General features: G+C 51.1%; 4 protein-coding genes across 4 annotated transcripts in view; 1 reads left to right on the top strand and 3 right to left on the bottom strand.

Annotated features, from left to right (window-relative positions):
* Window positions 1-16099, bottom strand: part of ZNF185 (zinc finger protein 185 with LIM domain) — a 28430-nt gene extending 12331 nt beyond the window's left edge. The window contains exons 1-15 of the mRNA XM_054388872.1: window positions 16075-16099; window positions 15245-15383; window positions 14830-14889; window positions 14090-14128; window positions 13194-13268; window positions 12540-12611; window positions 11399-11479; window positions 10581-10664; window positions 8727-8765; window positions 8361-8444; window positions 6896-6970; window positions 5704-5775; window positions 5112-5180; window positions 1197-1280; window positions 603-701 (exon numbers count right to left, since the gene is read on the bottom strand). Of these exons, the coding sequence (XP_054244847.1) occupies window positions 603-701; window positions 1197-1280; window positions 5112-5180; window positions 5704-5775; window positions 6896-6970; window positions 8361-8444; window positions 8727-8765; window positions 10581-10664; window positions 11399-11479; window positions 12540-12611; window positions 13194-13268; window positions 14090-14128; window positions 14830-14889; window positions 15245-15383; window positions 16075-16099 (1097 nt within the window). The remainder of the gene's footprint in view (window positions 1-602; window positions 702-1196; window positions 1281-5111; window positions 5181-5703; window positions 5776-6895; window positions 6971-8360; window positions 8445-8726; window positions 8766-10580; window positions 10665-11398; window positions 11480-12539; window positions 12612-13193; window positions 13269-14089; window positions 14129-14829; window positions 14890-15244; window positions 15384-16074) is intronic.
* Window positions 16100-36124: 20025 nt separating this feature from the next.
* NSDHL (NAD(P) dependent steroid dehydrogenase-like) lies at window positions 36125-47664 on the bottom strand. The gene is made up of 7 exons (XM_054388706.1): window positions 47644-47664; window positions 45558-45719; window positions 43144-43290; window positions 40881-41009; window positions 39937-40079; window positions 37630-37732; window positions 36125-36460 (listed from the first exon to the last, which is right to left on the bottom strand). The coding sequence occupies exons 1-7, from the start codon at window positions 47662-47664 to the stop codon at window positions 36125-36127; spliced, it is 1041 nt and encodes a 346-aa protein (XP_054244681.1).
* Window positions 47665-50583: 2919 nt separating this feature from the next.
* On the bottom strand, window positions 50584-55503 carry LOC128972574 (glutamine amidotransferase-like class 1 domain-containing protein 3, mitochondrial). The gene is made up of 4 exons (XM_054388626.1): window positions 55396-55503; window positions 52697-52868; window positions 52139-52340; window positions 50584-50776 (listed from the first exon to the last, which is right to left on the bottom strand). The coding sequence occupies exons 1-4, from the start codon at window positions 55501-55503 to the stop codon at window positions 50584-50586; spliced, it is 675 nt and encodes a 224-aa protein (XP_054244601.1).
* Window positions 55504-57749: 2246 nt separating this feature from the next.
* On the top strand, window positions 57750-68139 carry LOC128972764 (uncharacterized). Its single transcript, XM_054388871.1, has 9 exons — window positions 57750-57810; window positions 59022-59135; window positions 60852-62477; window positions 63439-63538; window positions 64442-64590; window positions 65015-65127; window positions 65862-65951; window positions 67159-67281; window positions 67943-68139. The coding sequence occupies exons 1-9, from the start codon at window positions 57750-57752 to the stop codon at window positions 68135-68137; spliced, it is 2571 nt and encodes an 856-aa protein (XP_054244846.1). The 3' UTR covers window positions 68138-68139.
* Window positions 68140-68531: the final 392 nt, after the last annotated feature.

Raw genomic sequence — 68531 nt, 5'->3', positions numbered from 1 at the left:
GTCCCTAGTTACTTGGGAGAAGAGACCAACTCCCAGCTGGCTCCAGTCTCCTTTCAGGGGGTTGTAGAGTGCCAGAAGGTCTCCCCACAGCTTCCTCTTCTCTGGACTGAACATCCCCAGTTCCCTCAGCTGCCCCTCACCAGTCCTGTTCTCCAGACCCTTCACCAGCCATGCTGCCCTTCTCTGGACCTGCCCCAGCCCCTCAACGTCTCTCTTACACTCCTGAAGGTTTTTTGTGGCCAGACTCACTCCTTCAGTGCACCCAATGATGCCAGTCATCCCACAGAGTCACAGAATGGTTTAGGCTGAGTAAGACCTTTAAGGTCAAGTCCAACCCTTAACCCAGCACTGCCAGGTCACCACTAAACCATGTCCTTTACCACCACATCTTCACAGCTCTGAAAGCCCTCCAGGGATGGGAACTCCACCACTGCCATGAGCAACAAACACCTCTGTCTAGGCTCATCAGGAGAGTTTAGAGCTGCTCAGGCAAATGCTGCTGTTCTTGGGCGTGATGTTTCCTGACCCATCAGAACCTCCAAGGCTTTCAGCAATGAGAAGGAGGTGTCAGCAAACAAGGGATCATTAGCCCAGGTCCTCACCTTGCTTCATTCCAGTAGGGCTTGCTGTATGGTGGGACCTCAGCACTCGTGTGTCTGCTCTCCTGGCTGCTGCTTCTCTCCTCATAGCCCAGGACAGACCTGAACATCAAAGACAGACCTGTTACACCTTCAACAACCAGCACAGGAACCAGTGCTCTAGTGACTGCTGCCTGCTCACCAGGCCAGGCTTGTGTCAACCACTGCCCCTCACTGTCCCACTCCAGAATTCCTCTCTAGGGACCATCTTTAGCCCTCAGATGCATTTTGAGGCATCTCAGACACCCCTCTGCTCCCTTTCTGCCACCTCTCTCCAGCATTTCATTGTCAGTGAAGGAGAAGGTTGTGATTGAACCCCACCAAGCACAAGAGCACCAAGAAGAGAATAAAAGCTGGAGTGTTTGGTTCATATCGAAGGTGGAGGAGACAACCAAACCTCTTGGTTTATTTCACAAGTTGTGCTTTAACCCACAGCAGAGCTGCCTTCATCCTTGGGACAACAGCTGTCAACAGCAGCCCTTTTCCATGCCTGCCCAACCAGGCCTCCCCTCATGCTCAGTTTCACTCGTCCACCCTCTAAATTCACACCATTTCTACCTTCTAAAGGAGTAGTCTGTGTTCTCTAGGTGCAGAGGGGCTCTCTCAGTAGGGGGAGAAGGAGCATCAGGCTGCAAGTTTGACCTGTCAAAGAGAGGAAGGAATCTGCATCTCAGCATCTTGCCAAAGGCTTCAAAGGGAGCTTCAATGAAATGACAACACTGGGCCTCAGCTGAGGCCAGGAAACACAAAGTGGTTTCCTCAGGGAGCTGATTTTCCTCCAGAAAAACACATTTTTACTCTGTCTAGTCAAGAAGAAAAGGGGCTGCTAGTGGAACTAATGTGGTTCCTTGGCCTCAGTTCCCACATCTTGGCTGGATCCACAACTCCTCTGACCTAGCAGAGGATCAGGCACCTGGGACAAAGCACAGCATGAAGAACTTTGAGGAAGATGTTCCACAGCTGCAGCAGCAGGCCTTTGGTTTTGCACTATCCTCCTGGGAGCCTTGTGATCCTCCTCACCTCAGCAGGAAGGGTTGAAGACAATTTTCTCACCTTGAGGTCTTTGGTTGACAAAGACATGGAGTCAAGTCCCAAAATAATGGACTAAAGCAGATGAAGAAATCAGCTCCAGGGACATTTGTGTGTTTGCTGTCAGCAGCAGCAACTCTTCCCTGACTCCACACAGACTTGTTTCAGGTCATCCAGTCCAACCCTTCTCTAACTCTACCAATGCTGGTGCTAAACCATGCCACTCAGCACCACATCTCTGCCTCTCTGAAACACCTCCAGGGTGGGGATGCAATCACTGCCCTGGGGAGCCGTCTCTTCTCTCAAGTACCTAGGGATAGGACAAGAGGAAATGGCCTCAAGTTGCCCCAGGGGAGATTCACTTTGGGCATTAGAAGAAACTTCTTCACTGAAAGGGTTCTCAAAGCCTGGAACAGGCTGCCCATGGAGGTGGTTGAATCCCCAGGCCTGGAGGTGTTTCAGAGATGCAGAGATGTGGTGCCAAGGGACATGGTTTATCCCCAGCCTTGGCAGAGTTAGAGAATGGTTGGACTTGATGATCTTAAAGGTCTTTTCCCTCCAAAACCATCCTCTGATTCTAATCCAACCAATTCCCATTAGTTCAAGAAGAGAAGCTGAAAGATCTTGGTCCATTCTGAGCTGGTGGAGCAGGTTCACACCACCTTTGCAAGTACTGCTTCCAGAGCAGAGCTGTTCAGGCCCTGCTAGCTCAGGGCAAGGCCCCTTCATGCTAAAATTGAGGAGAAAAGATGAATTTTACACTTACTTTGGTGGGTGAAATCCATTGCTGGCTGCTGTGTGCTCAGGATAACTGCAAAGGAGAGACACCAGCTTTGGTTTGGGTCATGCTCTACAACTACCTTCTTATCTATATAGAGAGAGGAGGAACCCCTAAAACACCCCAGAGATATTCCTCAGTCCATTCCTGCAGGTGAAAAGGCAGGACACTTTGGGGAACCTCAGAGGAGATGAAGTTCAGTGGAGCATTTGGTAACTCTGAACATCATCAACACATGACAGATGCCAGCAGCATGAAGCCATCTGGAAATTGAAGCCAGTTCTCTTCCCAGAGCACTGGGGTGTTCTTCAGCAGCACAGGCACCTCCACCTGTGTGCACAGAGGGGAAGGGACAGCCCTGACTCCTCTGGCTTGTCTTGGGGGAGCCTCAGAAATGGGCAACTTCAGGGTTTGGATCCAAAAAACATATTTCTGCTTTCTTGTTTCCAGGCTGTGTGCAAGTTCCCCATGAGCCAGCAATGTGCCCTCTTGGCCAAGAAAGCAAATGGTCTCCTGGGGTGCATGAAGAAGAGTGTGGAAGCAGGTTGAGGTAGGTTCTTCTCCCCCTCTGCTCTGCCCTAGGGAGGCCACATCTGGAGTATTGTGTCCAGTTCTGGGCTCCCCAGTTCAAGGCAGACAGGGAACTACTGGAGAGAGTCCAGTGGAGGCTATAAGGATGCTGAGGGGCCTGGAGCATCTCTGTGAGAAGCAAAGGCTGAGAGCCCTGGGGCTGTTGAGCCTGGAGAAGAGCAGCCCCAGAGGGGATCTGAGCAATGCTCAGCAAGAGCTAAAGGGTAGGAGGCAAGAGGCTGGGGCCAGACTCTTCTCAGTGGTGCCCAGGGACAGGACAAGGGGCAATGGGCACAAAATGGAACATAGGAGGTTCCATCTGAAGATGAAGAGAAACTTCTTTGTTGTGAGGGTGCTGGAGCCCTGGAGCAGGTTGCCAGAGAAGTTGTGGAGTCTCCTTGTCTGGAGAACGTCCAAACCCAGCTGGGCATTGTGATCCTGGGCAAGCTGCTGTGGGTGCCCCTTGCTTGAGCAGGGGGTTGGAATGGATGATCTCCAGAGGTCCCTTCCAACCCCCACCATGCTGGGACTCTGTGAAGGTCCAGCCTTCTGAGCTCAGGGGTTACTTAGAGAGCTGTGCTGCTCCCTGCAGCCAGGCACTGCCAACCTCTTTGCCTGGCTGGGTGTTAAGAACCCAACAACAGTTGTCTCTCTGTTCATGGGCCAGAAACACCTTTCTACAGGTCCCCAGGCTGGACCCTACACCCATTGTCACTCATCTAGACCTGTCAGGCTGAGCAGGTCTCCTTCCTTCCCCTGCCAATTCCTCTCTCCAGTTTGAGGGGGGTTAAGTAATGAGGCATCCTCCAATTTCCCTGGGACACTGCCTCACAATGAGGAGCAGCTACATGACCCAAGTGACCCTGAGGACAATGAGCCTGTTGTGACCAAGCTGTCTCTGCACTGACACACAGGAATGTATTTATGGGCCTCAGTGGAACCACCACAACACAAACCCAGCCTCTACCTTTTCGCAAGCCCTCTGGACTTTGCTTCAGGTCCAGAAATCAGCTGGAGAATGCTTCTGGCTTTATCATCACTGATGGAGGTGGAAAGTGAGCTACAATTAACTGTAGATGCTACAGAAGCTCAATCCAAGTCTTCTAGATCTGCTTCAGCATCACAGAGCAAAAGGTGAGGCCACATGTCCAGGTCTGCCTCCTTCAGCCTTGACACAGCCCAAAATTCACAGTGATAACACTGAGATAAGGAGTGATGGTTGGAACTCAAAGAGGGAGATTCAGACTGGAGAGAAGGGAGAAATGTTTGACACTGAGGGTGGGGAGAGCCTGGCCCAGGTTGCCCAGAGAGGTGGGAGATGTCCCATCCCTGGAACCATTGCAGGTCAGGTTGTTGGGGACTGAGCAACCTGCTCTAATTGCAGATGTCCCTGCTGACTGTGGGGTGCTAGACTAGATGCAACCTTTAAAGGTTCCTTCCCACCATTCCATGATTCTAAGATAATCTTAAAAATCTGACCTGCCTATGTGTGTGGTCCGAGGACAAAGACTTCTGCTCAGAAGCCTACAAGGAGGGACTGATCTCTGCCCCTCAGCTTCAAGTTTCCTGTCTTCTGGACAGCTACAGTGTTAGAGCTCTGCCCCTTCCTGTGCCCAGCACCTCTACCCCAGCTTTTAGGTTCCCAGCCAGCTCCTTCCCTCATGTTCTCCTCCATCCAACAAAGCTTTTTACACTTCTTCACCATTCAGCCACCCCTTCAGATCTCCTGCAGGGTGCACAGGACCAGAATCAGCATTAACAGAAGCCATCAGCAACCAAGCTTCAACACATCCTTTGTAGGTGGAAGCAGCTTCCCAGGGAATGGTGGTGGGAAGGCAACTGGAGTGGTAAAAAGCCCTACAGAGTCGGCTCTTTAACGACTGAGCCAGGGAGGAGTATCCCTGAGGGAGGTGAAGGAAGAGCTGAGCAAACTGACACATTGCAGCTTAGCCAGCAGATGAGGCTCTTGGAGTGCAGCCCAGGAGCAGAGAGATCCCATCTGTTGGAGACCACCAGCAGCTACAGACAATTCCTGAGCAAGCCCAACCCTACACCTTCTGTTCAGCAGCACAGACCAGACGTTCTCAGCTCCTTACCCGTCCCCATGCTGTGACACCACTTCAGGGGAGGGTTTCCCATCAGGGGCCTGCCTGTTCTCACCATTTCTGCAAAGGGAACAGCAGGAGAGATGAGGTCAGGAGATGAGGGAACACAATGTGAGGTGTAGGAGCTCTAAAGCCAGGTGCTTGTTGGGAGCATGGCCCAGCCAGTGTGGGGGCTGGACTGGAGGGACAGCCTGAGCAGGTCAGCAGATGGAAATGTCTGCAATGCTGGGGCTCATAATAAAGAGCTGGGTAATGACCAAGCTGTGGCAAGCCCACAGCTCCCATCTGGGTGCATCTCCTCTCAGTTTGTTCCTGCTTTGTGAAGTTCTGCTTGCTCAGATTCCTTCTTCTGTAGGAACTATTGTTCCATGCCAGCATTGTGTCCAGAACCATCCTGTGTATTTGGGAGGACACCACCAAGCAGAGCCAAACTCATGCAGCAAAGAATCATGGAATAGTTTGGGTTGGAAGGGACCCTCAAGATCATCTAGTTCCAACCCCCCTGCCATGGGCAGGGACCACTCCCACTAGAGTAGGTTGCCCTTTGCTGTCCCTTAGAATGATGCAGGAGTAAGAGACCTACCTGATTTCAGTAGAAATGGAGATTCTCTCTGTAGTTTCAGTGATGGTTTGACTCTTACTGCCTGTGTCAGGGCTGCAAAAGAAGAGAGAGAAAACAAATGACACTCATTGTTGAAGAAACCACCTCCTCACTGCAGCTGGCCAAAACCTTCCTGCATTGAGCTGGCCTGTGGGTGAAAAATGGACTGGGCACCAAACATCAATGTTTTCATTTACAAAGGTGTCTTATCAGAAGCATTTTTAAAAACACTGAGCCTGCCCAGGAGATCTGCCAACAACAGACAAAGACTGAAAACAGCAGCACAAGGTCAGCTAGCCAAGGACTGTGGAAAAAACCTTGCAGCCTTTTTTATCCCAGACTCAAGAATTCAGAGACAAAGCTGAGAGCAACTGAGAATGATTCCACTGCACTTCTCTGCTGAGGAGGAGTTCAGTCTGTTTGGGTTTTTCCCTTTTGAGGTTTGAGCACGTCTAGCAGGATGTTGTCCCAGCATGGTGGGGGTTGGAAGGAACCTCTGGAGATCATCCAGTCCAACTGCCCTGCTCAGGCAAGGGCACCTACACCACCTTGCCCAGGATCACAATGGCCAACTGGTTTTGGAAGCTCTCTGGAGAAGGAGACTCCACAACCTCTCTGGGCAGCTTGCTTCAGGGCTTCAAGCACCCTCACACCAAAGAATTTTCTCCTCCTGCTCAGATGAAACCTCCTGGGTTCCAGTTTGTGCCCATTGCCCCTTGTCCTGTCCCTGGGCACCACTGAGAAGGGTCTGGCCCCATCCTCTTGCTCCCTACCCTTTAGCTCTTGCTGAGCATTGATCAGATCCCCTCTGGGGCTGCTCTTCTCCAGGCTGAACAGCCCCAGGGCTCTCAGCCTTTGCTCCTCACAGAGATGCTCCAGGCTCCTCAGCATCATTATAGCCTCCACTGGACTCTCTCCTGCAGTTCCTTGTCTGCCTTGAACTGGGGAGCCCAGAGCAGGACACAATACTCCAGATGTGGCCTCACTAGGGCAGAGCAGAAGGGAAGGAGAACCTCCCTTAACCTGACAGCAGTTGCCTGCTTCCAAGAGAAGTCTCCCATGCACAAAGGTGACAAATCTGCTTCATTTCACCTCTAAAGAGGTGCCCACAGCAGTCTCTGACCTACAGCTGCCAAAGATCTCCAGGACATCCTGGCTGTGCTACACCACGTACCTGGAAGGAGACTCTGCTTTTGGCTTTGGCTCATTCCAGGAAGACCCAGAGGAGGCTTTTCTCAGCCCATTAGTACTGGGAAAAATAATAATAATAATTAAAAAAATAATTAAAAACCCCACAACCAACCAAACAATAACATAACAAAGCATGAAGGACAGAAGACTTTTTAGGTGCCTTCTCCTCAGGAGGGGACACATCCTGCTTTTTGGCCACACCTTTTGGATCAGTGAAGCCAAACTCTCTTTGTCACTGAAGTGACCAATTTCTGCCAAAACAGTGCCTTTAGAAACTGGTTTGTCCTATTTCCCACAACTGGAGGTGTTTCTACTCCCAGTGTCTTGAGTTTGCACTAAACCCCAGTTCCTCAAATGTGTGTGTTGAAGCTCAGTGTGGTGACAAATCTGATGTCACCACATACATGTGTGTAGTATGTGAGCAAAGGAGGGAAACTGCTCCTCAGTCCTGCCTCAAAGCAGCACTACAGAATTGTCATCAAAATTCCTGAGGCAGCTCCTTCAACCTGAAAATGAAGTACTTTGGGCTGGGAGGCCCCCATGATTGGCCTCCCTGCTGGCTCTGCTAAGGAGCAGAGTGGCAGAGAAGCTAATAAATGGTGCTGCCTGGCACCATGCCCCCCCAGAGCAGGAACAGGAGCTGAATCCCAAATGAACCTGCTTGAAAAGAGAGAAGGATTCTCCTTCTTAGGGGAAATATTTGCATTTCACAGGATTCCAGCATGGTGGGGGTTGGAAGGGACCTCTGGAGATCATCCAGTCTGACCCTGCTGCTCAAGCAGGGCACCCACAGCAGCTCACCAGGATCATAATGGCCAGCTGGCTTTGGAAGCTCTCCAGAGGAGACTGCACAACCTCTCTGGGCAGCCTGCTCCAGGGGCTCTTCCCTGGGGCATGTGAGCTCCTTGGGAAGCCAGGAGCGACTGGGGTATGAAGTGTGATCAGGAGAGGAGCTCAGTGGCCCCTTCATGCAACTCATGTTGGAGTTGGACTGCAGCTAAACACAGTTTGTCACCCCCCAAGGCTGTCCTTCAAGTTCTTTCTGACCCCCTGGCCCTGTCCCCACCCCTGCCCATGTCACTTTGCATTCTGGATCTTTCCCTTTTAGCAAGAAAGGGGTGATCAGGATTCCCTGAGAAGCCTCCCTGCAGAAGTTCAAGGCCAGGCTGGACAGGGTCTTAAGCAACCTGGTGTAGAAGGTGTCCCTGCCTGTGGGAGGAGTATTGGAACTGGGTGATCTTCAAGGTCCCTTCCAACCCAAACCATTCTGTGACTCTCTGTTGAGGAACCTCTATCTCCAGTTATGTTCAGAGAGCTGCTCCCCTGCAGGTAAATACAACTATCTGCAGAGAGGACAGGTGAGTGTGCCCTGAACCCACAAAGAGGACAAATGAGTGTGTCCTGAGCCCAAGGACAGCCACCACACTGCTCCAGGATGAAGGAAATACCTGCTGTCATCTGATGGCAACCTGCATGACCCAGACACAGGTGAACTTCTCCGCTGCTGGCTTTCCTCTTCTTCTATCTCAATTCTTTCAAAAGACAAAAAAAGAGACAAAGTCACAATCCAGGAGCTCTGGCAGGGTTTGGCCTCAGGCTCCCACTTTGGGACCATCATCAAACAGGTTTCCAACACTGTGGGGCACTCAGGAGTGATGAAACCCAGAACATCCTTCCTAAGGGAAACGTCCCTTAAAGTGTCCCTCCCCTGCTTGAAACATCTAGAGATCTCCTGCCCCAGCTTTTAACAGCCACCCTGCTAGAGAACCCAGACACACAACCCCAGCAGCACCTCCTGAGGGGCAGTGACCTACCTCTTGGCAAATAAGGGTGGAATTTCTTGTGTTGGGCTGCTGTGAAAGAAACATAAATGCAATGGTGAGAAGTTTGAAGGGACAGGCACACCTTGGGCAGGGGCAGCTCCCAGGGAGGCTCTGACCCATCATTGACCCACATGGTGCAAGGCTGTAAGGGTTACACCACTTGGGCAGAGCTGGCAGTGACCACACTCTGGTGTGGTGAAACCTGAGCAGATGACAGAGCAGGGGAGATGAAAATAGGAAGAGCAGCTCATTAGGACATGTTGACCTGAAGAAGCTTCCCCAAAGGGCCTTTTTAATTGGCCCTTCCTGAGGGCTGGTTTGCTTCCTGGACATAAGCCTGATTCAATTCCATAGATGCTCAGAGGAACTCACAGCTGGAACAAACCACAATGTCCCTGCATGTCCCATCCAAGCCCTTCTCATGCTCTGGGCACAGTGAAGTGCTCCTGGAGCATCCCCTCCCTGCTTCCTCCTGCACCAGCAACCTCCTGGTGCCTCGCTGTGCCACCCTGAGTGATGTCAGGAGAAGGATGGACAGTGGCCTGCAGAAAAGTCCTTATCATAGCTCCTGAGAGACTGGAGACCTTGGGAATTGGCTTTGTTTTCCCTCTCATGAAAGATGGACAACAAAGCCTTGAACACCAGGAGCTCACACACATCCCTCACACTCCTGTTGCACATTCACATGTGACTGTTGGGTTCTCTTTGCCCACAGAGCTGTTTTGAAACTGCATGATCAGGATCTGAAGATGAGCCAATGTGTGCCCAGCTGGCCAAGAAGGCCACCAGCATCCTGGCCTGGATCAGCAACAGTGTGACCAGCAGGACCAGGGCAGGGATTGTCCCCCTGGACTGGGCGCTGGTGAAGCCACACTTTGAGGATTGGGTTCAGTTTTGGGCCCCTCACTCCAAGAAGGACATTGAGGGGCTGGGGCAGGTACAGAGAAGAGCAAAAATATTGGTGAAGGGTCTGGAGAACAGGGCTGGTGAGGAACAGCTGAGGGACCTGGGGTTGCTTAGCCTAGAGAAAAAGGAGGCTGAGGGCAGACATTCTGGCTCTTTACAACTCCCTGCAAGGAGGTTGGAGCCAGGTGGGGGTTGGTCTCTTCTCCAAAGAAACAAGTGACAAAGGAACAAGAGGACAAGAGGAAACAGCCTCAAGTTGCCCCAGGGTGGGTTTAGGTTGCACATGAGGAATGATTTCTTCCCCTTGAAGGGTTGTCAAGGTCTGTCCCAGGCTGCCCAGGGCAGTGGTGGAGTCCCCATCCCTGGGGGGGGATTGTTCAGAGTCACGGAGATGTTGTGCTGAGGGATTTGGTTTGGTGGTGACCTGGCAGTGCTGGGTTAAGGGTTGGACTCCATGATCTGAAAAGTCTATTCCAACCAAAATGACTCTGATTCCATGATTCCTATCAATCCAGCTGCTGTTCAAGCACAATGCCCATGCAACCTGTCCCAAAAAGCTGGTCCATGTTGGGTGCAGTTCAGATGTGCTCTGGTTTCTCCTTGAAGGAAACAAAACTGGAGAACGGAGACCTGAGTCTGAAAACTGAATTTTGATTGCAGGACTCAAGGAATTTGGTACTATCACAGCTTTTCTCCTTCTGAAATGCCATCCCACTCAGTTAAGAAGACTTCCCAAGTCCCATGGAGAACCTTCCCAGAACCTAATGCAAAACCTGTAGATACTTTCAGTGTGCCTAGAGAGCTGACAACTGCATCTTCTCCACCCATTGCTAAGGTACCCAGGACCTTCAAAGAGTCTTGGGTGCACCGCCCCTATAAGGCCACTTTCAGGAGCCTCTTCCCTGTCTTCTGCCCCCCTCTTGCAGGCTGAAGACTCACCCATTGCTCTTCTTGGCTGCTGAGAGGACATAGGCACGTTCCCTGCTGGCAGTGCTCCTCAGGACACTGTTGGCTGCTTCTGTCCTGGAAAGGAGGGAGGGAAGAGGTCACATTCTGCTCATGTTCTTAAAGGTAAAAGAGGAAGAACCAAGCAGAGGTTTCTCCTCACCTTGACAGAGCTCCTGTGCTCTGGGGAGCAGAATCACAGAATGGGTTGGGTTGGAAGAGACCTCAAACACCATCTAGCTCCAACCCCCCTGCCATGGGGGGGTTCCACTAGCACAGGTTGCACAAGGCCCCATCCAGCCTGGCCTTGTCTCCAGGGAGGGGGCATCCATGACCTCCCTGGGCAGCCTGTTCCCCAGTCTCACCAGAAGCAGCTCTGTCTCACAGACAAAACACATTCTACTGCTGGTAGAATGAGAGATCCATTTGGATCTGGACTCACATGGTGAGGTGCTCCAGGCTCGGAGTTGGGCATACAGGCTGTGGGAGGGGGCTCCTCCTTTCACTGCCAGGCTATTTGTATGTCTCCCTGTGCCTCCTGACACAGCTGATGGACTCCACAACCCATCTCCAGCTGCCAGATTAATTGGGGGATGCTGTCAGGCTGAATCACATCAGGCTGCTAATTATATTGTGCTGGGAACGTGGTGGCCTGTGGGCATGGAGGTGCTCTGGGGAGAAAGACCTTGCTTCTTAGGGTTCTCCTGCCCTAATGACCCATCAGCAAACTGACCCCTAATGACCAGGTACACCGAGGTGAGTCCACTTTTCACTGCCCCTGCAAGCAGGAGGTGGTTCCCTGGAGGCCATACCTCTTTTTGTGTTCATCTGGAGTGAAGGGCACTTCCTCCTCATCCAAGTCCACTGATTTTTGCTTGACATTATATGGAGCTCTGGAAGAGAAAGGGAAGGGACAGCTGGGGTAAGGAGATGGCCTCTGTAGCCTGTGGGAGAAGCAGCATGAGCAAAACCCAAAACAGAATCATAGAATCACTAAGGTTGGAAAAGACCTCTAAGATCATCAAGTCCAACCACTGACCCAACACCACCATGGCCATTAAACCATGCCCCAAAGAGCCATGCCCACACATTTCTTGAACACCTCCAGGGATGGGGACTCCACCACCTCCCTGGGCAGCCTGTTCCAGTGCCTGACCACTCTTGCAGGAAAGAAATTGTTCCTAACATCCAATCCAAACCTCCTCTGGTGTAACATTTCCTCTTGTTCTATCACTAGATGACTCCAGCATGCCTGGAAATGAATGGATTCCCCTTGCCTAGTGGGTGGCTGGGGGTAGATGAGGTTGTAGAAGATGAAAATCCACGGCTGGTAGAAATCAGCCTATACATCTCCACTTAATTTATTTCAGGGCTGGAGTCAGTCTGTGGAAATGGGTTCAGCCCTTCCAACTGTTGCACACCAGTGTGGAAGACACTTCTCTTCTGTATGTCCATGTCCTTAGAGAGCTTTGTTTTCTTAGCACCTGGGTTAAACCCAGAGGCTGCTTCATCAAAACTGCTCAGATCCACTTCAGAAAATCACAGAATGGTTTGGGTTGGAAGGGACCTTGAAGATCATCCAGTTCCAACCCCCCTGCCATGGACAGGGACACCTCCCACAAGACCAGGTTGCCAGGAGGGTTTGGAAGCTCTCCAGAGAAGGAGACTCCACAACCTCTCTGGGCAGCCTGCTCCAGGGCTCCAGCACCCTCACATCAAAGAATTTTCTGCTCCTGTTCAGATGGAACCTCCTGGATTCCAGTTTGTGCCTACTGCCCCTTGCCTGTCACTGGGCACCACTGAGAAGAGTCTGGCCCCATCCTCTTGCCCTCCACCGGCCCTTTAGCTCTTGCTGAGCATTGATCACATCCCCTCTCAGGCTGCTTTTTCTCCATGCTGACCATGTCCTGCTGAGCCCATGCCCACCCAGTGCTGCTCCTTTGGCACACTCACAGTTTCTTGTAGTCCTCAGTGGTCATCCTGTAGCCAGAAGAACGTCCCACGCTGGGTCCCTTTGTGGCAGTGCTGCTGACCACACAAATCACAGCTGTTAGGTGACCCTGCTGACCTCTCCTCACCCTTCACCACCCTCTCCCCTAGGTGACCTCAGGATGGGGGAACAGAGCCTGACCCCAAAGGCTGCCCAGGCCAGTGGTGAAGTCCCCATCCCTGGAGAGGTTTCAAAGCCATGGAGACGTGGTGCTGAGGGCCATGGTTTAGTGGTGCCCTGGCAGTGTTGGGTTAAGGGTTGGACTCCACAAGCAGGGGCTCTCTTTTCCAACCCAAATGATTCCATGATTCTACAGGTTACAGCTTTGCAAGGATTCCTGGTGACCTGTCCTCCACTCAAAACTCTTTGCCCAACTAAACCCAAACCCAGGAGCATTTTCTCAGCCCACCATCATCTCATGCTCTGAGGAGGAAGACAGGGAGTCGATGATGCTTTGTCTTTTTCCTGTCTGCTGAGCGGAGCAACCACACTTTCCAAGCATCTAGTAAGGCTTTAGTGGAGCTTGGTGGAAAGCCACTAGTGTTGGCTAAAGATGAGTAGAAGCACAACCAGTGTTTAAAAGCTTTTTCATGAGGAAGAGGAAGACACACAAGTACCTTTTCTTTGCTCCATTTGAAGATGAAGAATCTGGCCCAGAAGAAGTCTTATCGATGGTTTTTGTGAACACCCCTCTGGGGAGAAGAGGAACATGTGAAATGTTTTGGGGTTTTTTTGCAGGACAGAGTTGGGAATTAAAATTAAGAGACTTGCAGCCACTCTTTGGCCAAGCAGTGTCTGTGTGTCCTGTCAGGAGGAAGATGCTGGCTCAGGACACTGAGAATCAGATGATCCTTCCTTGGATGAGTCATCCTGAGGAAAGTCCCAGCTTTCTGGGCAACCTCTTGACACTGGAACAGGTTGCTCAGGGAGGCTGTGGATGCTCCTTCCTTGGAAGTATCCAAGGCCAGGTTGGATAGGTCCTTGTGCAACCTGGTCTAGTAAGAGGTGTCCCTGCCCACGGCAGGGGATTGAAACCAGATGATCTTGAAGATCCCTTCCAACCCAAACCATTCTCTGATTCCTTCTCCCTGGCCTTAGACAAGAGGTAAAATCAGGTCCCACACAAGCTTGGGTGTGGTGTGGCAGGGCTTGCTGAGCTGTTGGGATTGTGGTGGCATCAGAGTCTCCCTGGGCTGTAGCCCATGTGTCAGAGGAAGCTGAAGCACACAAATCCCATCACTGCTGCTGTGCTGATCACAGGGATGGTGGAACATTCTCACAGCTTGTGTGTGATCATCATCTCATGCAGAGGAGATCCAATTTCCTGTTGTCACCACCAGCCCTCCTGTGACACAGAACACTCAGGACTGTCTCCTCACCAGGGTACTCCCTGAGCACCTCAATGTTCCTAACCAACAGGAGAACCCCATAAAGAGCAACATTTTCCATGCTTGTTGCTCCTGACCCACTTCTCCTTCCCCCACAGCCCAAGAATGTGCCACTCTACACCTACCTGATGAGGTAACCAGATTGAGGCTTGGAGGCAGGAGACCTGTACAAAGGACAGACATGAGTCAACAAAAAGCAGGAAGAAATGCTTCAGATGCCACATTCTCAATGTCACAAATGTCCTCTATTTTTCCTGTGCTGCAAAGGGAGGCAGAAAGAGGCAGGAAACCATCCCAGCTGCAGCAAGAAGTGAGCCAAGCTGGCACAATGGTGGAAAAGAATCGAGAAACTGGTCATGGAAGAGGGCAAAGCTCTCCCAGCAGTGGTTCTGCAGCCAGCCAAGAGCACTCACACAGGACCAAACCCTTCCCAAGAGTTTTGGATTTTAGGACACTGGTCCAACAAGCTCCTGGCTTCCTGAGGAGGCCTCATGCTCTGGCCCTGAAGCAAATCCCGTTCCCACAACGGGCTTTGCTTGCTCTGACCAGCACAGGAGCTGATGTGCAGCAGTAATCTGGTGGGATCAATGGACATGAAGGCAGCTAATCACCTGTATTGAAGACACCAACCCATCCATTCACCCAGCTGGGCTTTGCAGGAGCTAAGCCACACTCTTTATGAGGTGACAGCTCATAAGAAGACATCCAACTGAACACTCCAGGCTCTCCTCAAGGACATGGTGCCAGCAGGGAATGGGCATGGGAAGGTGAAGGAGGAGCAGATGTTAGTGAAAGACCAGTGAAAGTATGCATTGACCCCACTAGATAACAGGAGGGAAGCAACAGAGTGTGTCCCCAGAATTACCTGGTGCTCTGGGGAGCAGTGGCTTTGGAGGCTGGGGATCCTCCACCAGCCCGTCCAGGCCTGGGCAGAGAGAAAACACAATGGCATCATCAACTTCTGACCTGCTGAGCATGGCAGGGATGCTTTCAGAGTGGTGCTAACAGAAGACCCAACTTGGGCTTGGTTTGGCTTCTAATTAAAGAGAGGCTTGTGCAGATTGTGGTGTTCCCTGCTAGAGGGGTGGTTGTTCTGTCACTTCAAGGAGGAGGGGAGGGGGAGAGGGAGGAGGGGAGGGGGAGAGGGAGGAGGGGAGGGGGAGAGGGAGGAGGGGAGGGGGAGAGGGAGGAGGGGAGGGGGAGAGGGAGGAGGGGAGGGGGAGAGGGAGGAGGGGAGGGGGAGAGGGAGGAGTAAAGAATTCACTGGTGGCCACACTTACAGTGGGCTGCTGCTCTTCTCATCCTCAGAGTCAGAGTTATGGTGGTGGATCCAGCTCTTATCTCCTTTCAGGGTGGTGCGAACCTTCATCTGCTTGATGATCCTCCTGCGGTCTTCATCTGTGGGTGGAATGACACCTCCTAGGAGAGGAAGAGGGGAAGGAAGGAGAGAGGAGAAAGGTTACTGAGAAACGGCAAGAATTCAGTGTCAGGGCCAGCTGGGTTTGGAAGCTCTCCAGAGAAGGGAACTCCACAACCTCTCTGGGCAGCCTCCTCCAGGGCTCCAGCACCATCACACCAAAGAAGTTTCCTCTCCTGTTCAGATGGATCCTCCTGGGTTCCAGTTTGTGCCCATTGCCCCCTGTCTTGTCCCTGGGCACCACTGAGAAGAGTCTGGCCCCATCCTCTTGTCCCCCACAGGCTCTTTAGCTCCTGGTGAGCATTGATCAGATCTCTTCTCAGGCTGCTCTTCCCCAGGCTAAAGAGCAGAGATCCAGAAGCCATCCTGGTCAGCTGCTCTATTTTCAGAAGATACTTCAAAGGCAGAGAACTTTAAGGAAGATCTTGAAAAGAGTTTGGAAGTTTGGGGATATTAATCTGCTGACCTCAGAACCTCAGCTCAGCATTCTCTACCTTTATGGACACTGAAATTAGAGCCAAACACAGCATTTTGGAGCTGTAGATTGCAGCAGGTCCCAGACAAGGAAGAGGTTTTCTTTACCCACGGACACACTGCACTGGGTGAGCTGAGTAGAGATGTACCAGCAGATACAACTGAGCAGGGAAGGCAGAGGAAAGCCATGACAGTGGAGAGATCCCCAAGTGGAGTTACCTTTACTGACACCCAGGGACATCATGGTTCTCAGAAGCTCCTTCTTCCTCAGTTAGTGCTTGAAGACAACAAAGCCCTGGAAGAAATGAGCAAAGCAGGTGAGTAGTTGGGATATAAAGAACTTTGAAGTTCTGTGGGAGGAAGAACATCACAACAGCATCACAGCCACAGAGCCTGGAGGATGGGGAGACTGTGGCATCTGCACCAGGGTTGGGATTCCTCCCAATGCCAAGGACTTTCGACATCAAGGACAGGAAAACTCAAATCATGCAATCATGGTTTGGGGTGGAAGGGACCTTAAAGGTCATCTAATCATATCCCCCTGCAGCAGGCAGGGATGTCTTCCATCCTCCACTTTGAGGTTGCTCAAAACCCCATCCAAGTTGGTCTTCCACACTTCTAGGGAAGGGACACCCAAGACCTTTCCAGACAAGTTGTTCCAGTGTCTCACCACCCTCAAACTGAAGAATTTCTACCTTACATCTAATCTCTTTCAGCTGAAAACCATTTCCCCTTGCCCCATCATGACATGGGTGTGTTCTCCACACCAGTAAGTATTCAGACTGGCCACAGAAGATGTGTCCTTCTAGATCTGGGAGGGAAGTGGTGGGGGAGACCTTAGCCAAGGTGCCCAGATCCACTGAGTGAGGTGGACCTTCTGGAGTCTCTAGGACTCAGAGAATCCCAGCATGGTGGGGGTTGGAAGGGACATCTGGAGATCATCCAGTCCAACTTCCCTGCTAAAGCAGGGGCACCCACAGCAGCTTGCCCAGCATCACAATGTCCAGGGCAGTATGGATTCTCTCCAGACAAGGAGACTCCACAACCTCTCCAGCATCTTCAAGCTCCAGCATCTTCAAGCAGGTGAGGCTGCTTAGCTGAACCTTAGGATTTTGGTCCAGTGGGAGCAGAAGAGAAGGGCTGTTGACACAGTCCAGTTGGCAGAGGTGCCTGTCACAACCTCAAGATACAGCAAGAGAGAACATCTCACTGCCTGGCTCAGAGGCAAGACTTTGTTCTTTCTTCTGATGGTAGCTGGGTCCCTCCTTTGAATGACCACAGCAGAGCAGCAGGGAGAAACTCCTGGAAGAAACTCTAAGGCAGTAACCTCAGAGATGTTCTGAGATGAGGACAAGCCCTTGCTTCAGAGCAGATCAAGAGCAGATCAAGACCAGCTCTTCCCACCCTCCATGCTTCCCTCACCAAAACTATCTGCTGAACCTGGATTCTTCAGTGACTATGATGTTCTTGAATAAACCACCTGAGGTTCTTTGGGAGGCTGTGAGTCTAAACTTAGCTTGCTGTTACCTGCTGGTGGGCTCGTCCCTGCAGTGCAGCTGTGAAGCCACAGGCCCAGGAGGAGCACCAAGCTCTTGATCTCATCGCCTCACTTCTTGGCACACCTGCTCCTTTGAGCCTGTCTCAGCCCAAGATCTACCTCATCCAGTTTGCACTGGGATGGGGAACAAGCTCTCTGCTCTTACCCCAAGGCTCCCTCTCACCAACATGCCAAACAGTAACTGCAACATGAGCAGATAGCCCACCTCTGCTCTGACCCTTCCCACACCTCCTTCCCACCCACACTCAGTAGGCCCTACTCTGCAAGGAGGAATGGAAACAGCAAAGTTCTCCTCCATAGCCATGGAAAGCCTCCAAAGGATTGGGCAAAAGTGTGGCCAGCAGGTTAAAGTCTCCTCCCCCTCTATTCTGCCATAGTGAGGCCACACCTGGAGTCCTGTGTCCTGCTCTGGGCTCCCCAGTTCCAGAGAGACAGGGAACTACCGGAGAGAGTCCAGGGGAGGCTCCAAAGATGCTGAGGGGCCTGGAGCATCTCTGTGAGGAGCAAAGGCTGAGGGACCTGGAGCTGATGAGGCTGGAGAAGAGCAGCCCCAGAGGGGATCTGATCAATGCTCAGCAAGAGCTAAAGGGTGGGGGGCAAGAGGATGGGGCCAGACTCCTCTCAGTGGTGCCCAGGGACAGGACAAGGGGCAATGGGCACAAACTGGAACCCAGGAGGTTTCATCTGAACAGGAGGAGAAACTTCTTTGTTGTGAGGGTGCTGGAGTGCTGGAGCAGGCTGCCCAGAGAGGTTGTGGAGTCTCCTTGTCTGGAGAGCTTCCAACCCCAGCTGGCCATTGTGATCCTGGGCAAGCTGCTGTGGGTGGCTCTGCTTTAGCAGGGGGGTTGGACTGGATGACCTGCAGAAGGTCTTTTCCAATCCTCACCATGCTGGGATTCTGTGAAACTGGAAGATACAGCCCTGATCTAGTGCAAATCAGGGGAAAAATGAGGTGTAGGTTCCATATTGTCACATCATGGAGAGGTTTGGGAGCCAGAGAGCTGTCACCTGCCTCGCAGTGACTGAGAGCTGGTTAGCCTCCCAGCAGAGATCTTCTGGAGGAAGAAGCAGAGGTTTAGGAGCATGTAAGAAAGATCACAGAATCACAGAATTGTTTTGGTTGGAAGAGATCTCCAAGATCATCGAGTCCAACCTGCAACCCAACACCACCATGGCCATTAAACCATGTCCCCAGGTGCCATGTCCACAGGTTTCTTGAACACCTCCAGGGATGATGACTCCACTACCTCCCTGTGCAGCCTGTTCCAATGCCTGACCACTCTTGCAGGAAAGAAATTTTTCCAAATCTCCAACCTAACCCTCCCCTGGTACAATTTCAGGCCATTTCCTCTCCTCCTGTCATCTGATACTCAAGAGAAGAGACCAACCCCCACCTCAGTCCAACCTCCCTTCAGGGAGTTGTAGAGAGCAATGAAGTCTCCACTCAGCCTGCTCTTGCCCATCCCTGGGCAGTTCCTGATAGTTGGGTACTCTTTGGGGTATTTTAAAACATTTATGACTCCCAGTCCAGCTCAGACTCATCTCTCTAGCACAACGTGGCCAGAATACTCAACCTACACACTGGATGGTGGCTACCAGAGCTTGGCTTTCCCACCCAGCCCCTGAGATACAACACTGGGATGTCCCAGACCATCCATAAAAATGGGTTTTAGGGTAGCTATGTTCCCCAAATTCCTGCTAAGCATCCAGCCTGAGCACCCCAGCATGACTACGATGCTGTTAGACCATGTCCTGAGGATCCATGCTCATGGCAGAGCTCCCAGGTAGGTATGGAGAACCACCAGCACCTTTGACATCACACATAGGTTATGTCCACCTTTGGGCTGCACAAGGAGCTTTGCTACAGAGCTGGACAGACACAGAACCTCTGCTTGGGAGTCACCCTGCTGCCTGCAGGCAGGAAGGGCACAGAGCTTGCCCATAGGCTGGCACCCACTGAAGGCACTACCTCTGAAGAGCCTCATCACGTGAATGAACGCAATTAGAGGCTGCTGGGGAAGAAGAGGGGAGCTGAAACCTTGGTTAGATTTTAATCTTCAGGGTGTGCCTGTCTGCGGGCACCAAGCCAGCTCAGCTCTCCCTCTGCACGCTCCTGGCTGCTGCAGTGGTCCCTGCCTTGCTCCAGGACCTTCAAGGTGCTTTGAAATAAAGGTATGAAGATACTGCTGCTCATGGGGTAGTCTCTGCTTCAGCAGCACTTCAGAGCAGCTGACCAGGATGGCTTCTGGATCTCTGCTCTTTAGCCTGGGGAAGAGCAGCCCCAGAGGGGATCTGATCAATGCTCACCAGGAGCTAAAGGGGCTGTGGGAGGCAAGAGGATGGGGCCAGACTCTTCTCAGTGGTGCCCAGAGACAAGACAAGGGGCAATGGGCACAAATTGGAACTCCTGAACGGGAGCAGAAAATTCTTTGGTGTGAGGGTGCTGGAGGCCTGGAGCAGGCTGCCCAGAGAGTTTGTGGAGTCTCCTTCTCTGGAGAGCTTCCAAACTCGCCTGGATATTGTGATCCTGGGCAAGCTGCTGTAGGTGCCCCTGTTTGAGTAGGGGCTTGAACTGGATGATCTCCAGAGGCTCCTTTCAACCCCCACCATGCTGGGATTCTATGATCTTATAGGTCCTCTCCACTCTAAACAAGTCTGATTCTATGACCCATCCTTGCCCACTCCCCCAGCCCTCCATCCTGGAGCTGCTGTCCAGAGCAGCACTCCTCACCAATAACTCCTTTGAGTGCCTGCAATCAGCAGCCCATCGCTTCCCTGGGAAGGATCCTGCTTTCTGTCTAAGCCACTTAAAAAGACCTAATTACACCCCAGCAGACAAAACACTTCATGTTCTTCACAAGCCAACCCCAGCTCCCATTACCTGCAAAAACCCAGAAGAAAAACCTGCCAGCCACGCTCCTCCTTTGTCATGCCTGCACTGCAACTTTCAAGTGTTAATCCCAAATTTTGGGGCCTGCTATTGCCAGGAGTTTGTAGGGCACTTGGGGTAATCTCCTCTTTGTGCCTAAGAGTCACCTTGCTTCTCCATTCCACTTGGTGATGAGCTGGATCCGACGTTGGACCTACTTCTGAGGACTAAATGAGTGCCCTGGGAGAGGAAGCTGAGATGAAAGCCTCCTGGAAATGAAGCTCTTCTGGAGGACCCACAGGCTGCCTTTAGAATCCTGAACTGTCCCCACAGCCACCAGTTCATGTGACATTACTTCTGTTCCCAGTGCCTCGCTTCTTGGTCAAAGGCCTTTGATGTCCAAGGCCACCAGGCTCACCTTACTGTGCTGGTGGCTGTGAGGGCTGCAAGGGGAGATGCTGAGCCAGGAGGCTGCTGTGAGGGTGGTTGGAAAGCTAGGAAAGGACAGGAGAAGACAGGAAAAGATGGAAAGCCAGGAAAGAGCTGGGTAAGCTGGAAGAGGGGAGATTTAGCCTGGATGTTAGGAAGAAACTCTTTACAGGGAGGGTGGGGAGGCACTGGAACAGTTTGCCCAGGGAGGCCGTGCATGCCCCCTCCCTGGGGGTGTTCAAGGCCAGGTTGGATGAGGTCTTGAGCAGCCTGGTCTAGTGAAAGGTGTCCCTGCCCATGGCAGCAGGGTTGGAACTAGGTGATCTTTAAGGTTCCTTCCAACACAAACCATTCAGTAATTCTACAGAATGGGGATAGAAAGAGAGGAAGTGGCCTGAAGCTGAACCAGGGGAAGTTTAGGTTAGAGACTGGAAACAATTTCTTTGCTGCAAGAGTGGTCAGGCACTGGAACAGGCTGCCCAGGGAGGTAGGTGGTGGAGTCACCATCCCTGGAGGTGTTCAAGAAACCTGTGGCCGTGGCACTTGGGGACATGGTTTAATGGCCATGGTGGTGCTGGGTTGAAGATCGGACTCAATGATCGTAAGAGGTCTTATCCAACCCAAACCATTCTATGACTTCATGCAGCGTCAGACCTTTTCTGCACAGGCAACCCAGAGCTGACTTTCCCCAGGCCACACAACATGCAGTTAAACTCCTGCTGCCTCAGGAGGGTCATTAAACAACAAGCTGTGTCCTACCCCAGTGCTACTTCCCCGCAGCCCAAAGCCCACGTGGCAGCACTCGTGCAACCAACCTCAAAGCCATCCAGTCCCGCCTAGAGCGATCCAGGACCTGCAACCAGCCTGCTAGCAGAGACCACCCATGCTGTCACACTGCTGTTCCAAGGAGCTGTCCCATGCTCCTGGGGAGAAGCACAAACCTCCTTTGACCGGCTAGGAACTCGTGCACTAATGGAGGACTTGGCCAGTGACCTGAATGCTGGCCCTTGGCTGCAAGCAGGACTGAGGGCAGTCATGCGGAAGAGTCTGCTGGTTTAATGATCACTGATGTCTGCTGTGACCTTCACAGCCCTCAAATTAGAGTGCATGTAAAAAATTAGAGTGCATAAAAAAAATTAGAGTGCCAAAGGTTTGAAACTTCTTCTTTTGAGCTTCCTAAACACTGCTGGGAGTTTTGTCATCCACAGGCTAGGAAGGTGCTGAGGGGCCTGGAGCATCTCTGTGAGGAGCAAAGGCTGAGAGCTCTGGGGCTGTTGTGCCTGGAGAAGAGCAGCCCCAGAGGGGACCTGACCAATGCTCAGCAAGAGATAAAGGGTGGGGGGCAAGAGGATGGAGCCAGGCTCTTGTCACTTGTGCCCAGTGACAGGACAAGGGGCAATGGGCACAAAGTGGAACCCAGGAGGTTCCACCTGAACAGGAAGCAAAAATTCTTTGGTTTGAGGATGCTGGAGGCCTGGAGCAGGCTGCCCAGAGAGGTTATGGAATCTCCTTCTCTGGAGAGTTTCCAAACCCAGCTGGACACTGTGATCCTGGGCAAGCTTGGGTGGGGTGGCTTTGCTTGAGCAGAGGGTGAATTGGACTGGATGATCTCCAGAGGTCCCTTCCAACCCCACCATGCTGGGATTCTGGGATCTAGACTTAAACCAGTATCCATGTCCCTGCTCCCCAGCCCCTACAGCAAAGGTGGTTTCACACCACCTTGGTTTAACTCAGCAGATCAACCTAAACTTTTACATCCCCACAGGAATGAAGGTCAAGCAGAAGAAGCTTCTCCAGGTAGATTAGGTGGAGCCACAGACACCCTGCCCCATCCAGGCTGGATTCAGGTGTGGGATTGCCAATCTCAGGCTGCCCAGCAGTGATCTGGAGGAGGCTGGGCACAGAGCTTTGTTTCTCCTGCCTTAGCCAGAGCACACAAAGCAGACTTTGTGCAGGGCAATGCTTTTGTGTCAGCTGTTACCTGATCTGCTGTGAAGCCAGAGCAGTCTGGAGAAGCTCTAACCTGATCCTGCAGAAACCCTGCCAGACCTAAATTAACCCTTTGCATCCATTTCACCAGGTTGCCACCTGTAGAGGGATGGTTTTTCTAACTGGGTTAGCACTTTGTGACATCTTCAAGCTAGATTCATCTCACCTTTGAGCTCTGCCTTGAAGAACATGTTCAAGGCCAGCTTGGATGAGGCCTTGAGCAATCTGCTCTAGTGGAAGGTGCCCCTGCCCATGGAGGGTTCAAGAGAATCTTGAAGGTCTGGGTGGCTGTGGGCTTCCATATGAAGCCAGACTGATGTCTAACTGTCTCTGAACACCAGAAGGGATCACCATGCTCAACCCCAGCTGCACGATTGACCATTTTGGTCTAGTGGTCATGGAAATGTTGGGTAGAAGGTTGGACTTGATGATCTTAGTGGTCTTTTCCAACCTTAAGGAATCCCTGATTCTATACAGGCAGGGTGAGGAGCCCTTGCGTCTTAGACCACCTTTAGCTTCTCTGAAGGACCAGTTTTTGACTCTTGCCTTCCCCCTTTTCCATGCAGCAACTATTCAACACTGACACAGTCAGATATGAGCTTGATGATATCAAGAAGCAGCAGGAGATTTCTAGAGCCAAGCCTGTGAATAATCAGGAATGCCTGACATCAACATTCTGGGCTATCAATCATGGCTACCTTGTTCAGCACATGCAGACAGGAGAAGGAGAAGCTTTAAGGAGCTCTAAGGAGAAGCCAAGCTCTAAGAGGAAGCTCTTTTCCTCAAGAACCTCTGCTAGAGGTGTCTGAAGAGTCAGCTGTCAGCTGGAGAGGATGGATGGTTGCCCTGCTGTGGTGACATCTTACGCCTCTGCCACAGTTCTTCCATGATGCTGGTCAAATAAACTGCACCAGAGAATGAATCATAGAATGGTTTGGGGTGGAAGCAACTTTTAAAGGCCATCAAATTGCACACACATCTTTATCAAGGTGTCTAACGTGACCCTAAATATGAATCACAGAAGCACCAAGCACTTGGAGCTACAGCTGAGCCTGGCTGGTTGTGTAGGATCTCTTTGGTCACTGCTACCTGGGGACAGTGAATGTCTCCTCTTCCCTGAGCATGGGGAAAAGAGAGAGATGAAACCCTGCAATTTGCTGCCCAGAACATGACCAACCCAGACACGTTTCAGCCAGGTCCAAGACAAGAGCTGCAGAGCTACCGAGGCACCATGACAACTTCTAATTCACGTGCAACCACCCACAAACCCCTCCAAACAACAATTTAATCCAACCACAGGCTGGCAAAGCCATGAGCTCCTCAAGCTAGCAAAGTGGGGCATCAGCTTAATCAGAAGCACCACACAAACCTGTCTGTCCCAGGAGATCATCTGGGGGTCCTGTTGTGCTGGGAGCTGTGCTGAAACTCCACAGCACGACCACCACCTTCCCCCCAAAACACCAACACTTGCTGCTGTTAGTGCCTGAAACTAAACCCACTAGAGTGAAAAATGCTCTAGCACAGCTTCATTAGTCTAATTACAAGGCAATAATTCTTAATTGCTCCACTAATTTCTGCATTTGAAAAGGAAGGAGGATGTGAAAACCCTTTTACCGCACCCACATGCCATTGACCTTAAGCATTGATGTCTAGAGATGAAAGCAAGAAGGAAGGAGATGTTTGTTTTGCTTTCAGGGGCAGAGCTTTGTCTTTGCATCACAGATCCACAAATAGAGCAGGATGGAAAACCTCCTTGAGTCATAGAATCATTCAGGTTGGAAAAGACCTCCAAGATCACCCAGTCCAAGCCCCCTGCTCAAGCAGGGGCACCCACAGCAGCTTGCCCAGGATCACAATGGCCAGCTGGGGTTGGAAGTTCTCCACAGAAGGAGACTCCACAACCTCTCTGGGCAGCACCCTCACAAGAAATTTCTCCTCCTATTCAGGCAGAACCTCCTGGGTTCCATTTTGTGCCCACTGCCCCTTGTCCTGTCCCTGGGCATCACTGAGAAGAGTCTGGCCCCATCCTCTTGCCTCTGATCCTTTAGCTCATGTGGTGAGCTGGTCTCCTTGTACCCCACAAGAATGGCATGGACTTCACCACAGAATCACAGAATCATTAAGGCTGCAAAAGGTCTCTGAGATCATCAAGTCTAACCTCCTACCCACCACCTTCATGACCACTAAACCATGTCCCCTAAGTGCCATGTCCACATGTTTCTTGAACACCTCCAAGGATGGTGACTTCACCACCTCCCTGGGCAGCCTGTTCCAGTGCCTGAGCACTCTTGCAGGAAAGAAATGCTCCATGACATCACAGAGAAGGAACAAAATTCTGCCAAAAAAAACCCTTTGGCATTTTTGTAAAAGAAACCCAAACCTTGCCAGTTGTGGAAACCAGGAGCTCCAGCAGGAGAAGTTCTTGGGAACAGGTTTAATGTTTTTTTCTTTGGCAGGTTGACTAAAATAAACCAGGCTAAGTACAAGGTCTTGTCCAATCTGAGCAAGATCATCTCTGCTCCCCAGCTTGCTGTGGAGCAATCTCTCCAGATGAACCCAGCTCAGGGTTTGTCCTGTCCATCAGAGGGGTGGGGATGGGATGCTAGAGACAACATTTACCAAGCCCAAAAGTAGGATGAAGCAAGGACAGAGGGAGGTGCTCATCTCTGCCCCAGCTCTACCACTCCCAGCCCTTTCTTTCCTGGGAGCTGATTTCATACCAGCTCTGAGAGATACAAAACAAGGAGGAGCAGGAGAGACCAAACTCTTTAGCTGCAGCCCTCTGCCCCACACAGGTCCTCATGGCAGCAGGGACTGTGGTTGGAGATGGGATGCAGAAGGGATGCAGCTCAGCCCAAGCCTCCTGAGAGGTTGCCATGGGTCATAGGCTGGGATTTGAACAGTGTTGTCCTGACTCACCCTGCCCACACACAGACCCCTCCCAGTTAGCCCACTGCTATGCCCCCTCCTCCAACTCGTAAATTAAGGGGTGGGGAACAGATTGTAGACAGACATGGGGTGAGAGGCAGTGACCTGACAGGGACAAGGAACAAAGACTCAGACCCAAACCTTCCCCCTCTGCCCCACTTGGGTCCTCAGACCAGCCCTGTAGCATTCAGCTACCATTGTGGATCCACACTTCAGACCCACAGCCCACAGGTGAGAACGTCATACAGTCACAGAGTGGTTTGGGTTGAAGGGACCTTCAAAGGTCATCCAGTCCAACCCCCCAGCCTGCAGTCAGCAGGGACTTCTGCAACTGGAGCAGGCTGCTCAGAGCCACAAACAGCCTGACTTGCAATGGTGCCAGGGATGGGGCATAGCCCACCTCTCTGGGTGGCCATCTCCTCATGCTTTAAGGATTTAAGGAATCGATTCCTGTCTCTCCCATCCCCACTAGAGGGTTAGGAAAGGAGAACCCTCCTCTCCCTCCCTGCCCAGGCAGAGGGAGCAGGTGAAGCAGGGAGAAGCAGCAACACCCCAGCTGCCCTCTACAAAGCTCAGAGGACCAAGCTCCCTGCCCAGCCCTACCTGCGGAGGCTCCTCAGCTGTGGCTCCCTCCCCAACCAAGAGCGATGTGGAGCAGTCCCCAAGCAACGTCCCGGCACTTTGAGGCTCCCCGGGGGCTGGCAGCAGGTATCTCCAAGCCTCCCTGGCAGCGAGGGCGGCTGTGGGCGAAGCTGAGCAGCCTTTACCTGCCGGGAGAGGGCTGGCTCCTGGAAGCCAAGCCTTGTTTTGAGGAGGAGACTTGGGTGTGTTTTGCCCTTGAGGGGAATCAAACAGGTTTCTCCATTCAGAGGACAAGGTCTCCCCTCCCTGTAAGCTCTCCTCTTGCATTCCTCACATTCTCCAGCCAATGCCACCTTCCCCAGCCCAGTGCTGCTGTGGGACAACAGAGGGCAGTCCCCCTCCCTGCTCTCCCCATGCTTAATTCCTTCTGCAGGTTTGTCCTGCAGGAAGGGGCAGCAGCACCCCAAGGCCACACAGGTGCACTCCCCCCCACCCCCAGATCCTGAGGGAGCTGCTAACAGCAGTTGGACTCCAGCAGCAGCAGGAACTGGGGCTGTAATTAGCACTCAGCACTGATTGTCTCCTTCTAATTAAGTCAGGTGCAGGGCTGTGATTATTGCTGCTCACTGCAGAGGAAATTGCCACGTGTTCCGTTCTTCCTCACTTGAGTTCCTCCTCTAACTGCTGTGGTCACCACAAAATCCCTGAGATCCAGCTGTGGTGAGGCTCCAAATGGACATAAAACCTTTGGTTACCTCAAGATCCCTGAGATCCAGCTGTGGTGAGGCTCCAAAGGGACACAAAACCTTTGGTTACCTCAAGATCCCTGAGATCCAGCTGTGGTGAGGCTCCAAAGGGACACAAAACCTTTGGTTACCTCAAGATCCTTGAGAGCCAGCTGTGGTGAGGCTCCAAAGGGACACAAAACCTTTGGTTACCTCAAGATCCCTGAGAGCCAGCTGTGGTGAGGCTCCAAAGGGACACAAAACCTTTGGTTACCTCAAGATCCCTGAGAGCCAGCTGTGGTGAGGCTCCAAAGGGACACAAAACCTTTGGTTACCTCAAGATCCTTGAGAGCCAGCTGTGGTGAGGCTCCAAAGGGACACAAAACCTTTGGTTACCTCAAGATCCTTGAGAGCCAGCTGTGGTGAGGCTCCAAAGGGACACAAAACCTTTGGTTACCTCAAGATCCTTGAGAGCCAGCTGTGGTGAGGCTCCGAAGGGACATAGCAAGAATTTAGGTTGGAAGAAACTTCTTCATTGAAAGGGTTCTCAAAGGCTGGAACAGGCTTCCCAGGGAGATGGTTGAATCTCCATCCCTGGAGGGGTTTCAAAGAGGCAAACATGTGGTACTGAGGGACATGGTTTAGCACGAGCCTTGGTAGAGAGAGAGAATGCTTGGACTCAGTGATCTTAGAATCATTTCAGCTGGCAAAGTCCTTTATGCTTCTATGACACTGGGATGCCATAAGACAGCTGTAGTGAGGCTGAGTGGATGCAGCAAGACCCTTGGATCCCCCTTTTTGCCAATTCCTAAAGACCAGATGCTGGGGATGTGAATTTAGAGCCCTTCTGAGTCAGTCCAAGACTGCCACAGGTTGGTAAGAAGGTGATGGAGACCCAGCCAAGCATCTCTCAGGACCTCCCCACCACTGCAACTACCAGCACACATTTCCCCTGTTCCTATGAACCCATCAGAAGGAACTCCAGGTCTGTAGAAACATAAAATGGAATCACAGAATTGTTTTGGTTGGAAATGACTTCTAAGATCGAGTCCAACCATAACCTTATACCACCATGGCCACTAAACCATGTCCCAAGTGCCATGGCCACGCTTTTCTTGAACACCTCCAGGGATGATGACTCTACCACCTCCCTGGGCAGCCTGTTCCAATGCCTGACCACTCTTGCAGGAAAGAAATTGTCCCTAACATCCAAACTAAACCTCCCCGGCACAATTTCAGGCCACACAGGAGATGAGCTGATGGAGAAACATGCCCCTGTGCTCTGCTCAAACCTTGGTGAGGGATCTGCTGCAGGATGGTGGGCAAACAACCAGCTGGGATGTGCTATAACAGAGCTGATAACCCAGCCCTGGCTGGCAGCAGCACAGTGAAGATAACATCTCAGAAGCCCTGATGTCAACCTTGTTGTTCCAACCCCAGCTCTTCCCTCTGATCCAGCCAGCAGCAGCCCAGGCTCAGCTGAGCTTTCTTCCCCAGAGGCTGTTGGTGATGCCAGCTGAGATAAGCTGAGGAGATGTCATAGTCACAGAGGCACACCCTGAGCTGGGAGTGGGCATGGAGGGGTGTCCAGCTCAGGGATGGTTTGAAGTGAGCTGTTGCAAATGCAGCCCAGACCCTACCTCTGAAGCATCCTCTGCTTGAGGGCTCCAGCTGACACTGCAGCTTTATTTTCAGCAAGCCCTGAGTCATCCCTGAGTTTGCTGAAGGTCCCTTCAGGTTCCTTCCTGGAATAATAATGACTAAGAACCTGGGTAGCCTTTTGGGTACAGCAGGTTCTCTGCCAAGCAAGCAGAAAGGACACTACAGGGTCAAAGGACCAGGACATTTTGTCCCCAGTGTGAAGACACCGTTCCACAATCAGCATTCAAACAAGCCCCATAGGATGGTTTGGGTTGGAAGGGACCTTCAAGATCTTCTAGTTCCAAACCCCTGTCATGGACAGGGACACCTTCCACCAGACCAGGTTGCTCAAGACCTCATTCAACCTGGATGAACACCTCTAAGGAGGGAGCATCCATGACCTCATGCTCAGGATAGGTGATTTTTTTACCACTAAACACCAAAGAATTGGTTAAAAAGGTCCTAAACCAACACACCCAGAGGCTGACTGCTGGGTTTGGGCTTTTCTTCAACTATTTTGTTGAGTTGGCAACATCTGAAGCTAAACCATCAGTGTTGTACTCCTCCTCAGAAGAGAAGAACACAGCCAAGAATTGCTTTTCTAATTAACTCACAGGAGATAGGTGCAGCATGAAGTCATATTTTGTTATTAGCTTGAAAATGCAGGTCCAAGCAGATGTAGAAACCATCCAAAGCCAGGTCTCAAAGCCAGGGGTGTGGCAGCAAGGTAAGAACAGCAGGGAAGGTGTTTCCAAGCTGGCAGCTCCATCACAAGAACTGGGACATGTGAGGTGTTGGAGAAAGACACGCTGTGGGGCACGTAGCTTTGTCACATACAGCGAGGCCAAGCAGGAGGAGAACCTCAACATGAACAGCTGCTCAAGCTGGCCTGAGCTAGACCAGAACTGGTTCTGTTCAGGCTGGGACTTCTCAGCTCAGACTCTGCTCAGTGAGGCACTGAGACACTAATGATACCATGGCAGATGGAGAATCACAGCATCACAGAATCATTTGGGCTGGAAAAGACCTTTAAGACCATCAGTCCACCCCTTAACCCAGCATGGTTTGGTCACCACCAAACCATGTTCCTCAGCACCACACCTCCATGGCTTTGAAACTCCTCCAGGGATGGGGACTCCACCACTGCCCTGGGCAGCCTGGGCCAGACCTTGACAGCCCTTTTGGGGAAGAAATTGTTCTTCATGTCCAACTTAAACCTCACCTGGAGCAACTGGAGGCTGTTTCCTCTTGTCCATGTCCCATACATACCTTAGCCTACAAGTACACCAATGTAAACCACAGCTTGGTGTAAAGCCCAGCTTTGTCTTCTATTTCCCAGTAAGGAGAGCAGGACAGGGACACCTTTCCCCTCCTTTTTCTTTCTTTCCCCTGTAGAAAAGACTTTTCCCACTTTGTTCAGCTGAAAATAACCCTGGCCAACCACACAGACATCTCACCTTGACCTGGAGACCTCCAGAGCTGTGGAGTCAGCCCAGTTTGTGAACACTGCAAACAAAGCCCAGTAAGCACCTCTGTGGCGCTCAGCAGCTCAAACAATCAAGGACAACCAGTCCCAAACAAGCCTTTGTGGGTTTATCCCAATTAAGCTCTTAGATAAACCTCTCTTTCCAAAGTCTAGCTGGACATCATTCCCACCAGCAGGCACAGAAACTCTGAGGAGTAGTTTTCTTTCTCATAATTAGAGCAGCATTTTTAGTTATTTAATGAGGTGACATTTCCAAAATCACAGCAGTGGCCAGAAGCTGAAGAAGCTTTTTTGATAGTAAGATGGTCTGTGTGCCATCTGGAAGAGCCACAGGGCCACCAGGTCACTCCAGATCAGAGGCTAGGAGCCCCTCAAGGCTGGAGGCGGAAGAAGAGACCCTCAGGGCGGAAGAAGAGACCCTCAGGGCGGAAGAAGAGACCCTCAGGGCAGTCTGAAGGGGAAGAAGAAGCCCTCAAGGCAGTCTGAAGCAGAAGGAGAGATGCTCAAGCACTGAAGTCCATTGGGAGATCTCCTGGTTTCTCAATACCACTTTCTCCTCTTACCTCTGCCCCTCACCCTTGCATTGAAGGTGGAAGGAAGCTGACTAAGCCATCAATCCTTTGGGCCTCTGCCAAGGGGACAGAAAACCAAAGCCTCAGTAGAGAAGGAGCAGGGCTGCGATGAGTAGCAGGGTGTAAAACCACTACACCCATTGGTTACGAGGGAATCAAACTGGTTTTTCATGAGGTGTCATGACAAAGGGCTGCCAACCTGCCTGGCCTCACCTTCCTCACAGCAGGCAGGACACAACCATGTACCCTTGGCTATTTGGTGAGAGGTGGGGAGACACTGAAACAGGCTGCCCACAGAGCTTGTGGATGTCCCCTCCCTGCTGGTGGTCAAGGCCAGGCTGGACGAGGGCTTGAGCAACCTGGGCTGGTGGGAGGTGTCCCTGTCCACAGCAGGGTATTTGGAACTAGATGGTCTTTAGGGTCCCTTCCAAACCATTCTTTGAATGAATCTCAGCCATAGTCATGAAGACAAATCTGCAGAGGTCAGGAGCTCTCAGCACTGGGACAAAATGAGAGGCTGTGGCCAAGCCTGATAGCTTTGCTGTGACAGCAAACCACATGCAGTCACCAGGAACAGCCCAGCCAGGCTCTGTTGCAAGCAGGGGAGGAGGGGAGACCTCACTGCAGTTACCAGTTTTAGAGGCAGTGAAGCTGGTGAAGGGTCTGGAGAACAGGTCTGGTGTGGAGCAGCTGAGGGACCTGGGGTTTTTAAGTCTGGAGAGGAGAAGGCCAAGGGGGGACCTCACTGCTCTTTACAACTCCCTGAAAGAAGGCTGTAGTGAGGTGGGGATCAGTCTCTTCTCCCTAGTAGCAGGTTACAGAAGCAGAAGTGGCCTGAAATTGTGCCAGGGGAGGTTTAGGTCAGACATGGGGAACAATTTCTTTCCTGCAAAAGTGGTCAGGCACAGGAACAGGCTGCCCAGGGAGGTGCTGGAGTCACCATCCCTGGACACGGCCCTTGGGGACATGTTTTAATGGCCACAGTGGTGTTGGGTTGAAGGTTGGACTGGATGGTTTTAGAAGGCTTTCCCAAGCCAAACAATTCTGTGATTAGGGAGCTGCTTATTTCTTTCTCAGCACCAGCTCAGCAGGCTTCCTCCAGGCTTGGAGGCAAACGAGCTGCTTTCCTCTGCCAGAACAAAGAGCAGTTGCACCATCGCTCCCATCTGTGGAGCTGGCACTTGGCAGAGGCTTGCACAAGCCCCAGCGAAACTCGGTAAACACTTCTCTCCATCCAGGAGCAGAAGAAGACAGCCCACTCCTGGCAGCCTTGGCTCTGTAGGGCTAACAGGTGTGGAACTCCTGCTGCTGCCTGGTGATCACCAGCGTCAGCACTGAATAGCACACACAAGGATCTGCTGGATCAAGAGGTGAACCTCTCACAGAAGGCTGCCTGTGATGTCCCTGTGTTCATGTCCCAGAAGGCACTGAGCTTCCACGGTGATCACCATGTGTGGTGCAAACACTCTCCTCCACCTGAAACTTCCTACACACCCAGCTTGGGCTTGGCTGAAGTTTGCCTCCATGCCTTCTTGCCCACTGGATGTGCAAGATCCTTCCTGACCTGCTTTGACATCAGTTGCTCCTCTTATCTGTTTGAAGGAATCGAGACAACAGTTTTCCCTCTTTAGCACTGAGGTGTGTCTGGAGAGGAGCTTCCCTTGGTATTTCTCTCAGACCATAAAGCTCCTCCTCTGCATGTCCCCTCTGCAGTTTCTCTGTAAGAGGACAAATGGGTTCTTGGTTACCTTAGCTCCACCTAGAAACCCACAGACTGGTTTGGCATGGAAGGGACCTCAAAGATCACAGAATGGTTTGGGTGGGAAGGGACCTCCAGGACTCATCTAGTCCAACCCTCCTCCAGTAAACAGGGACACCTTCAACTCATTAAGGTTGCTCAGAGTCCTACCAAGCCTGACCTTGAATATCTCCAGGCATGGGGCCTCCACCACTTTCCTGGACAAACTGTTCCACCACCCTCATAATAAAGAGCTTCTTCCTAATGTCCACCACCCACTGCCATGGGCATCTTCAACTAGACCAGGTTGCTCAAAGCCCCATTAAAGCCTCTAGGGGGCCCATAAAAGCACTTTTATTCCTCTCCCTTTCCTTCCCTCTCCTTTCTCTAGGGTAAGCAACAGAAGCTATCTCCATTATCTCTGCTACTGCTTATCAAGCCAAAACCACTCTCAGGTCAGCAAAATTAGGAGCAGTGGCAGGAAAAAGCTAGGAGGGCAAAATGAGAGAGATAAGAACACTGACAAGAGCCTTTGAAGTCTTTAGCAGCTCCTGGAAAGCATTACTAGGAACAAGAGATGGCAACTGCATTTGACCCTGGACATTTGGAAGGAGCTAGTGATCATGGCAGTTTGGCTTTGCAGCCTGCTGCTAGCTTGCTGACACACACAGAAGATGAAGGTTGGGAAGAGGTGGCAGGAAAGTAGAATCATGGAGTTGTTTTGGTTGGGAGAGACCTCCAAGATCATCATCTTCAATCTAACACCACCACAGCCATTAAGCCCTGTCCCAAAGTGCCATGTCCACACATTTCTTGAACACCTCCAAGGGTGGTGACTTCACCACCTCCCTGGGCAGCCTGTTCCAATGCCTGAAAAGTACAGATGGATCTCTTTAGGCTTGCCCAGAAAACACCAGATGGGGCTTATGAAGGTCCTCATTAAGATGAGAGAAGGAGTCAAGGAAAGGTTTGATCAGGGATGGAAGAAGTTCTGGATAAAGTGTGGCGAGGCACAGCAAGTTGGTCTCCACCACAGCAACAAAGTCTGTTTACTTCTGGGTTGGAAAACAGAAGCCTCTCAGGCTGCCAGGAAGAAGGCTGGGAACTGACCTAATTATAGAGGGAGCACCAGGAGAAGCCAGCCTTAGTGTGACATGAAGCTTCTCTCCCAGCTCTGCTCACCCCCACACAGCCCAACCTCTGCCTTGCCCTTCCTGGGCTGAACAGACAAGTGAGGGAAACCAAGCTGCCTGCTGCTTGGCATCCAGCAGGCTTGAACTTCCACTGCCTCTTCTTTCTGTGGCACCCACAGGTTGTCACCTTCACCTCTTACCTGGGCAATCCTCTAAAGACACAGTGAGATGAGTAACCCTCCATGGGCACTGTGTCCAAGGACTAGGAGACAGCAGTTCTGGGCACTGATGGAAGCTGCAGGGCAGATCTAGCTGGGAAATGCCATCTAGAGGCCACAACCTGTCCTCTTATCCAGAGGAGGAGACCACAACCTTTCTGGGCAGCCTGCTCCAGGGCTCAAGCACCCTCACACCAAACCTCCTGGGTTCCAGTTTGTGCCCACTGCCCCTTGTCCTGTCACTGGTCCCCACTGAGAAGAGTCTGGCCCCATCCTCTTGCCCCCTACCCTTCAGCTCTTGATGAATACTGAGATCCCTTCTCAGGCTGCTCTTCTCAACCTTTCCTCCTCACAGAGATGTTCCAGTATTTCCACAGCCTCTCCCAGACTCTCAGCAGTAGCTCCCAGTCTCCTTGAACTGAGGAAACCAGAGCTTGGACCCAGCACTCCAGACGTGGCCTCATTTTTCACCAGAAGGGTTCTTTTCATGTCATGATTCATTGATTTTGCTCTCAGGGGGGGCACTGGCACCCCTTTACAGACACAGGGAGCCAAGAAAAGGTCTCTCCATGAACACCAAGTTTGTGCCAGTCTCAGGTACCAGGGTGGTGAGAGACTGGAACAGGTTGCCTCAGAAGGTCGTGGATGGCCCCACCCTGGAGGTGTTCAAGGCCAGGCTGGATGAGGCCTTGAGCAACCTGGGCTAGTGGAAACTGTCCCTGCCCATGGCAGGGGGGTTGGAACTGGATGATGTTCAAGGTCCCTTCCAAGCCAAACCATTCTATGAATCGATGATGCAGCTCCCAGAGGCCAAGACAGCTCAGATCTTTGAAAGCAGTCTCTACCTCCCACCAAGATGGACTGGGGGCTGACAGAAGAAAATCTAGGAACCACAGGGCTTGTTTTGAACAAGCATCTGAAGAACTGAACTCTGGAATTCAAACTTTAAATGCTTAACCCTACAGACTGGAGGGGAAACAGAAGGTCAAGGTGACTGAGCAGTGCAAACCAGAGCTGTCCAAGCAACTGGCCAGTAGTTACTTCAAGATTAGGTAAGGCAAAGGTTGGTAAACCCAGCCAGCTGTTGAAGCAGCAAACAACAACTGCCAGAAAAAAAAGCAATTGTCAGGGGTTGAGGCTGAGCTAAATGTCGAGAACTGGTTCTGGTTTAGCTCAAATCAGGACAAAAGCTCCACATAAAACTCTCCAAACCTCATTTCTCCAGGACTCCTGCAGCATATGGAGCTCCCAGAGGAGGTTAAAGCTCCTTGAGGGGGGCAATTCTGCAACTGGAAACACCAAAACTCCTGGGGAGCCAGGAAGTGGCACAGAAGGAAGCTCCAACTCTACTCTAAACCCTTCATTTGAAGCCAAATCAGAACTGCAGCACTTAAAATAAATTACAGGGTAAAGACCACATAATCTAAATGTCAAACTAAGCAGCTTGGTGTATTTGATAACCCTTTTCTTGTGGAGAAAAAGGATTTTTTTCATGTACTAAGTGGTCAAAGCAACAAAAATCACCATTTCCAGCAAAAAGATGTCAGAGAAGATGAGAGCTTTGTGCAGGAGGATCTTCCAACCCATGCAGCTCTTGTGGGAAGAGAGCCATGGTGAAATAAGAAGTGGTGACTGACCACAGCAAAGGTTTCTCCCTCCCAGAAAGAATGATTAAAGTCCTGTTCAAGCTGAGATGCTCAGAATGGGCTCTGCCCTCTCAAAGATGGACCACAAGGGTAGGAAGTCATCTCTTCATGATTTATTTGGGTTATTTCTGAGCAGAAACAGGCTCCTGCAGAAACAAAGGCCCATGCCTCCTTGCAGAGAGAGGCCTCTTCTCAGGTTTCCTTCTGATGCTGCAGCAAGAAGCCAAAGAATCCTGGAGGGAATAACAAATACTCTTCAGTGATTGAAGAGATGGTGGCAGAACTCCCATTTTTTTTTTTTTTTTTTTGGCATGAGCCTCTTGTCTAGCAAAAAAATGCCAAACCACGGAGAGGAGCCAGTCCTGAGAAGTGTTTCATTCCCCAGCCTGCAGCTCTTGGAGGAGGTGGCTGCTATCACCAGAGCAACAAAACAGAGGAGGGTGGGGAGAGAAGGTGAAGGAATGCTGAGGATCGAAGAGGGCACAGCAGGGTGTTCGGTCACAGTCCACAGGGTTCACAGCAGCTGCTTCAAACCAAGAAGTCACATCAAAGGACAGAACTGTCAGCACAACTACAACATGAGGTGGGGGAAGTTTTAACCCTGATAAAATCATCTTGACAATGGAGAGCAAGAGGAAGGACTTGAGGAGAACTCCCTTTTTCCAGACAATTAGTGATGAGATTTGCTGCAGTTTTTATAGGAGACGTCAAAGGAATCACAAAAATCAAGTAGCAAAGAACCCATGGAGGACTTGTCAGGCCTTAGCCCGGCGTAGCTGGGGGTAGCTCTGCACAGTCCTCTCTATTGCTTCATCCAAGCTCACCACTGGTTTGTAGCCCATGTGCCTTTTGGCCCGTTCACAGCTATAGTAGTGAAAAGTTCCAGCTAAGGCCACCCTCATTGGGGTGAAAGTGGCCTTGATGGTGACCAGTGGCCTGAGCAACCACAGCAGCAGAGAGAGGAAGAGGGCCAGGTAATAGGCCAGCCAGTAGGGAATGTGGTACTTGGGAGGGTCGTAGTTCAAGCCAGTCAAGATGCGGGACATGAAAGCCCAGAAGGGGATGGGCTCATCGTTTGTGATGTGAAAAGCCTGCAAGAGAGCAAGACAAAAAGCCAGATGGTAAAATCATTGTGGTTTTCATCACCTTGTCACTCTGGTGGCCCACCTTCATGTTCATGGTGAGGAGACTGACATCCCTGAGCTGTCAGAGAACACTGTCATGAGAAGCTGCTTTGCACTAACCATCTCTGACTGAGAAGTGATGAAGTCCTCCTTTGCTAAGAACGCCAGAAATTCCATTCTGGCTTTGGGTTGGAAGGGACCTTCTAGTTCCAATTTCCCTGCCATGGGCAGGGACACCTTCCACTACACCAGGTTGCTCAAGGCCTCATCCAACCTGGCCTCGAACACCTCCACAACCTCCCTGGGCAACCTGTTCCAGTGTCTCCCCGCCCTCACTCTAAAAGAATTTCTTCCCACCATCCAGCTTAAATCTCCCCTCCTCCAGCTTCACTACTCCAGACACTCCAACACTTCTGACACTGCAGAACTCCAGATCACTCATAAATGCTCAGACTGAATGACACAACACAAAGCAAACACATTAGGACACACCCAGAGCATGAAGATGCCATGAGCATCTATAGAAGTTTCTCCTGTTGCAAGCTGTAGCATAAAAGTTCAATACCCATGCTTCCTAGGTAGGCATCTTGCTTGCCCACAAATCCATCTGGATTTCCATGCTTTAAACCTCTTGTGAAAGAAGTTGAAGTTTCTTCATACATGTTAGAATCATTTAGGCTGGAAGAGACCTTTAAGATCATGGAGTCCAACCCTTAACCCAGCACTGCCAGGTCACCACTAAACCATGTCCCTCAGCTCCCTATCACCATGGATTTGAAACCCCTCCAGGGATGAGGACTCTACCACTGCCCTGGGCAGCCTGGGGCAGGCCTTGACAACCCTTTCCAGGAAGAGATTGTTCCTCATGTCTAACTTGAAGGTCCCCTGGGGCAACTTGAGGCCCATGTGGTTGCATGCAACAGTCACCAGATGAGGAACCATTCATTATGCCCACAGAGAGAAAACCCTGACCCATCTTTGTGTGCTGGCTCTCCTCATCTCCAAGATGGATCTTCAGCACAGACAAAAAAAATCAGCAGAGATTACAGAGCAGGCACATGAAGCCAAGCAGGGCTTACAGATGAAGTTCAGCTAGTGGACACCAGCTCCACCCCCTCCACTAGGTCCTTCCTTACCTTCCCACACAGGGGAGAGCCCTTCTGAAGATTTTCTGCAGCCAGGATGTGTCCATGGACCACATTGTCTACGTAGGTGAAATCTACCAAGTTCTTGCCATCCCTGCATGGAGAACAGAAAGAACTTTAGCTGAAAATCTGCTGTGACCAAAGGAAGGACTTTCACACAAGGTCTATTTATTCCCAGGTTCCTCTTCTCCCACCCTCTCATGCTGCAACCTCAGCAACTTCATCAGAGAGATGAAATTGCTTATTTTAGAGAGGAAAGGCTCCTACTGTCTCAGCTCTCAAGGCCCTCAAAATTTACATTCCCATACCAGCACCACTTTTAAACCTCATAAGTTCCCAAATTTCTAGGTGTTGCAGGTCCTGCAAGTCTTGGAATCAGCAGAGAGTGATCCACAGAAGCAGAACAAAGAGAAAGAGAGTTGGTAACTGGCAGAAAGGAAGTCACTTCAGGACAAGCTTTCAATTAAAAATTTCTTGGCTCATGAAATTCCAACTTAGTCCCTCAATAAGCCAACTTCAGCCCTGGCTGAAGCAGATTTAACCCACTATGAGACATCTATTTCTACACAGGCACAGAAAATCAATCTGCTGTCAGCTCCCAGAGTCCAACTACATCAGACAAATGGTTTGTTACAAAGCCACCACCACACTCATTTGGCCATAAAACCAGGACTGCTGTAGTCAAGCATTCTCAGTGTCCTGCTCTGAGCTGGAGCAGAGCTGAATCTGGTCAGGATGTTATTTCCCAGCTCAGGCTCTGCTCAGTGAGGCACTTTCTGAAGTTCAGGGCAGGTTTGCACAGCCAGGGGCTGCTTCTAGCAGGGAGAAGCTGATGGGGAGAGCTCCTGACAAGGTCTGGGCTGCAGAAAGGCTCTGCCTTGGCCTTGCTCCTGGGCACACCAAGGACACTGCCACATCTTGTGCCCCACATTGTGGGGCAGGAAGGCAGAGGTGGTACCTATGGGGAGGAGCAGACAGGACAGGTGAAACTCTGCTGCCCAACAAGGGATTGCATCCCATGGGGGGCATCTTCAGGAGACAGCTGGGGGATCAGCAGGGTCAAGCCTCTTCTTTGCTGGCCAGTGTTCCAGAAGGACTCTGACCCTTCTGCCTTCCACCCAGATCCCAGTTCCAGAATCCAGCTCCTGAATCCATTTCCCATCTGCTGCTGAGTCTGGGCTGGGACTTGCCCACTGCCTGCCCCCAGCATCAGTGGTGCCAATGCTGACATCATTGCCATCAGGGGTTGGGTTCCATGTTGGTTTGTGTCTTTTTGTCTCTATTTCATGGGATTGGTCTTCTTTCCATCCCAGCTGGTTTAATTTCTTTCCCATCCTAACAGGCTCTCTCCTTTCTGCCCTTTCTTTTCACTTTGGGAAGCATTTGTTCCAGCCAGCCCAATCCTGACCCTTGACAGCTGCTTGTTGATCAGTTTGAGAGGTCAATTCAGGACTGAACTGTAAGAATTAGAACCAAAAAACCCTCTCACAACCCAAACCCTCTCTTCCTTTCCTTCCCTCTACCCAGGCACACATCCCCATGTGCAGACACAAACAAACCAGCTCTTTGCATATAACAGAAATCTTTTCTAAATTAAAGAGCACATTTCAAGAACATAAAACAATGAATAAAAATATTCTTAGTAGTAAGCTTGGAGTATTTCTTGCTCTAAAATTTTTGTGGTCCACTAGAAGCTCTGCAAGGCTCATTATCTTTGATCTTGTATTCAGAAATATACACACCCTGCCATAAAGGCTTTTTAATTGCAAGAATCTCCAATACCACAAGTGTCTATTAATTAAATTAGCAGCAGGCAGTCTAAGCTTGCTCATATCTAAAAGCACAGCTATTTAGACAAGGCAAAGGCAGCTCAAGCCACTCAACTTTTTGCATGATGAACACTCACCCTCCAAGTGCATGAATCCCTCAGATTTTAAATAGAGAATGCTCAGTTCTCCTCATGCACCACTCATTTCTCCTTCCTTCCCTTCTCCCTCCCTCCCTCCCTCCTCCTTTCTTCCCACTTCTTCCTTCTCCTTTCTTCAACTTCCTTCCTTCTCCTTTCCCTTTCCTCCTTTTCCCTCCTTCCCTTTTTCCCCTTCCTTTCCCTTCTCCTTCCCCACAAGTGGAAAATGGCTCATAAGTGGAAAAAAAAAAAACAAAAACAAAAACCAACAAAACATCCTTCTTTCTATCCCACAGCACCACTCCTGCTTTCACCTTATTCCCTTCCACAAGGGCTTCGTAGGTTCATCATCAGTTTTACTAAAAGCTGCTCACTGCCTGAGCTTTGCTCACCCAATGATGAACTTCATTTTGCCACTCTTAGCTGCCTGGATGAGGATGGGAACCAGCTGAGGGTCTCTAGGACCAAATATTCCATGGGGACGAATAGCAGCAGTGAAGAAATTGTTGGCTGGGTCATTTGCACTGAGCACTTCCTGTAGGGACAAAAAAGATAACCAAAATCAGGAGAAAAGCCCCAGAACACCAGGAGAGAAAGGTCCCCCTACGCCCAAAACAAGGCAGCCTTCAGGAGCAGGATGATGAGTGAGTTCCTGAAGGAAGAAAGGGAAGGAAGAGAATAGCACGAGGAGAAGCTCCCAGATTTCCCCCTTTGGGCTGGGCATGCTCTTTATGGTGTGGGATACACCTGGAGCCAACTCAAGGCACCTGTCCTGGCTTCTGCCCCTCACAGCTTAATCAACAGTGCTAATGGCCTACAGCCCAAGGCAAGCAGAGGATTCATCCCAGTGAAACCAGTACAACCAGCCACAGGACACATAACCAAGTGCTTAACTATGTGGAGTGCTAGAGAGCTGCTCAGAAAGCAGCCCCTGGAGCAAAGCATCAGCCTGCCTCAGGAGATGCACATGGCTCACCTGGGAAAGATGCAAGTGGCAGCCACACAGCCACCGCTCATCCTTCTGTGTCCAGAACAAATGAGCCCAGAGCTGGCTGAGAGGGAGGGCTGAGGTCAGGCTGATTTCTCTAAAAAAAGGGAATTCTCTCTGCCAGCTGCACTCTGCCAGCTCTGGCAGCTATTGCTAGATGTGATTCCACACAGATTTTCTTTGTGACTCCAAGAAGGAGACATCTCATTTCTTGAAGAGAGATTCTGGAGGACAAGGGAGATCTGTTGAGTCTTGAGGGGTCTCTTGTGTCCCCCAGGTCATGCCCTACTTCACAAGGGCAGTTTTAGGCACTGAGCATACCAACATTGACCATAGGATGACAAATACCTTCTCCTGTAGGATCTTGGTCTCTGTGTAGTAGTCAATAGGGTTTTTGGCATAAGGGAGGTCTTCAGAGCCATTTTTTATGTCTGTGCCCTCAAAAACCACGCTGGCACTGCTAGTTAGCACCAGCTTCTGCAAGAGATGGAACAGACAAGGGTTGTTCAGAGCCCAAGACAAAGGGGACATTATTTACAGAGGCTGAGTAAGGACAATGGTGGTGTTTAATCAACTGATTCTACACATAATGAACTGGAGGGGATCAAGGCAACCTCAGGAAGTCTGCAGATGACAGTAAGATGGGAGGGAGTGTTGGTCTCTGGAGGGTAGGAAGGCTCTACAGAGGGATCTGGTCAGGCTGGATCAATGGGCTGAGGTCAATGGGATGAGGTTCAACAATGACAAGTGCTGGATCCTGCGCTGGGGTCACAGCAGCCCAATGAATTCTCCAGGCTTGGGGAGGAGTGCCTGGTGAAAAAGGACCTGGGGGTGCTGGCTGACAGCAGCTGACGATAAGCCAGCAGCTGAAGATGAGCCAGCAGTCTGCCCAGCTGGCCAAGAAGGCCACCAGCATCCCAGAAGGTCACCAGCATCTGCACAGCCAGCAGAACCAGGGCAGGGATTGTCTCCCTGGACTGGGCACTGGTGAGGCTACGCCTGAAATCCTGGGTTCAGTTTTGGGCCCCTCACTTCAAGAAGGACTTTGAGGGGCTGGGGCAGGTACAGAGAAGGGCAATGAAGCTGGTGAAGGGTCTGGAGGACAGGGCTGGTGAGGAGCAGCTGAGGGAACTGGGGTTGTTCAGCCTGGAGAAAAGGAGGCTGAGGGGAGACCTTCTGGCTCTCTGCAGCTCTCTGAAAGGAGGTTGGAGGCAGGTGAGGGTTGATCTCTCTCCTCCCTAGTATCAAGTGACAGGATAAGAGAAAATGGCCTCAAGTTGCAGTTTTGATGGAACATTAGAAGAAGTTTCTTCACTGAAAGGGTTCTCAAAGACTGGAACAGGCTGCCCAGGGAGGTGGTTGAATCCCCATTCCTGGAAGGGTTTTAAAGAAGCAAAGATGGGGACATGGTTAGCCCAGGCCTTGGGAGAGTTAGAGAATAGTTTGACTCAATGATCTTAAAGATCTTTTCCAACCAAAACAATTCCATGATTCTCTAATCAACCACATCTAGAGGAATGTGGGCTAACAGATGATCTCATGTAGGATGTCCCTGCTCACTACAGGGGGGCTGAACTAGAGCACCTTTGGAGGTCCCTTCCAACCCAAACCATTCTATGATCTGAATCTGCAGGTAGGAAAGCTCCCACTCCTTTAAATGACTGTGTCATGTTGTTTGGTGCTACCTGAAAGAGATTAAAACGTTTCCAGAAACACCCAGGGCAGCCAGTGTAGTCAAAAACACCTACAGAAAAATCACAGAGCCCTCTTGGCTGGGCACATGCCAGCTTTTGACAGGTAATGAGTGTTTGGAAGATTTGCTCATCTTTACACTCACAATATCATCCAGATTAAACCCAGAAAGAATTCTTATCTTGGTTTTTCTTGGCTAAAAACATACTCCTGGTGGATTCAAAACAGGAAGGCAGTGGATGCATCTGAGAAATCAGCCACACGTGGCTTGAAACAAGGTCTACATTGTAATAGAGCAGCCAAGAAGCTCCAGCCAGACTCAGCTCCTCACTCTGACAACGAGCCAGACTAAGCCTGAAGGTAAACACCATGTGGCCTGTTTCCTACAACAGTTTATTGCACAGAGAGGGGAACACCCAAAAAAAAACCAGATCGTGGGGCTGAAGGTCTGAAGTGAGACATCACTCAATTCCAAACCCTTCTCTATTTGACCATGGACACTGTGGAATCACAGAGTCATAGAATGGCAAGGGTGGGAAGGGACCTCTGGAGATCATCCAGTGCAACCCCCCTGCTCAAGCAGGGGCACCCACAGCAGCTTGCCCAGGATCACAATGGCCAGCTGGGGTTGGAAGCTCTCCAGAGGAGATCCACAACCTCTCTGGGCAGCCTGCTCCAGGGCTCCAGCACCCTCACAACAAAATTCCTCCCCCTGGGTTGCCGTTTGTGCCCACTGCCCCTTGTTGTGTCCCTGGGCATCACTGAGAGGAGCCTGGCCCCTTCCTCTTGCCCCCCACCCTTTATCTCTTGCTGAGCACTGATCAGATCCCCTCTGGGGCTGCTCTTCTCCAGGCTCAACGGCCCCAGGGCTCTCAGCCTTTCCTCCTCACAGAGATGCTCCAGTCTGGGCTGCTCTTACCTGGACTCCAGCTTCTTTGCAGGCTTCAATGACTGCTTTGGTTCCCATAAAATTCACCTTGTAAAACAGGTCCTTGTTGTCACTGGAAGGTGCTGGTGATGCACAGTGAAAAGCCACTGACACACCTTGTAAAGCTGGGAGCAAAGCCTGGAAGATACAAGGCATGTGACAGCAGTGAGGTGACAGCAGTGAGGTGACAGCAGTGAGGTGACAGCAGTGAGGTGACAGCAGTGAGGTGACAGCAACAGTGTCTTCTCAGAGAGGAAAAAGAGGAAGGAGATAAAAATTCTTTATTGCATGGAAAGAAAATTGCTAAATTTCAAGTCACCCCAGCCCACAAGGGCAAGTCCAACCTGGTGGCTTTCTCTGATGGAGTAACTACAGCAGTGGACAAGGGACTCATAGAATGATTGAGGTTGGAAGTGACTTCTGGAGATCATTCTCATAGGAAGAGCTCTAGGTGTTACCTATCTAGATGCCTGTAAGGCCTTTGACATCATCCCCAACAACATTCTTCTCTCAGATTTGATGTGGGATTCAGGGATAATGGATTGGGTGGATGGTTGCATCCAGAGGGTAGTGGTCAATGGACTGATGTCCAGATAGAGATCAGTGACAAGTGGTGTCCCTCAGGGGTGCACACTGGGACCAGTGTTGTTCAGTATCTTCATCAGAGATGTAGACAGAGGGATTGAGTGCACCCTCAGCAAGTGTGCAGATGACACCAAGCTGAGTGGGGCAGGTGACAGGCTAGAGGGATGGGATTCATCCAGAAAGACTTGGACAAGCTGGGGAAGTGGGACTGTGAACATCATGAGGATCAAAAAGGCCAAATGTCCTGTATTTGAGTCAGGACAACTCCTAGAATAATCCACCCTGGAGAAGAGAAGGCTCCAGGGAGACCTTCTGGTGGCCTTGAGGGACTTCAAGGGGGCCTATAGGAAAGCTGGGGACAGATTTTGAGCAGGGCCTCTTGTGACAGGACAAGGGCTGATGGTCTGAACTCAAAGAGGGAGATTCAGACTGGAGAGAAGGGAGAAATGTTTGACACTGAGGGTGGGGAGAACTTGGCCTAGGCTGCCCAGGGAGGTGGGAGATGCCCCATCCCTGGAACCATTGCAGGTCAGGTTGTTGGTGGCTCTGAGCAACCTGCTCTGGGTGCAGATGTCCCTGCTGACTGCAGGGGGCTGGACTGGATGAGCTTTGAAGACCCCTTCCCACCCAAACAAGTCTGGGATTGTGTGATTCTGTGATTCCTGTTTCTTCCATGGAGGTGAGCAGCTGGAATAGGATGAACATCCAGGACCTTCACAGTGTTCTCACCTTGTGAGGCAAAACCACACTACATCACCTTTTCTTCCTGGAGAAGAACCTGGGAACCTTAAGAGACCTGGAGGCTACCTAGACTGAACAACTTGCAGTAGCCTCAAGAGCAAAGTATGAGATTCAAAATGCCCTGGAGATGAGAAACTCAGCAGTCAGCAGGTCCAACAGCCAGCAGAGCCCCATGGCACTGTCTGTCCTTGTGGCACAAAGCTCAGACATGACACTTCATACCTGTGGGGAGACATCTCCTCACAGGGCAAACAAATGCTCTGCAGAGGCTCAGAGGCATGGCTGAGTTAAGGCAGGAGGTTCTAGCTGTGAGGAATGATGTGTTCTGCTCTCCTCCTGCAGCTGAGGGTGGCCAGGAGAGTACCCACAAGCAATTACCAATGGGGACTGTAATTAGAGTGTAAAGTTGGGCCAACAGCCATGCAGATGAGAGCAACAAGCTGTGCTCTGTGCAGCTTCAAGCAGATGTCAAGTGCATCTTCAGTGTTCTGGAGGAAGGTTCTACAGGAAACTGCTTAGGCTATGGACTTCACAGGGAAAGGCTGGAGAGCACATCCACATACCTTTTAAAACCTGTGCAATGCCTTCAGGTGGTTTAGAATCACAGCACTAGAGAATGGCTTTGGTTGGATGAGACCTTAAGGAAGTCCAACCATCAACCCAGCACTGCCAGGTCACCCCTGAACCATGGCCCTCAGCACCACATCTCCAGGGCTTTGCGGCCCCTCCAGGGATGGGGACCCCACCACTGCCCTGGGCATCCTGGGCCAGGCCTTGACAACCCTCAAGACCATGAAATTGTTCCTCATGTCCAACCTAAACCTCCTCAGGGGCAACTTGAAGCTGTTTCCTCTTGTCCTATCACTTGTGCCTGGAGAGAAGAGACTGAATCCCACCAGGCTCCAAGCTCCTTTCAAGGAGCTGTAGAGAGCCAGAAAGTCTCCCCTCAGCCTCCTTTTCTCCAGGTCCCTCAGCTGCTCCACATAAGACCTGTGCTCTAGACCCAGGGCTTGATGCTGTTTGAACAATTTCTTCATCCTTTCCACCTGCCCATGCCACGTGCTGCTGTCACTCTGTACCTCTTTGTCACAAAGGTCTCCCAGGAAGAACTTCACTCTATCATTGTCAAATCTCTTCTGAATATCAAACACGTTGACCACGTAGCCCTTCTCCAGGAGCTTCTCCACCATGTGCTGGCCTAAGAATCCTGAGCCACCAATCACTGTACACTTCTTACCAGCCTGCAGAGACAGGGAGAAAAGCACTTTAGCAGCAGAGACACAGCAACAGACTGAGCCGAACCTCTCAAGATCACAGAATCCCAGCAGGGGTAGGAAGGGACCTCTGGAGATCATCCAGTCCAACCCCCTCTACTCAAGCAGAGACACCCACAGCAGCTTGCCCAGGATCACAATGTCCAGCTGGGTTTGGAAGCTCTCCAGACAAGGAGACTCCACAACCTCTCTGTTCAGCCTGCTCCAGGCCTCCAGCACCCTCACACCAAGGGAAGTTTGGAAGAGGAGAAAGAAGTTTCTCCTCCTGGTCAGATAGAGCCTCTTGGGTTCCTTTTGTGCCCCTTGCCCCTTGTCCTGTCACTGGTCCCCATTGAGAAGAGTCTGGCCCCATCCTCTTGCCCCCCACCCTTTAGCTCTTGCTGAGCACTGAGGAGATCTCCTCTCAGGCTGCTCTTCTCCAGGCTCAACAGCCCCAGGTCTTCATGTGCTGGGATTTTGTATTGGCAGGACTCAGACTCATAACCAAGTGGATCCTGTAGCAGGAAAGAAAAAGATGAACTGCCTGCAAGAAACCCTGCCCTGAATGCAAAGCCAACAGGATCTGCTTCAGTCACAGGACACAGGTAACTCAGCACACTCAAAGTGTCTTCTTTAGCAATGATGAAACCATTTTCAGAACACGTACAACTTGGGCTTCTTCAGAGACATGAAAGTAAACAGGTCAAGGCAAGGGTTATCTTCTTTTAGGTAGTCATTAGTGCTTTCTTTCTTTTTTTAAACCTTTTGAAATGGCTGGAGGTGCTAATTAACAGATCCCAGTCTGGTCACTGGTCTAACTGGAATAAGACTGAAGATCTTCCCACTAATATTGAAGGTACAAGCAATGAGTCTGAGGAAACTTTTCTGTCCTGGATGGAAAAATGTATTCCTTATTTTAGTTCACAAACCTCACCCTGCAGCTGCACTTTTTGCTGAAGGGAATTTGAACCCCAGCAAGCCACACAAAGGTGATGACTGTTCAGGAGCTTCTGGTTTCTACATCCTTCAACAAAGCTTCTGCTCAAAGTGATGGTATTTTACTCCTCAGCTTCCTGATCCTCTTAATGCCATCATATCCCTCCCCCTTGCAGGGTCCTCTCCTCCTTGAGGGGTACAGCCTTTTCAGCTCCTCCTCAAAAGGCAGTTGCTCCACTCCCTCAGGACTTTTATGGCCTTCTCTTGCACCTTTCTCACCCCAGTGTGATCTCCCTAAAATAAGAATGCTCGAGCTGCATGCTGCACTTCAATATGCTGAACCAAAGTTGTACAGCAGCAGAACAACGCCCTCTGCCTGGCTCCAAACAAGGTCATCTTCTCAGTCTGAATCCCAGCATGGAGGGGTTGGAAGTGACCTCTGGAGATCATGTATTCCAAAGCAGGGGCACCCAGGGCTGGTCACTCAGGATCACAATAGCCAGATGGGTTTGGAAGCTCTCCAGAGAAGGAGACTCTACATCCCTTCTGGGCAGCCTGCTGCAGGGCTCCAGTAACCTCACACCAAACAAGTTTCTCCTCCTGTTCAGGTGGAACCTCCTAGGTTCCAGTTTGTATCCCCAAAAACGTCTATGAAAATACATTTCTGCTAGAAAAATCTTCACAAAGCATCTTTCTAATGATAGAATCATAGAATTGTTTTAGTTGGAAGAGACCTTTAAGACCATTAAGTCCAACCTTCAATCCAGCACCTGCATGGCCATTAAACCATGTCTCAAAGTGCCATGTCCACACATTTCCTGAACACCTCCTGGGATGGTGACTCAACCACCTCCCTAGGCAGCCTGTTCCAATTCCTGATCACTCCTGCAGGAAAGAAATTGTTCCTATCTCCAACCTAACCCTCCCCAGCACAATTCCAGGCCATTTCCTCTCCTTCTATCAATCCTTCACTTACCGATCTGAGGTGTGTGGCCATTTTGCAGATGGTTCTCTGTCAAGCTGATTCCTTTAAAAAAGGAGAACACTGCTTTATTCACAAGACTTTTGAGAACACATTTCTAGTTGCAGCAATGGAAGTTTGAAGCCATTACTCTGAAGCAGAAGGATGGAGTGGGCTAAACCGTAAGAAAGGAACAAGCTGTGCTCTGTGCAGCTTCAAGCAGGTCTCAAGTGTTATCTTCAATGTTCTAGAGAAAACTGCTATGGGCTTCACAGGGAAAGGCTGAGGAACACATCTACATACCCTTTAGAACATGTGCAGTGCCCTCAAGGTGGTTTAGAATCAGAGCACCACAGAATGGTTTGGGTTGGAAGTGACCTTTATGATGATTAAGTCCAACCATTAACCCAGCATTGCAAGGACACCACCAAACCACATCCCTTGGCACCACATTTCCATGACTTTGCAAACCCCTGCAGGGATGGGGACTGTTCTGGGCAGCCTGGACCAGCACTTGACAACTCTCAAGGGGAAGAAATTGTTCCTCATGTCCAAATTAAACTTCCCCTGGGGCAATCTGTGGCAATTTCTTGTGCTGGCACTTATTCCTTGGGAGAAGGGACAACCCCCACCTGGCTCCAACCTCCTTTCAGAGAGCTGCAGAGAGCCAGAAGGTCTCCCCTCAGCCTCCTTTTCTGCAGGCTGAAGGACACCGGTCCCTCAGCTGCTCCTCACCAGCCCTGTTCTCCAGACCCTTCACCAGCTTCGCTGCCCTTCTCTGAACTCACTCCAGCCTCTCAATGTAATTTTTAGAGTGAGGGTCCCAAAACTGAGCCCAGGATTCGAGGTGTGGCCTCACCAGTGCTCAGTACAGGGGGGCAATTCCTGCCCTGGTCCTGCTGGCCACACGTTGGCTAATCCAAGCCAGGATGCTGTTCAGCACACAACGGCTCATCTTCAAAGTCTGTTGGACCATCCGCCCAGGTCCTTTCCCGCTAGTTATTCCCAGGTCTCACAGCGTCCCCTACACGCCATTCCAGCCCCCGGGCCTTCCCCAACGCTTCACCAGACCCTTCCCCACTCACCGCTCCGCCGTCGCCTCTGCCCCTCCGCACCCGCCCTTAGCCGGGCCCCGCCCCCCTCCGCTGCCCACCAATCCCCGCGCACGCTTTCACACGCCCCGCCCAGCCCTCCTCTTCACCTCCTGCACGCCCTGGTCTGAGCATCGCGCCAGCCACACAGCGAGCGCTGACTGGTCCCAACCATCCTCCCATCGACAAATCGCATGGACGAAAGGCGGAGCGGAGAACTGTTCCAGGAAGCTCTTGGATCCGCCCCATATATCTCTAGACCAATAGTTATTGCTCTTGTACTTTCAGCTCCCGGCTCACCGGCCAATAGAAATGAGACTTGCCTTAGCAGCGGTGTAGCGGCGATAGCCAATGGGAAGAGGCGATATTGAGGCCCTGCCTGCCATGGATAGAACTGGCCCGAGGCAGCCGCTGCCACTGCTGCCGTGATCAGTGTGGCTTTGCCCTGCCCGGCGGCAGTGGGGCTTCGCTTTTCCGCTCCGGTTTCGCGCCTCGACGGCCTCATTGCCCTGGGGCTGCAGTGAAAGCTGGGGGCTGAGACGCCCGCTCTGCTGCGGGCCCCACCAGCTTTTCCTGGAGGCGGTCTGAGCGATCTCTGCTTCTGTGTTGCTCTGCCAAGGCCTCCAGCTTTATGAAGCCGGCTTTAGGAACCGCGACCCAAAGGATGAAAGCCAGTCCCGAGCTAGAGCTGACTGAAGAGCAGCAGCAGGAGATCCTGGAGGCTTTCCACCAGTCTGACACAGACGGCACCGGGAACACCGATGTAAGAGAAACAAACGCGGGGAGTTTGCTGAACAACCCTATGTCCCTCAGCTGCTCCTCACAAGACCTGTTCTCCAGACCCTTCACCAGCTTCGCTGCCCTTCTCTGGACCTGCTCCAGCCCCTCAATGTCCTTCTTGGAGTGAAGGGTCCATAACTGAACCGAGGACTCAAGGTGTAGCCTCACCAATGCTGAAGTACAGGGAGACGGTCCCTGCCCTGGGCCTGCAGTGGGAGTTTCTAACAGCACATAGAGCTTGGTATCACCCAGCTGCTGACGTCCTAATCCCAAATGAAAAGCAAGAAATGGAGCAGAATCCAGCCTGCATACACAGTGTCAAATTTTATTTGATGCCAGAGCCTTGTTCCTTTCTTTTGCTGCTAATTGATGTGTTCTGCAAGGCAGAGAGGTATGTGCAGAGCTTTGGAGTACTGGCAAAGACGAATGTGTAGGGAGGCTCAGAATGGTACCAATTCCTGATGGCATGTGGGGTGCACATCAGGTCAGCCCAGTCAGGGGCTGGGGAGGGATTTTTTTACAAGGGCTTGTTGTGATAGGATGAGGGGCAACAGTTTGAAACTGGAGGAAGGGAGATTTAGACTGGAGATTAGGAAGAAATTCTTTACAGTGATGTAGGGGAGACACTGGAACAGGTTGCTCAGGGAGGTTGTGGATGCCCCTTCCCTGGAGGTGTTCAGGGCTGATTTGGATGGCACTTTGAGCAACCTGGTGTAATGGCAGGGTTGTTGGCAGGGAGTTGGAACTAGATGATCTTTGAGGGCACTTCCAACTGAAACTGTTCTATGATTCTATGGTTGACATGACCCAGGCAACTCCTCAGCCACTCAGAATTAAAGTCAGGGGTTGGTTTGAGCCCTGCAGAGGCCCTGTTTGTGCTCAGTGTGTGCCCACGCTCCAGTTCCTGCCAGTTTGCTGTCAGAACACAACAATTCTTTGCCAGTTTGCTCTTCCATCACTGCAGAGTTCTGCCTCTTCAGCCCAGTGGTCTGGTGAAGGGGAAGAACTGAGTGACAGTTTGCCTGTTGACATGCAGGTGTAAAAGTAGAAGAATGTTGAGATGGATTCTGTGGCTTTGGGACTTTCAGGCAAGCCTGACCACTTCTTGGACCATTTTGCCAATGCCATCGTAGATCTCATGAATGGGGGCATTGCACATGAAGGCACTGGTGGTCACCAGCTTGTTCTTCATGTCCACATGAACTTCAGTGACATGTTTGTTCACATGCTTGCAGCCAAGCTCCTTCATGGTCTCAGCAGTCTTGGCATAAGGCCATCTACAAGAAGAAGAGAATAAGCCCTGTGTAGAAGCCATCATAGCACAGTGATTTGGTGAAGACCATTGATGACAGAGGGGTGGGCCCTAACAGAAATCCTAGAATCCAAATCTTTCCATGCCAGAGGAGTTTCTCTAGGACCATCAAACCAGGAAAACCTCCAGATTACAGGGAGGTAAACATCTGAAGTAAAGCCAAAATGTTGATGTTCTACTACAGATGTTCCCCTCCTTAACTCTGCACACTCCACACTTTGTGATTAGGTTTGTGGGGTTTTTTCTCCACCAGCTTCCTACAAGTGCCATTATTAATCCCTTGATTGTCCTCTTTCTCAGGTAAGAGAAGGACCTATTTCTCCTCTCCAGAAACCTGAACCTCATGCTGGCTGCAAACCTCATTTATTCCTCAACAGTTCCTGCAGTCTCTTGTGCCCCCACATGGTAAGATACCCAAACTACAGAAAACTGCACCAGAGAAAATCAGAGTTCTTCTTGCAGAGGAACATGGAAGTGCCAAGGGGTTCATCAAAGCCTCTGATAGTTTAATTTAGCAGTCCAGGTTCATTGAATAAATGCATGGCAGGGATCATTTCTTCTCAAAAATAACCTTCAGATCATCCTGAGTCTGCAGGTGTGATTCTAGGATATCACAGAATCCTTTGGGGTTGCAAAAGACCTCCAAGATCATGGAGTCCACCCCTTAACCCAGCACTGCCAGGTCACCACTAAACCATGTCCCTCAGCACCACATCTCCAGGGCTTTGAAACCCTTCCAGGAATGAGGACTCCACTAGGGCCCTGAGCAGCCTGGTCCAAGCTTTGGCAACCCTTTCCAGGAAGAAATTGTTCCTCATGGCCAACCTAAACCTCCCCTGGGGCAACTTAAGGGCATTCCCTCTTGTCCTATCACTTATTGCTTGGGAGGAGAAGAGACTGACACCCCCAGGTGGCTCCAACCTCCTCTCAGGGAGTTGTAGAGAGCCTCCCCTCAGCCTCCTTTTCTCCAGGCTGAACAACCCCAGTTCCCTCAGCTGCTCCTCACCAGCCCCTTCACCAGCTTCATTGCCCTTCTCTGGATCTGCTCCAGCCCCTCAGTGTCCTTCTTGGAGTGAGGGGCCCAAAACTGACCCCAGGATTCAAGGTGTGGCCTCACCAGTGCCCAGTCCAGGGGGACAATCCCTGCCCTGGTCCTCCTGGCCACACTATTGCTGATCCAAGCCAGGATGCTGGTGGCCTTCTTGGTCACCTGGGCATATCTAGGCAGGACAATTGTGATGGGGTGTACTGAGGTACTGATGGGGGGAGCTGCTGGTTTTGTGATGTCCATGGTGTCATTTTCCATCAGCTCTCCAAGGTTACTTACTTCTCACACTCCATGTCATGACCCACAGTCAGCTCACAGCCTGGGAAGATCTTGGCTGCCAGCACTGGGGAGATGCAGCAGAGGCCAATGGGCTTGTTGGCAGCGTGGAATGCCTTCAGGACACTCTCCACCTCTTGGGAGATGATGCAGTTCTTGCCTTGGGTAGCCCAAGTACTCAGGTTTTTAGCCACTCCAAAGCCACCTGAGAAGAGAGAAACAGGTTAGACCAGAAGGTCACTACTTCAGAGCAGGATTCGTTCAGGTATGACTTAACAGGATGCTAACGTGGGTTTGGTGGATGGCAGCAGCTGTCCAGTGTTGATCACAGAATGCTTTAGTTTGGGAGAGTCCTTTCAAGCTCATCTAGTTCCAACCCCTCCTGCCGTGGGCAGGGACACCTCCCCCTAGCTCAGGTTGCTCAAGGCCTCATCCACCCTGGCCTTGAACACCTCCAGGGAGGGGGCATCCATAACCTCCCTGGAAAGCCTGTGTCAGTGTCTCCCTAGCCTCACTGTTCTACATCTAAGCTGTTCCAGGGCTTTGGGCACACCATCCTACCTGGAATGATGAGAGCATCCAGCCCCTTGACATCCAACTCAGCAAGGTCCTTGATGTTCCCTCTGGCTATTCTGGCACTTTCAACCAGCACGTTGCGCTTCTCCTGAGTCGGTTGGCCTTTCACGTGGTCCACCACATGCATCTGGTCAACATTGGGAGCATAAACCTCTGCCTGGGGAGGGAAGGAAGAGCTCCATCACCCTCCAGTCAGTATGCTAAGCGTATTAAAGATCATCAGGAGTGAAGGAAAAGGCTTCAGTAGTTAGGAAAGACCTTTGCAGGTCAACGTGGTGACCTTCAGGCCCACCTGTATCTAATACTGGCTGCAGAAAGGTTCTTGTCATAGGAGGAAGGAAAGGTCATGGGATCATCATAGAATGGTTTGGGTTGTTAGGGACCTTAAAGCTCATCCAGTTCCAACCCCCTTGCCATGGTCAGGGACACCTCCCACTAGACCAGGTTGCTCAAGGGCTCAGCCCACCTGGTCTTAAACACTTCCAGGGATGAGGGGTCCACAACTTCTCTGGGCAGCCTGTTTCAGTGTCTCACCACCCTCATAGTAAAGAATTTCTTCCTAATGTCCAATCTAAATCTCTCCTGCTCTATTTTCAAACCACTGCTACTTTGCAGGTCTTTGGTAGCTTCTGCACAGGAACATTGATCCTGACCTTCGAGGAGTGAGTTGGGTATTAAGTGACAACAAAGCCCACTCTGCTTATTTTGGTGGATGAAGTGATGGAGAGGGAGTAGTGACTCCTTCCCAGGGAAACCAAGGGTCCCAAGAGCCACTGGTGAAGCCATTTCTTAGAGGCTTCCATCCACTTGCATCTCCAGCCCTGCCCCAGCTGCCCTCACATCCCTTATGGATGGTGACTACCCAGCAAGCTGCTGCCAAACCCACACATCCCACAAAGACAGGACTTGGACTTTCTTCTCACCAGCCACTGTTTTCCTAAAACCAGAGAATTTCTTTCTCTGGAAGATGTCTCTCCCCTTTCTTCAGAGCTGTTTCAAGGTGGCATGCAGAAATTAAGAGTGGAGAAGTGTGGCAAACATTAGTGATAGATTTTTGGAACTCTACAACCTCTTTAGTTCTGGTCCACCCAATTTAAGAAGGTTGTTAAAGTGACCAAACAAAGCTGGTGGAAAGGCTGGAAGGAATGTCCTGTGAGGAGCAGCTGAGGGCTTCAGGCTTGTCTAGTCTGGAGAGAAGGAGGCTGAGGGATGACCTCCTGGCTCTGTACAGCTTGCTGAGGAAGGGATGTGGAGATGGAGGTGCTGAGCTCTTCTCCATGAGGTGGTGATAGGACACATGGGAATGGATCAGAGCTGCAGCAGGGGAAGTTCAGACTGGCCATTAGGAAACAGATCTGTACTGAGAGTGTGGTCAGACACTGGGACAGGCTGTCTGGAGGGGTGCTTGATGTCCCAGGGCTGCCAGAGGCATTTGGATAACGCCCTTAATAATCTAATCTAACTTTTGAGCAGCCCTGGAGCAGTCAGATCATCACTCTAGGTCCCTTCCAACTGAAGTATTTTATTCTGTGCTGCCCTTGATCTCCTCAGGCAATCACGACCATAAATTAAGTGGAGCTGGGCGGGAGGGGTGGGAAGGGGTTGATGCAACATCTCGGTTCCCTCCACAAGAGGGCCCTGCTGGTCAAGTGATGAGCTTGGGTCAGCGCTTCAAGCCCACCAGTTGAGGGGACGGCAGGAGGGAAGCAACAGCAGCAGCTCCAGGAGAGAAGAGATAAAATTACACCCAGGGGAGAAATGGTTTTGGACATATCTCACCTTTAAGCCAACTCTGAAGGCTTTGGGACTAGGTGGGCTGGCTCCACAGCATGTGTTCCTCACCACTGTGCCTCAGTGGAGCAATTCCCATTCCCAGGAGAAGGGCTCTGAGCCATATTTGTGGTGGCTCAGAGCTGAGGGTAATGTCACACAGGGCTTCTCTCCTCCTCTTGCAATCTCCCAGAGTGGCTATCATGACACATTAAAGCTTGAGGGCCATGGGTTTCACCCCAATCCAAGCTCAACTCACAAGAACTTGCTTGTTTATTTTCCCTTCTAATCTTCAGAAGTTCATAAATACTTCATTTCAAGCAGCCATACCCAAGGAGAGTCTTTTAAACAGAGCAGGCAAACTAGAAAAGAGGAGGTGCAAGCCAAAAAAATACCAGAGAAGGTACTTAGGAAAGTTTCATTCAGAGTTTGGATGCTCTCAGCATGAAGCAGAAAGAAATCCTTTGGTGGAGCAGAGCTGTGAGAGCCCAGCAGAGAGTACTCGAGCAGCTCCTGCTCTGTGCTGCTTGCTCTGCCTCCAGTTGCAGCTTCAGCAGCAGTGAGGAGCTTGTGGTTTGTCCAGCAAACTCCAAAGCTCCTGAGATACCTTTTGCAGGAGGGGGAGAGCAAAAAGCATCTCCTGAGATAACTTTTGCAGGAGGGGGAGTGCAAAAAGCAGAGCAAAAGGAGTTAGTGATGGGACAGGAACCTGTCAAGGTGTCTCTTACTATGTCCCCTTTAGCAGCAGTGAGGAGCTTGGTTTGTCCAGCAAGCTCCAAAACTCCTGAGGTACCTTCCACAGAAGGAAAAGATCAAAAAGCAGCTCCTGAGGTACCTGTTGCAGGAGGGGGAGAGCAAACAGCAGAACAAAAGGAGCCAGAGATGGGAGAGGAGCCTGCCAAGGTGCCTCTTACCTGTGCCCCCTCCCTGCTGAGATGCACCAGCACAGCAGAAGACTCATGGATCTCACTCCCGTCGTACACCCCACAGCCAGCCAGCACCACAGCCACTCTCTTCCCCATGGTCACAAGCAGAGCAGGAGGGCTCCCTGGAGAGCCCCAAATTGCTGTGCCTCTCTGTTCCCTGCCTGGAGGCTTTTATAGCTGTGTCCCTCCCCCAGGAGTAGGTGGGGCCAGGAGGGTTGGGCTGAGTTTCTTCCTGGCAAGAAGGTTTTCTTCCCAGTACCACAGGCAGGGCACAGAAGTAGTCTTTGTTTCCTGAAGCCATGCAGATCTTCCTCCCAGCACGTTGTCTCCAAAGCCTCCCCAGCTGACAGGACCTGTAGTTGTGTTTTTCCCTTTCAGTTGTCCATTTTCCATTCTGCTTCAGACTGAAGCACCAAGGGCTTGCACAGTAGATGGTATCAAAGAAAGCCCTCCCACAGTAAGTGTTCAAGCCAGGGCTCTCCTCTCTCTGCTCCCTTTAACAACCTCAGTCTCTTAACGCCAAGATTTCTGCCTTTCAGGGTTCTTCCCCTCTTCCCATCTCTCAAGAGCAGATATTTTGCACTCAGTTGTGGTTGTTTCCTGGCCTTTGTGTCCTGAGGTTAGAAATTAATCCCTGGATTCTTCATCTACAGTGGTAGATCCTGGTGGCAGGAATTGGCAGAGCCCTGACCTCTGTAGGGGCACAAGGCAGCAAGATTGAAAGGTTGGACCAGATGATCTTTGGGGTCCCTTCCAATCTGGCATTCTGTGATTCACACCTTGTTGATGCAGAAACTTGCTCTTCCTTGTCCACAATGAGCCACTCACTCCAAGAAGGACATTGAGTGGTTGGAGCAGGTCCAGAGGAGGGCAGCAAAGCTGGGGAAGAGTCTGGAGAACAGGGCAGGTGAGGAGCTGCTGAGGGACCTGGGGTTGTTCAGCCTGGGGAAAAGGAGGCTGAGGGGAGACCTTCTGGCTCTCTACACTCCCTGAAAGGAGGTTGGAGCCATGTCAGCATTGGTCTCTTCTGCCAAGGAAGGTCACCTCTGTCCTCCAGCCCTGGCTGCGGGGGCATGACTTACAAGGGAACATGGGAGTTGGGTCTGCCAAGAGGAACACCATAGCTTGCTGCTGCAGAGCTTCTGCAGAGTCACCCTTGACCAGGCAGTAACATTTGTGTGAAGCTCTTCACATTTAATCTTGCCAAGAAGCTGAGAGTTGGGAATTTGCTTTAGCTGAGGTTGATGGGAACAGGAGCTGAGTTCTGGATGGGAACAGGTCCATGGCCCAGAAACCAGATGATGGAGGAATGCACCGAAGTGCAGGCAGGTGTTGCTCCTGTCTCTCTAGTCCTGCTGGCCACACTATTGCTAGTACAGACCAGGATGCTGTTGGGCTTCTTGGCCACCACATGATCCTGAGGACAATGTCTACTGGTAGAGACTTTCACACCCTGATCACACGTGAGAAGCAGTAGGGAGCTGTGAGCAGGTTCCTGCTTCACCGTTGGGTCACAGCAGCCATCACAGCAAGAACTGGCACTCAGTGTCTGCACACTGCTCCTGGAAAGCCAGGAAGGTTCCTCCAGACTGACCCTCACACTGATGTCCTCCAGGCTGCATGTTCACCCTGACTCCTTGCTCTGGGAAGCCACGCAGGAGAGGTGGATTGTGTTTGGAGTGGCTGGATCAGACAGATGTGAAGTGACCCACGGAGAGAAGTCCCCTTTAAGGGGATGGTGCTGACTCTACCCTGGGTTGCCCAGCACAGAACAGAAGGTGCCAGGCATTCATAGCTGTGGCAGGGACAAACAGCAGGACCATGGGCAAGTGCTGGGAGAAATAACTGGTCCCCAAGGAGCTCCTGGGCTTGCAAAGTGCTTGTTTGCTCCAGCAAGGTGGATTCTTTCAAACCCTCTGTTTTAACCAGTGACACTTCCTCACTGGCAGTACAGCCCTGAATCCATGGTGTTCCTTTTCAAGTGTCTTCTCAAACAAGGGTTAATCAACAGGTTAAAGTTTGGCTTGATGATCTTAAAGGTCTCTTCCAACTGCAACAATTCTCTGATTCTAACAGTAAAATAAAGAGGCCCCTGGAGGGGGTGGGGGAAAGCAACCAGCAGCCCAGGCTGACTCACAGACCAAAATTTCTTGTAGCCAAGGAGCTCTCGTTTGCATTGCCTCCCTCATGTGGAGAGGAACACTGACAGAAGCTGTTTGTAGGGAAAAAAGGGGTGGAGAGCAGGGAGGACCTCAGGCCAGCAGAGCAGCTTTGGCTATAAAGAGCTAGGGAGGAAAGAGAGGCAGCACTTGAGCCACAGCAGTTCTGGGGAGGACTCTGCCATGGCAGACAGAAGAGCTGAGTCACTGCATTCCTCCATAGGGCTCCTGGGCATTTCCTCAGGTAGGGATCAGCTCCTCTTGGCATGGCATGGTGGGGTTGGGAAAAGCTTTCATGGACAATCCCCTTTTCAAAGGGGGTTTAAAGAAGGTGTTGATGCTGATTCTTCTTAGCCTGGGTGAAACTTTTTGATCCTGAGATCCGTGTGCCTATGTCAGCTGCCAACAAAATATTTGTCTTGGCTTTGAAGAGCTGGCCTGAACTTTTGTACTCAGTCCATGCTGGGTGGGGAGCAAATCCAAACTTTTTGGTATTTCATTTTCATCACTGATCTTTATTTGGCTGCTCTTGCCTCTCTTTTCCTTTCCTAGCTGGTTCCCCTGCTCTCTTTGTTGTCTTCACTCCCCTTCATCTGCTCCTTCTGTACAAAGAGGCAAATCTAATCTGTTTCATCTTTCTGAGTGCTGCCCATGGTCATTTTTAGGCTGATTTTCTGTAGGCACAAGGCTTATGTGATCACTGAATCACAGGATGGCTGAGGTTGGAAAGGACCTCTGGGCATTATCCAATCCAACCCCGCTGCTAAAGCAGGGTCACCCACAGCAGCTTGCCTGGGATCACAATGGCCAGCTGGGTTTGGAATTTCTCCAGAGATGGAGACTCCACCACCTCTCAGGGCAGCCTGCTCCAGTGCTCCACCACCCTTGAATCACAGAAGTTCTTCCTCATGTTTAGATGGAATTTCTTGTGTTCCAGTTTGTGCCTCTTACCCCTTGCCCTGTCAGTGGGCACCACTGAAAAAAGCCTGGTCCCACCCTCCTCAGCCCCACCCTTTAAGTGCTGATCAGCGTTGATGAGATTCCCCTCACTCTGCTCTTTTCCAGACTGAAAAGCCTCTATTCTCTCAGTCTTTCCTCCTAAGAGAGATGTTGCAATCCTCTCTGCATCTTTGGAGCCCTTTGCTGTACCCTCTCCAGCAAGTCCCTGTCCTGTGATGTGCTGAGCACATTTTCTCTCTGCCTTTTGGGTGACTGGAGTTGGAGAGCTGACTTTTACTTTTAGCTGACAACCTTCAAACCAAATTAACTCCAAGTTTCTTAAAACTAGGCAATTAAGAAAGGTGAGACCATGGACACAAACCAAGCTACAATCCTCCTCTCCTAGCTCCCTCAGTTTCATTGTTTACTGTTATTTTTAACTCTGGTTCTCTCCTGGCTTTTCGGGCACACTTCACAAGCTCTTTCTCCTTTCCCACCTCCCCTGTCACCCCACAGGATCACTCTTGCTGGCTGTGCACTTCTACAGTTTGCCCAGAGCAGCCCCCCTGATCCCCAGCACCACTCTTGGAGTTCTCCTCTTGATGTTATCATCTCTTCTGGCATATGCAGGTAAGACTCACAGGGTGGCCAAACCTTCAAGGCCTCTTCCTCCACCTTCACATCTATTTGGGCTGCTTTGCCAACAGGTTGATACAAACATGGCAGCCTCACCAGACAAGTGGTATGGGAGTGGGGAGGTGCTGGAACAGGCTGCCCAGAGAAGCTGTGGAGGTTCCTAGCCTGGAAGTGTTCAAAGCCAGGCTGGGTGCAGCCTTGAGCAAGCTGGTCCAGTGGGAGGATTCCCTGGCCATGGCAGGGAGGTTGGAACTAGATGATCTTTAAGGCCCCTTCCAACCCAAACCATTCTATGAATCTGTATTTTCTCACTCAAAGTGCAGTCAGAAGGGCAAAATTTTCATCTGTAGGCAATCAAAGACATCGATGTTAGCTTTGAACCAAATCCTTCACCAGCATCTCTGAGAGTTTTAACAGACTGAACACAGAGAAGCATAGAATCATTCAGGTTGAAAGAGACCTCCAAGATCATGGAGTCCAACCATTAACCCAGCACTGCCAGGTCACCACTGAGCCGTGCCCCTCAGCACCACATCTCCCTGGATTTGAAACCCCTCCAGGGGTCAGGCCTCCACCACTACCCTGGGCAGCCTGTTCCAGGGCTTGACAAACAGGATACCCAAGATACCTTCTTGAGAAGGAATGAGTTTTGCAACTCCTGTGCACTGTCTTCTGGGGAGACCAATTATCTATGAGGATCATTTATAAGGATCTAGCAGCTTGTAGGACACTTGTGGTTTAAGCATTGGACCTGCCAGCTTATAGCAGGATCAAACCAAACCATCAGGCAACCCAAAAGAAAAAGGTGTCAGGACCTGCTTTGCTTTGATACATTATGGTCTTACCATTGAGCCTTGTAGGCATCATGGAGCAGATAAGACTTGCTGCACCTCAACTTCACTGGGGCAAGGCCTGGTGCTTAGTTGAAGGAACTCAAGTCTTTTGAGCTCACCTCAAGAATTCTGATGAGTACAAAGGGTGGGCTGATGGAATCTTTATTGCACAGTGTAATGGGACATGGTGCAGACCTACCCAAACTCATGAAGGCTTTGTCTAACATCATGCAGGACCTGTGCAGCTCCATGCTAGCATAGTGACCGTGCTTCCAACACACAGCTATCTGTCCTAGCCACCCCTGTCACAGAGTCACAGATTCATAGAATGGTTTGGGTTAGAAGGGACCTTAAAGATCGTCAGTTCCAACCCCCCTGCCATAGCAGAGACACTGTCAGCTAGACCAGGCTGCTCAAGGCCCTGTCCAGCCTGTCCTTGAACACCTTGAACACATCCATGACCTCCCTGGGCAACTTGTTCCCGTGTCTCCCCACCCTCATTGTAAATAATTTCCTCCTAATCTCCAGTCTAAATTTGCCCTCTTCCAGCTCAAAGCCATTGCCCCTCGTCCTGACACTACAAGCCCTTGTGAAAAGTCCCTCTCCATTTCTCCTATAGCCCTCTCCAGGTACTGGAAGGCTGCTCTAAGGTCTCCCTGGAGCCTTCTCTTCTCCAGGCTGAACAGCCCCAGCTCTCTGCCTATCCCCATAGGTGAGGTGCTCCAGCCCTCACCATCTTTGTGGCCTCCTCTGGACCCACTCCATAACTAAGTGTCTCAAAATCACAGTCCTGTCTCTGTTGTCCTTTGTTTCACAGGAATTTGGAGAAGCCTAAGAAACTGCTCCTTGTTCTTGACCCTCTGCTTGACCATCTCAGCATTCTGGTGTGGCTATGGAGTGCTCTTCATCCTGGAAGGGCAAGGAGTTTTGAATGCCACTGATGATTTCTGCAATGCCTTGGTGCCTGGCCTGGTTACCTTTACTGTGGCACTGCTGCTTGTTGCAGTGGTGGGCTTCCTTTGCAGAGAGGTCATCCTAGCTCTGATTGCTTCTGCTGTCTCTCTTGCCAGTGCTCATGAAGTTGCCATGTGTTCCAGCCCAACTTTTGGTTCCTCTGCTGTGGCTTGCAATTACATGGTCATCTGCTTGGTTGGTGGTTATTTTGCTCTGGGAAGGATTCTCTGTTTCCTAACCAAAGAGAAAATTGTCCTTCCTGGCACAGATCTGGCCAAGAAGAAGACCCCTGAACAGCTTCAGTCCACCAGTGGCAGTATGAATCGTTTTGCAGTCACTGGTCTGGTCCTGAACATGCTCTCTGCCAGTGTCTTTGGCTGTAGGCTCCTGGGCATCACTGGCAAACTGTTTATTGGCCAAGTGCCCTGGCTGTGGGCAGCTGGGGTCTACCAGCTTGGCATCTGCATTCTGTCCTACCGAGCAATGGATGTTCTCATGGCCACCTTCTTTGGTTTCACTTCCATCCTGAAGTTTGCTGGAGGCTACTGCCTTCTATACCTGATCTGGCAACCAGAGGAACCATCTTTCCCTACTCCACTCCTGGTGGTTTTCTCCATCCTCTTTGTTGTCTTGGCTCTTTTCCTCACTCTGAAGAGCCCAGTGGGTGGCCTCTATTTGCTCTTTTATGTGGCCTACTGCACTGCATTAGCTTGCTGTCCCAAGGGGTTTTTTGAAGGAGGACCCCAAGGTGTGGATGTGGCCATCTTTGTGGCCTCAGCCTTGCTGACTCTGGTTCACCTGTGCAACGTGGCAGCAAGTGCCAAGATCCCAACAGGGGAGGGGGCTGCGAAGGCTCTGCTTGCTCGCAGCAGGGTGCTGAAGCTCCGGGAAGGAGCAGACCTCCACGCTCCCTACCTTGGCTATTCCAAGTATGCAGATGCAGAAGTCCTGGGCTATGCATGCAGTGTCCTTGCTTCTTTTGCTATAATGAGGACAGGAGACCCCCAACCTCCACTTGCTACTGTTGTAATTCCATGGGTGGTGGTAGCTGGTGGGATCCTTAAGCTTCTCAGTGGCTCAGTGGCCTTTGCCCGGGGTAAAACCTTGGAGAGCAGTGCCTTCATTCTCTATGCTGTCATGTGGATCATCTGGGGCTTCACCAGATATGGTGGCCTCTATGGCACTGCCAGGAGCTTCCATGCAGCTGTAGGCATCGTTGCCTTCATGCTTTTCAATGGCTTCCTTGTCTTCTGCACACTGTTCTTAAACATTGCCTGGTTCCTTTACTCCCTCACTTTCTTGCTGATCTCTGGCAGCTTCTTGCTGGATGCCATCTATGCTCTTCCAGCTGGTTATGACATTGCTGCTACTCTCCTCTTTGGCCTGGTCAGCTTTTACTGCTTCCTCTCTGCCCTTTTCAACAGCACCTTTGAGGGTTCCTGCTTATCAATGGGCAGGCCCATTGTGCAGCTCAGTGGTGTGGGGGGAGGAACCACCAAGTGCCTTCACCTGCCTGCCAGGAAAGCTTCCTCAGTCAAGAGAATTGCAGGTAAGGGCATGGTTTGGGGGTGGGCTCTGGGGGGGTTGGGAGCAGAAGATTATTAAAATTCCAATGCAGAGGTGGAAGCCATGATCATCTGGTGATATTTTGATGAAGTGGGCTAAGTTACATGAGTCATTAGAAACTAAATAGACTATGGGGGAAATTAGACCAGTTCACACCAGATCCCAGCATGGTGGGAGTTGGAAGGGACCTCTGGAGGTCATCCGGTCCAACATCCCTGCTAAAGCAGGGGCACCCACAGCAGCTTGCCCAGGATGAGTGTCCAGGTGGGTTTGGAAGCTGTCCAGAGAAGGAGACTCCCCAGCCACTCTGGGCAGCCTGCTCCAGAGCTCTAGCACCCTCATACCAAAGAATTTTCTCCTCATTTCCAGATGGGACCACACTCTTCTCAGTGGTGCCCAGGGACAGGACAAGGAGCAACAGGCACCACTGAGAAGAGTGTGGTCCCATCCTCTTGCCCTCACCCTTTATCTCTTGCTGAGCATTGAGAAGATCTCTCAGGCTGCTCTTCCCCAGGCTCAACATCCCCAGGGCTCTCAGCCTTTGCTCTATACAGAGATGCTCCACACCCTTCTCCAGTTCCTTTAGAAGAGTGAATTTGCTGCTGTCCCTCCTGTGTCACATCCCCCCTCCCTGCTCACCCAGTCCGAGATATATCAACCCTCCAGGCTGGGGCTACCACCCAAAGCTTTTTACAGAGAAAGCAGGGCAAACCCACAGTGCTTGCTCTCTCCATGGGGCTGAATGTCTTCTGACCCTGATGAAGGTCACTCAGAGCTCCCCTAAAGGCCAGATCTCCTCTTGGCTGAGTGCTAGAGGATTCCCTGGCAGAGGAAGTGCTGCGTTAGCTGGGAACAGGCTGCTGTGTCTGTGACAGCTCCTCCATGAGTTACAGCCCCTCACTTGTAGTCACTCAAGAGGTTCTGCCCTGTTCCTATGCCAACAGATATCCTGAAGAACGGAGGGACTTGTGGCATCCCCACAGACACTGTGTACGTGCTTGTGGCAGCCTGTCACCGGCCTGATGCTGTGGAGAAGGCTCACCAGTAAGTATCTGCCTGGCTTGCTCCAGTGAGAGCTTCCTTGGCTGGTCTGAATCATAGAATCACAGCAGTGCTTTGGTTGGAACAGGCCTCTAAGATCATCAAGTCCAACCATCAACCTGACACCACCACTGCCATTAAACCATGTCCCCAAGCGCAATGTCTGCTCCACCACCTGCCTGGGCAGCCTGTTCCAATGCCTGACCACCCTTACAGGAGAGAAATTGTTCCTAATCTCCAACCTAAACCTCTCCTGGCACAATTTCTGGCCATTTCCAACATCCTATCACTTGTTACTAGGGAGAAGAGACCAACCCCCACCTGGCTGTAACCTCTTTTCAGGGAGCTGTAGAGAGCAATGAGGTCTACCTTCAGCCTCCTCCAGGCTGAACCACCTCTGGTCCCTCAGCCTCTACTCATGAGACCTGTTCTCCACACGCTTCATGAGCTTTGTTGTAGAGTTGTCTTCTAGGATGTGGAAGGCTTCTGGCAAGTGATGGAGCTTGGATTTCAGAAGGAAACCCAAACAAGTGGCAAGCAGGGAAGGGAATTGTTGTCCATAATTGTAGGTGCTTATTCTGACCCAAACCATCTTGTGTTCAACAAAACCCTCTTAGAGGCCAGAGCCCCTCATATTGGTGGGGGTTCCTCAGAACTTGGGCATCTGGGTCTTCTACCCATCACTGCACCAGAAACTGATCTCTTTTGTTTGGAGTAGACATTCTTAGTTTGGAATAGGCACGAATGCCCCTTCCAGTCAGGTCCTCTGTTGAACAGTCCTGCTTTTACCCCAGACCAGTGATCTAGGCAGAGCCTGCAGACCTTGTCCTAACTCTGGGCTTCACCTCAGCCTGGAAACAAATCCCCATCTTACTTCCAGGCTCCTTTGTCTTCCCTCCTTCCCAGGTCCAAGCGCCAGGCTCAGGATCGTCCCATGTCACTCTGGATTTCTAGCCTGAAGCAACTGGAGCCTGCAAAGCATTTGTTCACTCCCCTCCTCTGGGACTTCATGGAGGCTGCCTGGCCATCTCCTATTAGCTTGGTGGTTCCCAGAGGTGAGGAAATCTTGTTGCATCCACGTTCCCTGGAGAGCTTTGGCTTTGAAATTCCGACTTGAAGTCATAGAATTAGTTTGGGTTGGAGGAGACCTCTAAGACAGTAGAGTCCAACCGTTGACTTAACACCACCATGGCCAATAAACCATGTCCTAAAGTGCCATGTGTACACCTTTTTTGAAGGCAAAAAAAGTCATAGAATCCTAGAATGGTTTGGGTTAGAAGGGATCTTCAAGATCATTTAGATCCAACCCCCTGCCATGGGCCAGGACACCTTGGAGGTTGCTCAAGGCCTCATCCAGCCTGGCCCTGAACACCCCCAGGGAGAGGGCATCCACAGCCTCCCTGAGCAACCTGTTCCAGTGTCTCACCACCCTCTCACAGTAAAGAATGCACATGCCTAGGTGACCTCTTGCTTGTGCAGGTGCCTGGGTGGACCTCCTGGGAATGAAGGACTCTGCTAAATACGTGGGCACCCCTCAGAGCATCGCCATCCGCATCCCCGACTGCTCTGTCACCACACACCTCATCGACATGGTGAGTGGCACCTGGCCCAGCAGTGCTGGGGGCCACAGCTTGCCTGCTTGTCGTGTCAAGCACCAGCTGCCAGCTCCTCTGGCTTGCTGGAGTGGGATAGTGAGGGGCTGGAGCTCTCTGCCAGCCCTCTTGGGCTGTCCTATTTCCTCTCTGTCTTTTCTCGATGAGGTGAAGGTCCTAGCATGTTCAGAGAGGTTTGGGGAGTGGAGAGTGACTGAAGTCAGCTAAAATGAGTAACTCCTGCACAAGAAAAAACACCACGAGAACGGGGTGGAGGATGCAGGAAGCTTGAAGCTGATGTTATGGCAGAAAAGAGGGTCAAAGGAGGAACCACCAGGTAGAGAGGCACAAAAGAGGCACTTAACTGATGCTTGGTCTGGTTCCCTACACAGAACTGTGGTGCTGCAAGCATGGGCTTATCTGAAGCCAGAACAACTTCAGAAGGTCCAGAGGAGCTCTGCATGTTCTCCTCAATTCTAGGACAGACACTGTAGGCCTTTGGCAATTTCTATTGCTGCAAAACCAAATGTTCTTCCCTGCTCCACACCAGTAAACCCCAGGCAACACTCAGACACATTTGGTGGGACTGTAGTTGCCTCCATGAAAGGTGTCTCCTTGGGTGGGTGACTCTGAGTTCTCTTTAGAGTCACAAAGACTCATGAATGAACTTCAGAGCCAAACTCATCTGCTTTATGCAGCAAAACCTGCTCTTATTCCCCTGTTTCTGTCACCAGGTTGGCCCCATCGTGGTCACATCAGCCAACCCAACTGGAGAGGCAGATACCACACACCACAACCAAGTGTATGCCAAGCTGGGAGATAAGGTAACTTCATTCTGGTTGGTCCCAAGCAATGTGGTGGTGGAAGAACACAATCACTTTGTTTCCAGCAGGCAAATCCATAGGTGGTACCAAGAATCTGGGGAAGCATCTCTTGGATGTTCTTCATGTTGGTGTTGTAGTACTGCAGTGGTGGGAAACCAAAACTCTTCTGGTTTATCCAGTGTAGCTGTGCCTTGGTTGGAAGATCATTCATCTTCCAACACAAAATAATGTGAGCCACAAACAATGTCTCCTGGCTTACAGCAGGGCTCCAGCTGGCCTTCAGCTGTCCCAACACAGGGGAATTCCCATCTCAAGCTGAAGCTGGGCTAGAACTGGATGCCAAAGCTCTGAAATATTCCTGGCTTTTAGAACTTTCAGAAGTTCTGGAAGTACCTTGGTCATGGCTGATCAAATGAGCTTTCATATCACTGCTAAAGCCTGAGTGGGCTTCGTTTGGCCTGTTCCTGGAAGCTTAGGTGAGAGCAGTTTTAAACCAAAGGTGGTGCTCATCTTCTACCTCTGACTCCTCAAAACTCTGTTTTTCTACAGATACGTTTTGTGGATGGGACTTCAAATGAGGAGCAGCTGAGGGAACTGGGGTTGTTCTGCCTGCAGAAAAGGAGGCTGAGGGGAGACCTTTTGGCTCTCAAACTCTCTGAAGGGAGGTTGGAGCCAGATGTGGGTTGGTCTCTTCTCCTATAGAACAAGTAACAGGATAAAAGGAGATGGCCTCAAGTTGTATCAGGGGAGGTTTAGGTTGGACACAAGGAACAATTTCTTCCCCCAAAGGGTTGTCAAAGCCTGGCCCAGGCTGCCCAGGCAGTGTTGGAGTCCCCATCCTTGGAGGGGTTTCAAAGCTGTGTAGATGTGGTGCTGCAGAAGGACATGGTTTAGTGGTTACTTGGCAATGCTGGGTTAAGGATTGGACTCCATGATCTTAAAAGTCTCTTCCAGCCTAAGCAATTCCATGACTCTATCAAAGCTGCCCTTGCTGTGCTGCTGACCTTTACCCACCCACCTCTCACTCTCTTTGCTTTTGTTGAGTTAACTCCTTCCAAATCCAGCTCTCAGTGTCAGTGCAGTGGGGCAGGATGGAGCAGAGCTGTAGAGCTCTGATGATGATTACTTGCTATTGAGGGGTGGAAACTGCCTTCTCTGTCCCCAAATGCCAGAAGAGAACTTGGTGTGACCCTCTGCTGCTTTTCAGGTGGATGCTGTCCTTTGTGATGGGCCTTCTCCAGAGAACATTGCCTCCACCGTGGTGGACTGCACCAAAATTGACAGTGGAAACATTGGATTCTTCAGAGTTGGGATCATCCCCAAGGCACAGGTAAAACCCATCCTGATTTTCTTTCTTCCATCTCTGTTCAGTGGGTTTTGGACTGGGGAGGTTTCCCAGTTCAATGAAGGCTTGAAGACATCTTTGATAGGATGAGTTCTCATAAGGTGGTGTGGAAGAGCACAGAACCAGAGCTCTGTGGTGTCTGTGTCCTGATCCTGCCTCCTGACCACTGTGGAATTTCTCTGTGCTAAGGAATGTGAGAGGTGGGACTGATTCATGCATGGGAAGAGGCCTTTAAGATCAAGCCCAACCCTTAACCCAGCACTGCCAGGTCACCACCAAACCGTGTCCCTCAGCACCACATCTACACACCTTTGAAACCCCTCTAGGGATGGGAACTCCACCACTGCCCTGGGCAGCCTGGGCCAGGCCTTGACAACCTTTTGAGGGAAGAAATTGTTCCTCGTGTCCAACCTAAACCTCCCCTGGGGCAACTTGAGGCCATTTCCTCTTGTCTCATTGCTTCTTCCTTGAGAGAAGGAGCAATTTGGCTCCAACCTCCTGTCAGGGAGCTTTAGAGGGTGAGTGTGACCCCTAGGCCTCAGCCACATAGCTTGAAGGAGAACAGGACATAGTTAAACATCTGGAGAAGAAATTGGTGCTCTCCTCTAATTACTAACCCACTCACAGCAGTGTTTACTCATTCCAGGTGCTGCAGATACTGGAGCAGGTGCAGAAGAAGCACTCATTGGTTCCTCACAGTGATCCTTGCACCACCAAAGGCCAGGGAGAACATCTGAACCACAGCCATGCTGTGCACAACGGGGTGGGTTTGGCTGCCTTGGAAGAGACCTCACCAGCTCAGGCCCCTGATGATGACCATGAGAGCTACACTCGCCTCTGACTCTGGTGCAGGTCAAGTTCCATCCTCACCAGGAAAATGCTGGATGGACAATGACAAACTGGGGAATGGGAGAGGTGTCCCAGCTCCAGGGGTGACTTCTTCATCTTTCTGTGGGTACTGCTAAAACATCCCAGTGCAGAGCTGGCATCTACCTCAGCCACCCAGAGGTAAAATACTCACTTATGGACACTGCCAGCTCTCACTGAAGATCAGACACGACCAAAGGAGGTGCTGTGTTGGAGACAGATGGCCCAGAGCTTTGCTGTTGTTATTGAGACTTCATAACTTTGATTTGGGCCACAGCCTGAGGCTTTTGATAATCACACATCAGGAGGGAAAGCACTGTAAAAAACTTGAAGTGGGAGAGGGAGAAGGAAGGATGTGCTCAGGTGAA

The sequence above is a fragment of the Indicator indicator genome, chromosome 17 (genome assembly GCF_027791375.1).
Source record: "Indicator indicator isolate 239-I01 chromosome 17, UM_Iind_1.1, whole genome shotgun sequence".
NCBI lineage: Eukaryota > Metazoa > Chordata > Aves > Piciformes > Indicatoridae > Indicator > Indicator indicator.
The sequence above is the reverse complement of the archived record's forward strand: the minus strand, read 5'-3'. Positions and strand labels throughout refer to the sequence as shown.

Bases quoted from the DNA above. Each gene is read 5' to 3' on its own strand.
- NSDHL (XM_054388706.1), bottom strand. From the start codon at position 47,664: ATGGCCACACACCTCAGATCG. The intron at 40,080-40,880 runs GTATTTGTCATC...TTGTCCCTACAG, and splicing joins CCAAGATCCTACAGGAGAAG to GAAGTGCTCAGTGCAAATGA. The intron at 37,733-39,936 runs GTGAGCAAAGCT...TTCTCCATGCAG, and splicing joins AAAATGAAGTTCATCATTGG to GGATGGCAAGAACTTGGTAG.
- LOC128972764 (XM_054388871.1), top strand. From the start codon at position 57,750: ATGGCAGACAGAAGAGCTGAGTCACTGCATTCCTCCATAGGGCTCCTG. The intron at 65,952-67,158 runs GTAACTTCATTC...GCTGCTTTTCAG, and splicing joins ATGCCAAGCTGGGAGATAAG to GTGGATGCTGTCCTTTGTGA. The intron at 67,282-67,942 runs GTAAAACCCATC...TACTCATTCCAG, and splicing joins GGATCATCCCCAAGGCACAG to GTGCTGCAGATACTGGAGCA.
- LOC128972574 (XM_054388626.1), bottom strand. From the start codon at position 55,503: ATGGGGAAGAGAGTGGCTGTGGTGCTGGCTGGCTGTGGGGTGTACGAC. The intron at 52,869-55,395 runs GTAAGAGGCACC...TTCCCTCCCCAG, and splicing joins TCAGCAGGGAGGGGGCACAG to GCAGAGGTTTATGCTCCCAA. The intron at 52,341-52,696 runs GTAGGATGGTGT...CTCTCTTCTCAG, and splicing joins GGATGCTCTCATCATTCCAG to GTGGCTTTGGAGTGGCTAAA.